The following is a 72,089-nucleotide window of genomic DNA, read 5'->3' as shown; positions in this document are numbered from 1 at the left end:
TTAATATCTTAATGGGACGCAGGTGGTCCATGTACAGTTGATAATTTTGATCAGCAGGTAGAAGAAATGGAAACATTTCAAACATTCATTTTGTCTGGGCGCTTATTCTAATGAATAGCAGACCATAATCAGGCAAGTCTCCCAAGGCACTATTTCGAAGAAGAGCAGAGAAGTTCTTCCCAGTGTCCTGACCAATATGTTTCCTACATTACAACAGTGACTATACTTCAAAAGTACTTCATTGGCTGTAAAGCGCTTTGGGACATCCTGAGGTTGTGAAAGGTATTATATAATTCAAGGCTTTCATTTTTTTATAAACAATTAATTCAGGCTCTTGCACAAGAGTATAGCTTGCCCGGGCAGCTGAAAGTTGTTTTTGACCAAATAAAGGATGCCCAACATGTACAGAGTACCTGTGAGGTACACACCAAGTAGAGGCCCATCCATTGGCTGGCGATCAAGAACCAGAAAGCTGGGCGTGCTTCAGGTCATCCTGGGGAGGGGGCAGTTCTGAAAATGTAAAGCCTTGCCTGCATAATCTTTAGTCTACCCCCAGGATCTCCACAGGCCCTCTGGTCCAGGATCTCCACAGGCCCTCTGGTCCAGGATCTCCACAGGCCCTCTGGTCCAGGATCTCCACAGGCCCTCTGGTCCAGGATCTCCACAGGCCCTCTGGTCCAGGATCTCCACAGGCCCTCTGGTCCAGGATCTCCACAGGCCCTCTGGTCCAGGATCTCCACAGGCCCTATGGTCCAGGATCTCCACAGGCCCTCTGGTCCAGGATCTCCACAGGCCCTCTGGTCCAGGATCTCCACAGGCCCTATGGTCCAGGATCTCCACAGGTCCTCTGGTCCAGGATCTCCACAGGCCCTCTGGTCCAGGATCTCCACAGGCCCTATGGTCCAGGATCTCCACAGGTCCTCTGGTCCAGGATCTCCACAGGCCCTATGGTCCAGGATCTCCACAGGCCCTCTGGTCCAGGATCTCCACAGGCCCTCTGGTCCAGGATCTCCACAGGCCCTCTGGTCCAGGATCTCCACAGGTCCTCTGGTCCAGGATCTCCACAGGTCCTCTGGTCCAGTATCTCCACAGGCCCTCTGGTCCAGGATCTCCACAGGCCCTCTGGTCCAGGATCTCCACAGGCCCTCTGGTCCAGGATCTCCACAGGCCCTCTGGTGCAGGATCTCCACAGGTCCTCTGGTCCAGGATCTCCACAGGCCCTCTGGTCCAGGATCTCCACAGGCCCTCTGGTCCACAATGGTTTCAGAGCAGGCCTTTGAGCCAGCTATCTTCTGGTGTTCCATGGCAGGGCACCCAATTACCAGACGAAGCAGGAACTCAGGTGGGAGGCCAGGAATACCCACTCCCACTGGGCCTGCTACAAGTGGACCCCTAAAGGAGGAGCCCCAGGAGGACTCAGTAACATAAGAGGCCTTGTCCCCTTTGTCCCCCTCACTGTGTTTGGGCCACACCATTCCCCCAAAGATCAAAAATCCACACCCCTCCCTCTTTCTAGTATACTGAACTGACCTGTGCACATAACCCTGTGTGAATCATATCTACATAAACAAACAGAGGGATGGATAATTGGAGCAAGTGTGCACTTGGGGAAATTTGCAATGTGTGCCGGTGAATGGGGTGAAAACAACATTGCACACATTATAAATGTTCTTTATTCCAGTGTTTCTAAACACATTTTTTGCTCACAATTTATAGCTACAATTATAAGTACCCTTGCAGACACGTTCTGCGGAGTTTATTGAGACTTGGTGATAGTGAAGAGCCTGTAATCTGTGTGAGTGTAAATCATGAAATGAAGCAAACCTCTTGGGTTTCATAATTAAAACAGCATGCTGCCTAATCTACTCAGGATCTGTTCAAACAGTGACAACATTATTCTATATGAACAGCTGTGCATTAAAACCTGATGAGAATCTACATTCAGTAGCATGCGATACAGACAGAATCCAGTGATTGACCCTTTACCTTTGATGGGCGACCTTTAACATTAAGGTCAAATCGCTGGTGACGGAGGTCCTAACGCTGGAATTAAAATAACAGCGATTGGAAAATCTAAGATGGGTTTACCGTTCACACTGGCAGGACAGGTATCACACAACAAGGGGGACACGGGTTCAAACTAGTTAAAGGCAAATTTAGGGCTGTAATCAGGAAAGTCTTCCTCACACAATGAATGATCAACACTTTGAAGACCAATGAAGGTAATGGAATCATTGAAGAAACAATTGGACGCTGCATTGGGGAGAAGGGGGTTAATGTTGGATCTTTCTGGCTGGATGAACTAAAATGGATTGATTGGCCTTCCTCTTCAGTAATTATCTTGTAATCAATATTCTGTGTATTATTTTAGATTTCTTCTCATTATCCTTTTTATCATCCCCCACCCTTTTTAACCTCTCATTTCTAGCACAGAGGGGTCAATATTCACAGCCTTCACCTGGCGTTAATGGGACGGTAACAGCCTCAAAATGGGCTGGTGGCCTCACCGCCCCCCTCAACACAGCGATGCAGCTGCCACCATTTTGAAAGTGGCCTAACCCCGTGTGTCCAAATCACCCTCCTGATTGGCCCCTTTTAATATGGACATCGGGCTCCTGTGATGTAAACAGGACCCCGATTGCCACTTTAGATCGAACAGGCCGGTGCCTGCACTTCCACAGGCAGTGGAACTGAAGGCACCCCCACAAAGGTAATGGTCGAATCATTTGTGTGGACCTTGGAGGAGCAGGAGTTCCGACAAAATTAATCTGGGCCATTGCTGCTCAGGGACCCCGAATCTCCGTGATCGCGACCCCCACCCCCACGCCCCCGCAACTCACTATGCTGGCGGCTGCACCGACTCGAACTTGAGGCCTCAATCCCGCGAGCTCCATCGGGACACCTGTTTGATGCCCTGCAGCTCCCCTGCCAGATTTAAATGAGGCCGGGGCCTTAAAATTGTGGAGGCCGATTAGCAGCCGGAACGGGCAGCCGACCAGCACAGTCGGCTGCTCAATCACCCAATAGTCAATAGAGTGGGTGCCAGTAATAGCACCGTATTGAAAAGCAATCATGACTCTTGGGCACGGGATATACAAACCACAAGCAGTACTTGCATTTCTCTGGGGGGGGAAGTTCATGACCAAACAGTGCGACACGCTCTCCGCTGAGACATAGGCCTTTGCGGTTGCAGCAGGAAGACTCTGATGGTTGTTCAGGAGAACATGAAACGTGCAGTGTAAAGGACTCGAAAGAGGCTGCATTGCTCTTACCCACTGCTCCAAAGAAATGGATTGGAGACAATGAAGCAGTGCAGGAAAGTGACTGGGGTAAGGATCACGAGATTGTGTCAGGAAGGGACAGAGTGTTCAAACAAAAGAGTGCACTAACAAATAGGGTCCGGGTAAGAAAAAATGGTAATAAGGCAAATAGGGCCATAGTACAAAAAAATGTTCAGATGTCTAAAAATGTTAAATAGACTAAATCTAAAGGCACTGTATCTGAATGCACGAAGCATTCGTAATAAGGTCGACAAATTAACAGTGCAAATAGATGTAAATGGATATGATATAATTGCAATTACAGAGACATGGCTGCAGGGTGACCAAGGCTGGGAGCTGAATATCCAAGGGTTTTCGATATTCAGGAAGGACGGGCAAAAATGAAAAGGAGGTGGGGTGGTGTTGTTAGTAAAGGATGAAATCAGAGCAATAGTGAGAAAGGATATTGGCTCAGAAAATCAAGATGTAGAATCAGTCTGGGTGGAGTTAAGAAGCACCAAGGGGCAGAAAACACTGGTAGGAGTTGTCTGTAGGCCTCCAAACAGTAGTGGTAATATTGGGGATGGGATCAAACAGGAAATTAGAGATGCATGTAACAAGGGTACTACAGTAATCATGGGTGACTTTAATCTACATATAGACTGGCCAAACCAAATTAGCAATAATACTGTGGAGGATGAATTCCTGGAGTGCGTACGAGATGGTTTTTTAGACCAGTACGTTGAGGAGCCAACCAGGGCACAGGTTATCCTAGATTGGGTATTGTGCAATGAGAAGGGGTTAATTAATAATCTTGTTGTGCGGGGTCCTTTAGGGAAGAGTGACCATAACATGATAGAATTCTTCATTAAGATGGTAAGTGAAGTAGTCCAATCCAAAACTCGGTTCCTAAATCTAAACAAAGGAAACTACGAAGGTACGAGGAGTGAGTTGGCTATGATAGATTGGGAAGCTTCATTAAAAGGCATGACGGTGGATAGGCAATGGCTAACATTTAAGGAAACAATACATGAATTGCAACAATTACACATTCCTTTCTGGCGCAAAAGGAAAAGCAGCCCAACCATGGCTAACAAAAGAAATTAAGGATAGTATTAGATCCAAAGAGGAGTCATATAAAGTTGCCAGAAAAAGTAGCAAGCCTGAGGATTGGGAGCAGTTCAGTATTCAACAAAAAAAGGACCAAGAGATTAATTAAGAGAGGAAAAATAAAGTATGAGAGTAAACTTGCAAGGAACATAAAAGTGGACCATAAAAACTTCTACAGTATGTAAAAAGAAAAAGATTAGTGAAGACAAATGTAGGTCTCCTACAGTCAGAAACAGGAGAATTTATAATGGGGAACAAGGAAATGGCAGAGCAATTAAACAAATACTTTGGTTCTGTCTTCATGGAAGAGGACACAAATAACTTCCCAGAAATGCTAGGGAACCAAGGGACCAGTGAGAAGGAGCAATTAAAGGAAATTAGTATTAGTAAAAAAAATAGTGCTGGAGAAATTAATGGGACTGAAAGCCGATAAATCCCCCGGGCCTGAAAATCTGCATCCCAGAGTACTAAAAGCGGTAGCCATGGAAATAGTGGATGCATTAGTTGTAATCTTCCAAAATTCTATAGATTATGGAACAGTTCCTGCAGATTGGAGAGTAGCAAATGTAACCCCACTATTCAAAAAAGGAGGGAGATAGAAAACAGGGAACTACAGACCGGTTAGCCTAACATCAGTAGTAGGGAAAATGCTGGAGTCTATTATAAAGGATGTGATAACAGGACACTTAGAAAATATCAATGGGATTAGACAAAGTCAACATGGATTTATGAAAGGGAAATCGTGTTTGACAAACCTACTGGAGTTTTTTTGAGGACGTAACTGGTAGAATAGATAAGGGAGAACCAATGGATGTGGTTTATTTGGATTTTCAGAAGGCCTTTGATAACGTCCGACATAAGAGGTTAGTGTGCAAAATTAAAGCACATGGGATTGGTGGTAATATACTGGCATGGATTGAAAATTGGTTAACAGACAGGAAACAGGGAGTAGGAATAAATGGGTCTTTTTCGGGGTGGCAGACTGTGACTAGTGGGGTACCGCAGGGATCAGTGCTTGGGCCCCAGCTATTCACAATATATATCAATGATTTGGATGAGGGAACCAAATGTAATATTTCCAAGTTTGCTGACGACACAAAACTAGGTGGGATTGTGAGTTGTGAGGAGGATGCAAAGAGGCTTCAAGGCGATTTAGACAAGTTGAGTGAGTGGGCAAATACATGGCAGATGCAGTATAATGTGGATAAATGTGAAGTTATCCACTTCAGAAGGAAAAACAGAAAGGCAGAGTATTATTTAAATGTTGATAGATTGGGAAATGTTGACGTACAAAGGGACCTGGGTGTCCTTGTACACCAGTCACTGAAAGCAAACATGCAGGTGCAGCAAGCAGTTAGGAAGGCAAATGGTATGTTGTCCTTCATTGCAAGAGGATTTGAGTACAGGAGCAAGGATGTCTTACTGCAGTTATACAGGGCCTTGGTGAGACCACACCTGGAGTATTGTGTGCAGTTTTGGTCTCCTTACCTAAGAAAGGATATACTTGCCATAGAGGGAGTGCAGCGAAGGTTCACCAGACTGATTCCTGGGATGGCAGGACTGTCGTATGAGGAGAGATTGGGTCGACTCGGCCTGTGTTCACCCGAAATTAGAAGAATGAGAGGGGATCTCATTGAAACATATAAAATTCTGACAGGGCTAGACAGACTGGATGCAGGGAGGATGTTTCCCCTGAACGAGGGGTCTCAGGATATGGGGTAGGACATTTAGGACTGTGATGAGGAGAAATTTCTTCACTCAGAGGGTGGTGAACCTGTGGAATTCTCTACCACAGAAGGCTGAGGAGGCCAAGTCACTGAATATATTTAAGAAGGAGCTAGATAGATTTTTAGACACAAAAGGCATCAAGGGATATGGGGGGAGAGTGGGAATATGGTATTGAGATAGAGGATCAGCCATGATCATTTTGAATGGCGGAGCAGGCTCGAAGGGCTGAATGGCCTACTCCTGCTCCTATTTTCTAAGTTTCGATGTTTCTATTGGACCTGTGTGTCACAGGAATTTTATACACTCCTTATTGAAAGTTAAAAGGTGAAGTGTAGAAACTGCTGGTGGCAGTGTTATTGTATGAATGTGTAACATGCTTGTGTCAAATTCCTCTCTGCAATTTTCAACAGGCATCAATCTGTTCAAAATAAATGCCATAACATTGCAGTCAATTTTATCTATCGTTCCGAAATGAAAATGGCATTTATTGAAGAAAGCAATAGCAAGATATAAAGAATTAGAGAGGGGGAACGTTACAGGGTGAGAGGATTAGAGAGGGAGAAAGTTACAGGGTGAGAGAATTAGAGAGGGAGAAAGTTAGAGGGTGAGAGGATTAGAGAGGGAGAAAGTTACAGGGTGAGAGAATTAGAGAGGGAGAAAGTTACAGGGTGAGAGAATTAGAGAGGGAGAAAGTTAGAGGGTGAGAGAATTAGAGAGGGAGAAAGTTAGAGGGTGAGAGAATTAGAGAGGGAGAGAGTTAGAGGGTGAGAGAATTAGAGAGGGAGAAAGTTAGAGGGTGAGAGAATTAGAGAGGGAGAAAGTTAGAGGGTGAGAGAATTAGAGAGGGAGAAAGTTACAGGGTGAGAGGATTAGAGAGGGAGAAAGTTAGAGGGTGAAAGAATTAGAGAGGGAGAAAGTTACAGGGTGAGAGAATTAGAGAGGGAGAAAGTTAGAGGGTGAGAGAATTAGAGAGGGAGAAAGTTAGAGGGTGAGAGAATTAGAGAGGGAGAAAGTTACAGGGTGAGAGAATTAGAGAGAGAGAAAGTTAGAGGGTGAGAGAATTAGAGAGGGAGAAAGTTAGAGGGTGAGAGAATTAGAGAGGGAGAAAGTTACAGGGTGAGAGGATTAGAGAGGGAGAAAGTTAGAGGGTGAGAGAATTAGAGAGGGAGAAAGTTACAGGGTGAGAGGATTAGAGAGGGAGAGAGTTAGAGGGTGAGAGAATTAGAGAGGGAGAAAGTTACAGGGTGAGAGGATTAGAGAGGGAGAGAGTTAGAGGGTGAGAGAATTAGAGAGGGAGAAAGTTACAGGGTGAGAGGATTAGAGAGGGAGAAAGTTAGAGGGTGAGAGAATTAGAGAGGGAGAAAGTTAGAGGGTGAGAGGATTAGAGAGGGAGAAAGTTAGATGGTGAGAGAATTAGAGAGGGAGAAAGTTAGAGGGTGAGAGAATTAGGGAGGGAGAAAGTTACAGGGTGAGAAGATTAGAGAGGGAGACAGTTAGAGGGTGAGATAATTGGAGAGGAGGACAGTTTCAGAGAGAGAGAATTAGAGAGGGCCACAGTTACATGTTGAAATAAATCGAGAGGGAGACAGTTCAATGTGGGAGGGGGGGGAATTAGAGAAGGAGAGTCACAGGTTGAAATAATTCGAGAGGGAGACACTTACAGGGTGAGAGAATTAGAGATGCTGCCAGTTTAGGCTTGAAATAATTAGAGAGAGTAACAATTTCAGGATGAGGGAATTAGAGAGAGACATTTACAGGGTGAGGGAATTAAAGAGGTAGACAGTAACAGCGTGAAAGAATTAGTGAGAGAAACAGTTACAGCGTGAAAGAATTAGTGAGAGAAACAGTTACAGCGTGAAAGAATTAGTGAGAGAAACAGTTACAGGGTGAAAGAATTAGAGAGGGAGACAGTTTTAGGATGAGAAAATTAGAGAAGACAATTACAGGTTGAAATAATTAGCTAGGGAGACAGTTACAGGCTATGGAGGTTATAGAGAGAGACAGTTATAGGGTGAGAGAATTAGAGAGGGAGACAGTTACTGGATGAGACAATTAGAGAAGGAGACAGTTACAGGCTGAAATAATTAGAGAGCGAGAAAGTTTCAGGGTGAAAGAATTAGAGATGGAGACTGTTGCAGGGTGACAGAGATAGAGAGAGAGACAGTCACAGAGTGAGAGAATTAGAGAGGGAGACAGTCACAGAGTGAGAGAATTAGAGAGGGAGAGACAGTCACAGGGTGATAGGATTAGAGAGGGAGACAGTCACAGGGAGATAGGATTAGAGAGGGAGACAGTCACAGAGTGATTGGATTAGAGAGGGAGACAGTCACAGAGTGAGAGAATTAGAGAGGGAGACAGTCACAGAGAGATAGGATTAGAGAGGGAGACAGTCACAGAGTGAGAGAATTAGAGAGAGAGAGACAGTCACAGCGAGATAGGATTAGAGAGGGAGACAGTCACAGGGAGATCGGATTAGAGAGGGAGACAGTCACAGAGTGAGAGAATTAGAGAGGGAGACAGTCACAGAGTGATAGGATTAGAGAGGGAGACAGTCACAGGGTGATAGGATTAGAGAGGGAGACAGTCACAGAGTGAGAGAATTAGAGAGGGAGACAGTCACAGAGTGATAGGATTAGAGAGGGAGACAGTCACAGAGTGAGAGAATTAGAGAGAGAGACAGTCACAGGGTGAGAGAATTAGAGAGGGAGACAGTCACAGGGAGATAGGATTAGAGAGAGAGAGAGTCACAGGGAGATAGGATTAGAGAGAGAGACAGTCACAGGGTGAGAGGATTAGAGAGAGAGAGACAGTCACAGGGTGAGAGAATTAGAGAGGGAGACAGTCACAGAGTGATAGGATTAGAGAGGGAGACAGTCACAGAGTGAGAGAATTAGAGAGGGAGACAGTCACAGGGTGAGAGAATTAGAGAGGGAGACAGTCACAGGGAGATAGGATTAGAGAGGGAGACAGTCACAGAGTGATTGGATTAGAGAGAGAGACAGTCACAGAGTGAGAGAATTAGAGAGGGAGACAGTCACAGGGTGAGAGAATTAGAGAGGGAGACAGTCACAGGGAGATAGGATTAGAGAGAGAGACAGTCACAGAGTGATAGGATTAGAGAGGGAGAGAGTCACAGGGAGATAGGATTAGAGAGAGAGACAGTCACAGAGTGAGAGAATTAGAGAGAGAGACAGTCACAGAGTGAGAGAATTAGAGAGGGAGACAGTCACAGAGTGATAGGATTAGAGAGAGAGACAGTCACAGGGTGAGAGAATTAGAGAGGGAGACAGTCACAGGGAGATAGGATTAGAGAGGGAGACAGTCACAGAGTGATAGGATTAGAGAGGGAGACAGTCACAGAGTGATAGGATTAGAGAGGGAGACAGTCACAGAGTGATAGGATTAGAGAGAGAGACAGTCACAGAGTGATAGGATTAGAGAGGGAGACAGTCACAGAGTGAGAGAATTAGAGAGGGAGACAGTCACAGAGTGATAGGATTAGAGAGAGAGACAGTCACAGAGTGAGAGAACATAAGAACATATGAAATAGGAGCAGGAGTAGGCCATAGGGCCCCTGAAGCCTGCTCTGCCATTCAATAAGAGCATGGCTGATCTTCAACCTCACCTCCACTCACCCGCCCAATCCCCAAATCCAAAAATCTGTCTATTTCAGCCTTGAATATATTCAACGACTGAGCATCCACAGTCCTCACAGTTCTCCACAGAGAACTCCAAAGATTCACAACCCTCTGAGTGAAGAAATTCCTCCTCATCTCAGTCTGAAGTGGCCGACCCCTTATTCTGCGACTCTGCTCCTAGTCCTAGACTCTCCAGCCAGGGGGTACAACCTCGCAGCATCTACCCTGTCAAGCCCCCTCAGAATCTTGTATGTTTCAATGAGATCTCCTCTCATTCTTCTAAACTCCAGAGATTGTAGGCCCATTCTACTCAATCTCTCCTCGTAGGACAACCCTCTCATCCCAGGAATCAATCTAGTGAACCTTCGTTGCACCGCCTCTAAGGCAAGTATATCCTTCCTTAGATAAGGAGACCAAAACTGTACACAGTACTGTAGGTGAGGTCTCACCAAAGCCCTGTACAATTGTACTAAGACTTCCTTGCACTTGTACTCCAACCCACTTGCATTAATGGCTAACATATCATTTGCCTTCCTAATTGCTTGCTGTACCTGCATGCTAACATTTTGTGTTTCTTGTACGAAGACACCCAAATCTTTCTGAACACCAACATTTACTAGTTTCTCACCATTTAAAAAATATTCTGTTTTTCTATTCTTCCTACCAAAGTGAATAACCTCACATTTCCCCATATTATACTCCATCTGCCACCTTCTTGCCCACTCACGTAACCTGTCGATATCCCTTTGCAAACTCTTTGCATCCTCCTCACAGCTTACATTCCCACCTAGCTTTGTATTGTCAGCAAACTTGAACACATTACACTTGGTCCCTTCATCTAAGTCATTGATGTAGATTGTAAATAGCTGAGGCCCAAACACTGATCCTTGCAGCACCCCACTAGTTACAGCCTGCCAGCCTGAAAATGACCCGTTTATCCCTTCTCTCTGTTTTCTGTCCGCCAACCAATCCTCTTTCGATGCTAACATATTACCCCCAACCCCATGAGCCCTTATCTTGCATAACAAGCATTTTAGTGGCACCTTATCGAATGCCTTTTGAAAATCCAAATGTACTACATCCACTGATTCCCCTTTATCTAACCTAATAGTTACATCCTCAAAAAACTCTATTAAATTTGTCAAACACGATTTTCCTTTCATAAAACCATGTCGACTCTGCCTAATCATATTATGATTTTGTAAGTGCCCTGTTACCCCTTCCTTAATAATGGATTCCAGCATTTTCCTGACGCCTGATGTCAGGCTAACTGGTCTGTAGTTCCCTGTTTTCTCTCTCCCTCCTTTCTTGAATAGCGGTGTTAGATTTGCTACCTTCCAATCCGCTGGGACCGTTCTAGAATCTAGAGAATTTTGGAAGGTCACAACCAATCCATCCACTCTCTCTGCAGCCACCTCTTTTAGAACCCTCGGATGTAGGCCATCAGGTCCAAGGGATTTATCGGCTTTTAATCCCATTAGTTTCTCCAGTACTTTTCCTCTACTGATATTAATTAGTTTAAGTTCATCACTCTTGTTAGCCCCTTGGTTCCCCACTATTTCTGGTATGCTTTTTATATCTTCTACTGTGAAGACAGATACAAAATATTTGTTTAACATCTCTGCCAGAATTAGAGAGGTGCACAGTTACAGGGTAAGACAATTAGAGAAGGAGACAGTTACATGTTGAAATAATTTGAGAGGGAAACAATTACAGGGTGATAGAATTAGAGGGAGACAGTTACAGGATGAGAGAATTAAAGAGGGAGACAGTTATGGGGTGTGAGAATTAGAGAGAGAGACAGTTACATGATGAGAGAATTAAAGAGGGAGACAGTTATCGGGTGTGAGAATTAGAGAGAGAGACAGTTACATGATGAGAGAATTAAAGAGGGAGACAGTTATCGGGTGTGAGAATTAGAGAAGGAGACAGGTACAGGTTGAAATAATTAGAGAGGGAAATGGTTACAGGGTGAGAGAATTAGAGAAGGAGACTGTAACAGATTGAAATAATAAGTGACGGAGACAGTTACAGGGTGAGAGAATTAGAGATGGAGCCAATTACAGCTTGAAATAATTAGAGAAGGCGACAATTTCATAGTGAGAGAATTATAGAGAAACAGTTACAGGGTGAGGGAATTAAAGAGGGAGACAGTTATAGGGTGAAAGAATTAGTGAGAGAGACAGTTTTAGGGTGAGACAATTATAGAGGAAGACTGTTACCGTGTGAGAGAATTAGAGATGGGGACAGGTACAATGTGAGGGAATTAGTGAGTTAGGCAGTTACAGGGTGAGAGAATTAGAGCGGGAGATAGTTACAGATTGAGAGAATTTAAGATAGGGACATTTACAGGATGAAAGAATTAGAGAGGGAGATAGTTACAGGGTGGAAGAATCAGTAAGGGAGACAGTTACAGGGTGGAAGAATCAGTAAGGGAGACAGTTACAGGGTGAGAGAATTAGAAAGGGAGACAGTTACAGGGTGGCACATTTATAGAGGGGAACAGGTACAATGAGAAAAATGTAAGGAATCTTACAACACCAGATTATAGTCCAACAGTTTTATTTGAAAATCACAAGCTTTCAGAGGCTTTCTCCTTCGTCATAGGGAGTGAGATATTTACAGGGTGAGATGTGTTTTTTAAAGAATCGTTGTGCTATAAGTGTATTAAAATTATTTTACGAACATATGAACGATGACGGACAGGAAAATGCCCTTTGGTCCATCCAGCCTGTCCCACACAATTGTGATACCTTGTGCTTCACAATATATACACTCTCCACCCTACCCTAAACCATGTGATCTCCTGGGAGAGGCAAAAAAACAGATAAAAACCCAGTCCAATTTGGGAAAAAAAACCTGCCAAATTCCTCTCCGACCCCCCTCGCCGATTGAAACTAGTCCAGGAGATCGCGCTGGCCCTGATAATTTTATGCTGTACATACCTTTTGTGTGAAGTGATCTCGTCCCCAGCTAGAAAAAGGTCCAGCTCTCGCTTGAAGGAATTCAGTGAATTGTCGTCGAGCACACGAGCCAGCAGCCTGTTCCAGAGGCCCACCGTTCTCTGGGTAAAGAATCACCTCCTGACATCTATTCTGGATCTGGCCTGACACAACTTAAAATTGTGACCCCTGGTCCTCCCAACCCTATTTAATTGGAACAAACTGTCAACTGGAACTTCATCATCTTATAAACCTCGATCTGATCACCCCTAATACTACGCTCCTCTAAAGCGTAGAGTCCCAGCTCTTTTAACCTATCTTGATAACTAAGCTTTAAACTGGGAATTAATCTTGTGACCCTCCGCTGCACCCTTTCTAAAGCCTCAATATCACCCACCATGTGAGCATACCAAAACTGGACATAATATTCTAACTGAGGCCTGACTAAGGTCAAAATAGCATGCTTTCTCTTCTAGTCAATTGTCCTCTAACTGCATCCCACACCCTATTCACTCCAGCTATCACTTCACGGCATTGTTCATGAACTTTTAGAAATCTATGCACTAGATTACTTTCTCCACCTGCTTTAATGCTTTTCCCTGGCCACATGCATAACACTGCACTTTTCCAAGTTAAACATCATTTGCCAGTCACAAGCTCAGTCTCCAACACATCAAGATCCACCTGAAGCTTTGTCTACAGTCCTGACACTCGCACAGATCTTAGTATCATCTGCAAATTTGCAGATCATGCCCCCAACACTTACGTCTAGATCATTAATGAACATAGTAAAGAGCAACAATCCCAACACCGATCCCTGCGGAACACCACTGGTGAGCGGTCTCCAAACAGATCCAAATCCATCTAGAATCACTTTCTGCCTACAGCCTTCCAAACAGTTCTCAATCCAGCTCAATATAATTACCACTAATACCAGAGGCTTCGATCTTATAGAAAAGCCTCTTGTGTGGCACCTAGTCAAAAGCTTTTTGTAAGTCTAAATAGACAATGTCTACTGGACTTCCCTAATCCACCATCTTGGTGACTTACATCGAGTTACATCCAAACTACAGCCCAACTGGTCTGTGCCAATGTTTATGCTCCACAGAGCGTCCTCCCTCCCTACTTCACCTAACCCGATCAGGATACCCTTCTATTTCTTTCTCCCTCATGTGCTTATCTAGCTTCCCTTTAAATGTATCTATGGTATTTACCTCAACTACTCCTTGTGGTAGCGCATTCCACATTCTTACCACTCTTTGGATAAAGAAATTTCTCCTGAATTCCCTATTGGATTTATTAGTGACTATTTTATATTTATGACTTCCAGTTTTGGATTCCCCCACAAGTGGAAACATTTTCTCTACGTCTACCCTATCAAACCCCACCATTATCTTAAAGACCTCTATCAGGTCACCTCTCAGCCTTCTCCTTTCTAGAGAAAAGAGCCGCAGTCTGTTCAGCCTTTCCTGATAAGGATATCCTCTCAGTTTTGGTATCATCCTTGTGAATTTTTTTACACCCTCTCCAATGCCTCTACATCCTTTCTATAATATGGAGACCAGAATTGTGTACAATACTCCAAGTGTGGTCTAACCAAGGTCCTATACAAGTTTAACATAACTTCTCTGCTTTTTAATTCTATTCCTTTAGAAATGCACCCTAGTGCTAGATTTGCCTTTTGTATGGCCTTATTAACCTGCATTGCTACTTTTACTGATTTGTGTATCTGTACCCCTAAGTCCCTTTGCTCCTCTATCATGTTTAGACTCATATTATCCAAGCAGTATGTGGCCTCCTTATTCTTAATACCAAAATGCACCACCTCACACTTATCTACAGTGAGATCCATTTGCCACTTTCATGCCCATTCTACCAGTTTATTAATGTTCTCTTGCATTTTGATGCATTTTTCTTTTGTATTAACTACACCTCCCAATTTGGTGTCGTCTGCAAATCTTGAAATTGTACTTCCAATTCCCGAATCCAAATCGTTGATGTAAATTGTGAACAATACTGATCCCAGCACCGATCTCTGTGGAACACCACTTCCCACCTTTTACCAGTCTGGGTGGCTACCCTTAACCCCTACTCTCTGTTTTCTGTTTTGTAGCCAGCTTGCTATCCATTCTACTACCTGACCCCTGACTCCACATGCTCTGACCTTAGTCATGAGTCTACAACGCGTTACCTTATTGAAGACCTTTTGAAAATCCAAATACATTACATATATTACATTACCCTTGTCTACTCTTTCTGTTACTTCTTCAAATAATTCAATAAGGTTGGTCAAGCATGACTTTCCCTTCTGAAATCCGTGCTGACTATTCTTTATTATATTTCATTTTCTAGATGTCTTTCAATTACATCTTTCAGTAAAGATTCCATTATCTTTCCTACCACCAATGTCAAGCTAACTGGTCTATAGTTCCCTGGACTTGTTCTATCTCCCTTTTTAAATATAGGAATCACATTAGTTGTCCACCACTCCTCTGGTACTTCTCGCTTTTCTCATGAATGTTTATACATATGTAATAGTGCTTCTGCTATCTTCTCCCTAACTTCTTTTAATATTTACAAATGCAATCTATCTAGATCAGAGTCTTATCTTCCCTTAGTTTGATTAGTTTTTTCAATTATCTCCCACCTTTCTATCTTAAATGTTTTAATATCTTTGTCGTCCTCTTCTTCTAATGTCCTGCCCACCTTATTTGTCTCCCTGGTAAATATGGAGGTAAAGTAACGGTTCAATATTTCTGCCATTTCACTGTCATTACCTGTGAATTTATCGTGTGCATCCCTTAATGGCCCTATCCTTATTCTGGTTTTTCTTTTGTTATTTATGTGTCTGTAGAATATTTTACTATTTCTTTTTATATTTCTTGATAATTTAATCTCGTAGTTCCTCTTTGCTTTCCCAATTGTTTTTTTGACTTCTTTCCTAACCTCTTCATATTCCCTTTTATCACCCTCTCCTTTATTGTCTATGTATTTAGAGTGTGCCTTTTTTTAGTTTCAATTTTACCCTTATCTCTTTATTCATTCATGGTGTTTCATTATTGGCTAGTTTGTTCTTGCTTTTTAGAGGAATACATTTCTCTTGAACTCTATTGATCACCGTTTTAAATATTTCCCACTGCTGTTCTATTTCTTTGTCATATTTTTTTCCAGTTTATCTTCCCTATTCCACTCTCGTCCCCTCAAAATTAACTTTTTTCCAATCTATTACTTTGGTCTTTGTCTTACTTACGTCTTTCTCAATTATTATTTTAAACCTTATTATGTTATGATCACTATTGCCTAGATGTTCCCCTACGCTTACTTCTCTTATCTGCTCTGGTTCATTCCCCATTACTAGATCCAGCAATGATTCCTCTTTTGTTGGGCTTCTCACACACTGGGTAAGAAAGGAGTCCTGTACACAATCTAAAAACTCCATTCCCTTTTCCCCTTTCCCTATCTTTTCTTGCCAGTTTATTTGAGGGTAGTTGAAATCTCCAATGATTATTATTCAATGATTTTTATTCATTTCATAGATTTGTCTATATATTTCATCCTCCATTTCCCTTCCACTATTAGGTGGTCTGTAGAATATACCTATTAACGTGATCGATTCCTTCTTATCCTTTGTCACAATCCATATGGATTCTGTTTCTATCTTAATGTTACTTATGTCCCTTTTTTCTATTGCCATTATGTTGTCTCTAATTAGTATAGCTACCCCACCCCCTTCCTTCCCTATCCTTTCTAAATAAATAAATCAAAAAATATAATCAAATTTGTAAGACATGATCTTTTTTTGAAGCTATGTTGGATGTCCCTAATATGTCCCTCTCTAACTAACTAATCATATATTCCATCCCTAATGTTTCCCTGAAACATCTTTCCTACGTACTAAAAGAGGTAGTCATGGAAAAAGTGGATGCATTAGTTGTCATCTTCCAAAATTCTATAGATTATGGAACAGTTCCTGCAGATTGGAGGGTGGCAAATGTAACCCCACTATTTTAAAAAGGAGGGAGAGAGAAAACAGGGAACTACAAACTGGTTAGCCTAATATCAGGGAAAATGCTAGAGTCTATTTTAAAGGATGTGATAACAGGACACTTAGAAAATATCAACGGGATTAGACAAAGTCAAGATGGATTTATGAAAGGGAAATCATGTTTGACAAACCTACTGGAGTTTTTTGAGGATGTAACTGGTAGAATAGATAAGGGAGAACCAGTGGATGTGGTTTATTTGGATTTTCAGCAGGCCTTTGATAAAGTCCCACGTAAGAGGTTAATGTGCAAAATTAAAGCACATGGGATTGGTGGTAATATACTGGCATGGATTGAAAATTGGTTAACAGACAGGAAACGGAGAGTAAGAATAAATAGGTCTTTTTTGAGGTGGCAGGCAGTGACTAGTGGGGTACCGCAGGGATCAGTGCTTGGGCACCAGCTATTCACAATATATATCAATGATTTGGATGAGGGAACCAAATGTAATATTTCCAAGTTTGCTGATGACACAAAACTAGGTGGGATCATGAGTTGTGAGGAGGATGCAAAGAGGCTTCAAGGCGATTTAGACAAGTTGAGTGAGTGAGTGGGCAAATACATGGCAGATGCAGTATAATGTGGATAAATGTGAAGTTATCCACTTCGGAAGGAAAAACAGAAAGGCTGAGTATTATTTAAATGGTGATAGATTGGGGAATGTTGATGTACAATGGGACCTGGGTGTCCTTGTACATCAGTCACTGAAAGCAAACATGCAGGTGCAGCAAGCATTTAGGAAGGCAAATGGTATGTTGGCCTTCATTGCAAGAGGCTTTGAGTACAGGAGCAAGGATGTCTTACTGCAGTTATACAGGGCCTTGGTGAGACCACACCTGGAGTATTGTGTGCAGTTTTGGTCTCCTTACTTAAGAAAGGATATACTTGCCATAGAGGGAGTCATGATGTGGAGATGCCGGTGATGGACTGGGGTTGACAATTGTAAACAATTTTACAACACCAAGTTATAGTCCAGCAATTTTATTTTAAATTCACAAGCTTTCGGAGATTTTCTCCTTCCTCAGGCAAATGTTTCAAGAGCTCCTTGAAGCCTACGCATTTATACATATTGAACAATACATGGTGTTTACAGACTGCCCCTGCAACTGCCCGTTGCCAAGGCAATCACCGTGTTCAGACAGAGAGGTGTCATCTGCAGAACCCCCGAATACACATTCAACAAAAAAACAAACAGGGAAAAAAAACAGAGAAAAAAAAAACACAGAGTACAGCGAAAGTTCACCAGACTGATCCCTGGGATGGTAGGACTGTCATATGAGAAGAGATTGGGTCGACTTGGACTGTATACACTCAAGTTTAGAAGAATAAGAGGGGATCTCATTGAAACATATAAAATTCTGACAGGGCTAGACAGACTGGATGCAAGGAGGATGTTTCCCCTGGCTGGGGGGTCCAGAACGAGGGGTCACAGTCTCAGGATACGGGGTAGGACATTTAGGACTGAGATGAGGAGAAATGTCTTCACTCAGAGGGTGGTGAACCTGTGGAATTCTCTACCACAGAAGGCGGTGGAGGCCAAGTCACTGAATATATTTAAGAAGGAACTAGATAGATTTCTTGACACAAAAGGCATCAAGGGGTATGGGGAGAGAGCAGGAATATGGTATTGAGATAGAGGATCAGCCATGATCATATTGAATGGCGGAGCAGGCTCGAAGGGCCGAATGGCCTACTCCTGCTCCTATTATCTATGTCTATGTCTATGTCTATTACTGATATCAAACTAATGGGCCTATAGTTACTCTGGTCCATCTTGTGTCCTTTTTTAAAGATGGGGACTACATTAGCCTCCTTTCAGCCTACAGGAACCATCCCGGAGTGCAGTGAGCTATTAAAAATACATGAAAGGGGCTTGCACAGCATGAGTCCCATCTCCCTGAGGACCCTCGGGTGGATCTATCGTCCGACACGGCTGTTCTATCTATTTTCAGGTTCTGAATTCTATCTAAAACAATACGTTCATGTATGTTAATTTTAGTAATTTTATGATTGACACCATTAAATTCTTATGGTCGAGCATCGTCTTCAAAAGTGAAGACCGATGCAAAGTATTCATTTAATGTTTGCACCATACTCAGTTATTCCTTCGTAACCTGTCCTTGAGTGTCCTTCAATGGCCCAATACAGTCCCTGAAATTTTTCTAACTCTTCACATAACTGAAAAAGTTTTTCCCATTACTTCCACAATTGTCTAAAATCCTCTTCCATAATCCTTTTAGCTGATCTAATCGCAGCCTAAGTTTTCTTTCGCTATTCCTTGTACTTAACTCTGTTTAGTTGAGTATTAGATGCCTTTAGTTTTATCGACAACAACTTGCATTTATATAGCGCCTTTAACGTAATAAAACATCCCGAGTTGCTTTGCAGGAGTGATTATCAAACAAAATTTGACACCGAGCCACATAAGAAAATGTTAGGACAGGTTTGCTCAAAGAGGTAGGTTTTAAGGAGTGTCTTAAAGGAGGAGAGAGGCGGAGAGATTTAGGAAGGGAATTCCAGAGCCTAGGCAGCTGAAGGCACGGCCACCAATGGTGGAGCGATTAAAATCAGGGATGTGCAAGGGACAATAATTGAATGAGTGTGAGGAGCTCATGGTCTACTTTGTCACAAAGATTGAGACCATCAGTTCAGCTGCCTCTGCCACTTCCCTCCTTTCCCCTAGCCCACCAAGCCAAATTTCCCCTATGGTTCCCCCCTGCCCTATCCCTGAACTTGCATCTTTCTGTGGTTTCTCTCCTATCTCTCCTCACGCCCTCTCCGAGCTCATCTTGACCATAAGACCCAGCTCCTGCTCCCTTCACCCAATTCCCACCAAACTGATGACCACCCAACTTCCCTTCCTGGCCCCCATGTTAGCTGTATTGTCCCTCACCTCAGGTACTGTCCCCCTTCCCCTTCAAATCTGCGTCATCACCCCCCCTCCTCAAAAAACCCACCCAGGACCCTTCTGTCTTAGAGGTTTGTAGAGCTGGAGGAGGTTACAGAGATAGGGAGGGGCGAGGCCATGGAGGGATTTGAAAACAAGGATGAGAATTTTAAAATCGAGGCGTTGATGGACCGGGAGCCAATGTAGGTCAGCGAGCGCAGGGGTGATGGGTGAACGGGACTTGGCGCGAGTTAGGATACGGGCAGAAGAGTTTTGGATGAGCTCAAATTTATCGAGGGTGGATGATGGGAGACTGGCAAGGAGAGCATTGGAATAGTCCAGTCTAGAGGTAACAAAAAGGCATAGATGAGGGTGTCAGCAGCAGATAAGCTGAGGCAGGGGCGGAGACGGGCGATGTTACGGAGGTGGAAGTAGGTGATCTTGGTGATGGAGCAGATATGTGGTTGGAAGCTCATCTCAGGGTCAAATAGGACATGAGGTTGCGAATGGTCTGGTCCAGCCTGAGACAGTGGCCAGGGAGAGGGATGGAGTCGGTGGCTGGGGAACAGAATTTGTGGTGGGGACCAAAGACAATGGCTTTAGTTTTCCTCATATTTAGTTGGAGGAAATTTTTGCTCATCCAGTACTGGATGTTGGACAAGCAGTGTGACAAATGAGAGACAGTGGAGGGGTCGAGGGAGGTGGTGATGAGTTAGAGCTGGGTGTTATCAGCGTACATGTGGAATCTGACATTGTGTTTTTGGATGATGTCATTGAGGGGCAGTATGTAGATGAGAACTAGGAGGGGCCAAGGATAAATCCTTGGGGGACTCCAGAGGTAACGGTGCGGGAGCGGGAAGCGAAGCCATTGCAGGTGATTCCCTGGCTACCACTGGAAAGATAAGAATGGAACCAGGCGAGGGCAATCCCACCCAGCTGGATGACGGAGGAGAGGCGTTGGAGGAGGATGATGTGGTCAACCGAGTCAAAGGCTGCAGACAGGTTGAGAAGGACGAGGAGAGATAGTTTACCATGATCACAGTCACATAGGATGTCATTTGTGACTTTGATAAGGGCCGTTTCAGTACTTTGGCAGGGGTGGAAACCTGATTGGAGGGATTCAAACATGGAGTTGCCAGAAAGATGGACACAGATTTGGGAGGCGATAACACATTCAAGGACTTTGGAGAAGAAAGGCAGTTTGGTGATAGAGTAGTAGTTTGAAAAGACAGAGGGTCAAGGGTGGATTTTTTGAGGAGGGGGATGATGACGCAGATTTGAAGGGGAAGGGGGACAGTACCTGAGGTGAGGGACAATACAGCTAACATGGGGGTCAAGAAGGGAAGTTGGGTGGTTATCAGTTTGGTGGGAATAGGGTGAAGGGAGCAGGAGCTGGGTCTAATGGTCAAGATGAGCTCGGAGAGGGCGTGAGGGGAGATAGGAGAGAAACTACAGAAAGATACAAGTTCAGGGATAGGGCAGGGGGGAACCATAGGGGAAATTTGGCTTGGTGGGCTAGGGGAAAGGAGGGAAGTGGCGGAGACAGCTGAACTGATGGTCTCAATCTTTGTGACAAAGTAGTCCATGAGCTCCTCACACTTGCTGTTGATGATGAGGGTGGAGGAGGCAGGGAAGAAGGGTTTAAGAAGACGGTTTGTAGTGGAGAAGAAGCCTGGGTTATCTTTACATTCCAGGATGATTCTGGAATAGAGAGTAGTTTTGGCAGAGGAGAGCAGGACCCAATAGTGCTTTATGTGGTCCAGCCAGATCTGGCGATGAATGGCTAAACCAGTTGTTCGCCATAAACATTCAAGTCTGCGTCCCTTGGACTTATGGGAGTGCAGACGAGGACCGTACAAGGGGGAATGGCCAGGGTGAGAGAGAGTAATGGTTTTAATGGGGACAAGGTTGTCAAAGGTGGAGGTGAGGGTGTGATTAAGCAGATTGATAGCTGCAGAAATGTTGTGGTGACTGGCTCCCCATCCCACAATACAGTAAAGTTAAAATCCTTGTCATCATCTTCAAATCCCTCCATTTTCTTACTCCTTCCTACCTCTGCTGCCTCCTGCAGCCTTACACCCCATTCGGTACTGTTCAGTCCTCTAACTCTGGGCTCTTAAATGGAAGACTCGACCGTTAATGATGGAACAAATAGGATCCCCTTCCCTTCACCCGCTTTGGTGGCACAGCCTTCAGCTGCCTTGACTCTCTGGTACACCTAAAACTCCACCTCCCTTCTCCGTCCTCCTTTAAAAACCTTTTCAAAACTTGTCTTCTCGGCCTGGCCTTCAGTTCCAACTCTTAACCTTCCTCCCAAGGCTTGGCATCAGTTCCTCGTTATTTCTCGGTAAAGTGCCTTGGGACATTTTGTTTAGTAAAGGAGTTATATAACTGTTGAATACGCTATCATTCAAATAGTCTGACAATTCCAAGCTCAAAAGATATTAGTTCGAAAGATAACGAAACAGATGCATCAATTTCCCCTCTTCGCTACTTTATTGGAGTTGCTAACCTGTTTATTTTGAATGGATTTACATCTCATTTGAGATAGTGGAGAGAGGAATGGGCTGTGAGTTTGCTGAGTGCTCATCAAATAATATTGCACACAATCCTTTTCAGGCTATTGTGTGAAAGATAAAGGGTTATATCTACACTGAAAGCAGAGGGCAATAGCTCTTCAACATAACGCTTACAGTGCTTCCAAAATATCTCAAACTATTCCTGGCTGTTGTAACAACTGTTTCATAATACTGTTCAAAACCTTGGGGATTCATGGGGAAGAAATAATACTGAAGGTCAAAAGTAAACCAAATGTTTTCGGGTGTCACAGACCCCCCCCCCCCCCCCCCCCCCGTTCCCCTGCCCCCCCCCCCCCCGCCCCCAGGTACAGCTTTAGCAGAGAAAGGCCAAGACTCTGCTCCCCCCTCAATTCAGGACATGTGCCTTTGGATTGGTAAATTGCAAATGTCACTCCATTATTTAAGAAGGGAGGGGTGCAGAAACCAAGTAACTACAGACCCATCAGTTTAACATTAGTTGTGGGGAAGATACTGGAATCTATCATCAGGGATAGAGTGACCGAGCATTTGGACAAGTATGAGCTGATCAAAGAGACTCAGCATGGATTTGTGAAGGGTAAGACATGTCTGACTAATCCAGTTGAATTTTTTTAGGTCACTAGCATGGTGGATAGGGGAGTTTCTATGGATGTTACATCAAGTTACATCGAAACAACAGCACAGAAACTGGCCATTCGACCCAACTAGACTATACTGGCATTTATGGTCCACACATGCCCCCTCCATCCCTAGATCATCTAACCCTATCAGCATACCATTCTATTCCTTTCTCCCTCATGTGCTTATCAGGCTCCCTCTTAAATGCATCTATGGTATTTACCTCAACTATTCCTTGTGGTAGCGCATTCCACATTCTTACCACTCTTTGGGTAAAGAAGTTTCACCTGAATTCCCTATTTATTAGCAACTCTTTTATATTTATGACCTCTAGTTTTGGACCCTCCCAAAGTGGAAACATTTTCTCTCCGTCTACCCTTTCAATCCCTTCCATTATTTTAAGGTCCTCCATCAGGTCACATCTCAACCTCCTCTATTCTAGAGAAAAGAGCCTCAGCCTGTTTAGCCTTTCCTGATAAGTATATCCTCTCAGTTTTTGCACTCTCTCCAATGCCTCTATATCCTTTTTATAATATGAAGACCAGAACTGTGCACAATACTCCAAGTGCGGTCTAACCAAGGTTCTATACAAGTTGAACGTAAGTTTGCTTTTCAATTCTATCCCTCTAGAAATGAACCCAGTGCTTGATTTGACATTTTTTATGGCCTTATTAACCTACGTTGCAACTTTTAGTGATTTGTGTATTTGTACCCTTTGATCCCTTTGCTCCTATACCCCATTTAGTCTCTTATTATCCAAGTAGTATGTGGCCTCCCTATCCTTCGTACCAAAATGCACCACCTCACAGTTATCTATATTGAAATTAATTTGCCAATTACACACCCATTCTGCAAGTTCAGGGGAAAAACTCTCCAGTGGCTGGAGTCATATCTAGCACAAAGGAAGATGGTAGTGGTTGTTGGAGGCCAATCATCTCAGCCCCAGGATATTGCTGCAGAAGTTCCTCAGGGCAGTGTCCTAGGCCCAACCATCTTCAGCTGCTTCATCAATGACCTTCCCTCCATCATAAGGTCAGAAATGGGGATGTTCGCTGATGATTGCACAGTGTTCAGTTCCATGCGCAACCCCTCAGATAATGAAAGTAGTCTGTGCCTGCATGCAGCAAGACCTGGACAACATCCAGGCTTGGGCTCATAAGTGGCAAGTAACATTCGCGCCAGATAAGTGCCAGGCAATGACCATCTCCAACAAAAGAGAATCTAACCATCTCCCTTTGACATTCAACAGCAATTCCATCGCTGAATCCCCCCACCATCAACATCCTGGGGGTCACCATTGACCAAAAACTTAACTGGACCAGCCACATAAATTCTGTGACTACAAGAGCAGGTCAGAGGCTGGGTATTCTGTGATGAGTGACTCATCTCCTGACTCCCCAAAGCCTTTCCACCATCTACAAGGCACAAGTCAGGAGTGTGATAGAATACTCTCCACTTGCCTGAATGAGTGCAGCTCCAACAACACTCAAGAAGCTCGACACCATCCAGGACAAAGCAGCCCACTTGATTGGCACACCATCCACCACCCTAAACATTCACTCCCTTCACCACCAACGCACCATGACTGCAGTGCGTACTATCTACAGGATGCAATGTAGCAACTCACCAAGGCTTCTTCGACAGCACCTCCCAAACCCGTGACCTCTACCACCTAGAAGAACAAGGGCAGCAGGCACATGGGAACAACACCACCTGCACGTTCCCCTCCAAGTCACACACCATCCCGACTTGAAAATATATCGCCGTTCCTTCATCGTCACTGGGTCAAAATCCTGGAACTCCCTTCCTAACAGCACTGTGGGAGAACCTTCACCACACGGACTGCAGCGGTTCAAGAAGACGGCTCACCACCACCTACTCTAGGGCAATTAGGGATGGGCAATAAATGCTGGCCTTGCCAGTGATGCCCACATCCCATGAACGAATAAAAAAAATGTTTATTAATGTCCTCTTGCTTTTTGACACATTCTTCATTGGTATTAACTACATCCCCCAATTTGGTGTCGTCCGCAAATTTTGAAATTGTACTTCCAATTCCCGAATCCAAATCGTTAATGTAAATTGTGAACAACAGTGGTCCCAGCACCGATCCCTTGGAACTCCACTTCCCACCATTTGCCAGTATGAGTAGCTACCCTTAAACCCTACTCTCTATTTTCTGTTTTGTAGCCAGCTCGCTATCCATTCTGCTACCTGACCCCTGACTCCACATGCTCTGGCCTTAGTCATGAGTCTACAATGTGGTACCTTATCGAAGGCTTTTTGAAAATCAAAATTTATTACATCTACCACATCCAACATGTTTCATCATTGGCTAGTTTTTCTTGCTTTTTTGAGGAATATATTTCTCCTGAACTCAATTGATCACCGTTTTTAATATTTCCCACTACTGTTCTATCTCTTTGTCTGTCAAAAATGTTTCCAGTTTACCTTTCCTAGTTGCATTCTCATCCCCTCAAAATTAGCTTTTTTTCCAATCTATTACTTTGGTCTTTGTCTTTCTTATATGTTTCTCAATCATTAATTTTAAACCTTATTATGATATGATCGCTATTGCATGCTTACTTCTCTTATCTGCCCTGGTTCATTTCCCATTACTAGATCTAGCAGTGATTCCTCTCTTGTTGGGCTTCTCATCTACTTGGTGAGAAAGGGGTCCTGTACACAGTCTAAAAACTCCATTGCCTTTTCCCCTTTCTCTACCTCTTCCTGCCAGTAGTTGAAATCTCCCATGATTATTATTTGATATTTTTTACTCATTTCATAGATTTGTCTACATATTTCATCCTCCATTTCCCTTCCACTATTAGGTAGAATTTACCTATTAATGTGATGATCCCTTCTTATCCTTTGTCTCAATCCATATGGATTGTGTTTCTATCTTAATGTTACCCATGTCCCTTTTTTCTATTGTCATTATGTTGTCTCTAATTAGTACAGCTATCCCCCCTTCTTCCTTCCCTATCCTTTCTAAATTAATTATACCCTGCAATATTTAACTACCAGTCCTGTTCCTTATGTAGTCATGTTTCAGTTATCTCTAATACATCTGGCTCCTCGCTATGAATTATTGCCTCTAGTTCTCCCATTTTGTTTTGGATGTTGTGGACATTGCTGTACAGGCAATATAATTTGTTTTTAGTAAGTGTTCCCTTCAGTTTAATTTTAACAGTCATTTTGTACTCATATTCTATAACTGTATTTGTTCCCTGACTGTTTGTGCTACCGTTATTCCTTACCTTGATCTGACCTTTACTCTTGTTTCCTATTTCTTTTTACTTCAGACTTATATTATCTTTACCATATCCCTCCCCCCGTCTTACTAGATTAAAGTCCTATAGACAGTCCTATTTATCCTTTCTGCTTGGGCGCTGGTCCCATCCTGGCTTAGGTGGAGTCCACCCCAACAGTACAGCTCCTTCCTGTCCCAGTACTGGTGCGGTATCCCATGAAATGGAACCCCTCCTTCCCACTCCAGTCTTTACCTTCCTGATCTGCCTGTCCCTATGGCAATTAGCACGAGGCTCGTGCAGCAATCCCAAGATTGCCACCGTGAGGTCCTGCTTTTTAATTTAGTTCTTAACTTCTGATATTGTCTTAGTAGGACCACAGTTTTTCACCATACATATAGAAATGATAGATAGGAACAGGAGTAGGCCATTCAGCCACTCGAGTCTGTTCCCCTATTCTATTAGATCATGGCTGATCTGCACCTTAGCTCCATCCACCTGCCTTGGTTCCGTAACCCTTAATACCCTCGCCTTACAAAAATCTATCAATCTCAGTTTTGAAATTTTCAATTGACCTAGCATTAACAGCTTTTTGGGGAGAGAGTTCCAGATTTCCACTACCCTTTGTGTGAAGAAGTGCTTCCTGACATCACCCCTGAATGGCCTAGCTCGAATTTTAAGGTTATGCCCCCTTGTTCTGGACTCCCCCAACAGAGGAAATAGTTTCTCTCTATCTACCCTATCAACACCTTTGGTCATCTTAAACACCTCAATTAGATCACCCCTATGTCCAAAGGAATGCAAGCCTAGTCTATGCAACCTGTCCTCATAACTTAACCTTTTTAGCCCTGATATTATTTTGGTGGGTCTGTGCTGCACCCCTCTGGGGCCAATATATCCTTCCTGAGGTGCGGTGCCCAGGACTGAGCGCAGTACTTCAGATGGGGTCTAACCAGAGCTCTGCACAGCTGTGACATAACTTCCACCACTTTGAATTCCAGCCATCTTGAGATAAAGACTAATATTCCATCAGCATTTTAAATAATTTTTTGTACCTGTCCACTAGTTTTTAGTGATTTCTGTGCTTGGACCCCCAAATCTCTCTGCTCTTCCACAGTTCCTAGCTTCTCACCGTTTGGAAAATACTCTGATTTATCTTTCTTAGGTCCATAGTGAATGACCTCTCACTTTCCCACATTGAACTCCATCTGCCACACTTTCTGCTGCCATCTACACTGTTTACTGTGCCACCTAACTTGGTGTCATCAGCAAACTTGGATATACGGCTCTCTATTCCTTCATCTAAATCATTGATAAACATAGTGAAAAGTTGAGGCCCCAGCACAGATCCCTGGGGGAAACCACTACATATCTGTAGACACGAGGGGAATTTTAACTCGCAGGTGGAAAGATGTTGGCACGTGCTGTACAGTGGAGCTGCAGTCAGTCCATTTAATGGATGGGTTCCTTTTAAATTTCACCGGCCAGCTCCATGCCCAAAACAGGTGTCCAGAAGCAGCTCGCCGGCTTACAGCCTGCGTGTATCGGGCGGCCCAAAGATCACCCAACCGGCACTTAGGTAAGTCACCCGGAGTGGCGGGGGGGGGGGGGGGGGGCGGAGGGCAGGTTCAGGAGGATTTCGCGGGGTAGGAGGCCGGGCAGCCCAGAGCGGCAGAGACCCAAACGTTACTTATGGAGGCTGAAGGAGCACTTCTGTTCCTCCTAGCTGCGTGACCGCCATGTTTTATTGAGTGGAGTGTCCGCTTCAGAAACATTGCTCAGTAGACCGTTAAAATTGCATCCGGGTCCTAATGACATCAAAGGGCCGTAATTTACATTTATTCATGAGGCTCCCATCTGAGTCAGGTGGATTCCTCATCCACTCTACAAGACAGCGGTGTTAAAGTTGCCGCAGAACAGTACAAAAACAGTAAGTGTAACAGTTGGATTTTAACTCTCATTTCACCCAATTTCTGCCGGGTGGAGAGAGTTAAAATTGCCTTGTAATTGCACTGCATATATATGTACATCATGACACCACATACAGGAGTTAAAATTCCCCTTTTTTATACATGCATGTGGTACCATGATATGCACATGTATTCAGTGTAATTATATGCACATTTCCGGCTCGATTTTGAAATGGTGGCGGTTGGCAGCGATGGGGGGGAGGGGGGGTGGTGAGGGTGCGCGCGGTGAAGAGGGGGGCATTTGGGGGACATCGGGGGTGGGGGTGAAGAGGGGGAGATCGGGAGGATATCGGGGGGTGGTGAAGAGGGGGAGATCGGACATCGGAGCAGGGTGTAAAGGTAGGTTCATTTTGTGTTTTCACTTTCTTCTATAGTTTTTTATTTTGTTTATTTTGTTTCTTGTTCCCTTCACACCTGATTTCACAAGGCATGAATCAGAAGCGGCGGGCAAGCTGCCCAGGTAAGTTGAAAACATTCTAATTACTTCCTCTGTCGCAGGTAAAGTGCCTTAATTACCTCAGTGAGGTATATTTGACTCTTTAACTGTCATCCCGCCGGCTTTAATTGCTGGCGGAACTTCCATTATCGGGTCGCCCGCGCGCACACAGGTGGGTCCCTGGGAAACTCGGAAGTGGGCGGGTTGGAGCCGGCTCCCGAACCCGAACGGGATTTCCGTGATTTTTGAAGCCCCCCTGCCCCCATGCACCCGCAATTGCCTTCTAAAATCACCCCATAGACACTGTCACAGTGTATACATGTGTGCAGTGTAATTATGTATATATGTAACTACATTGCATATCTACACATAATTATACTGCACACATGTGTACATCATGACACTGCATGGTATATGCAAGTATATGTCAGATATGGTAAGCATACATAGCCTTTTTAAAATTTTATGTGACAGTCATAATATTGGAAATATATTGGTTGGAACGAAGCTGATGTAACGGTGAAGCTGCAAATCAGTTTACATTATTCTGCCTTTGAATTGGTCACATAAAGAGATGGAGTACTTTGTGCCAAGCCAACTAAGACTGCACATCCATCACACTTACACTGGCAATTCGGATGCTGTATCTCATAATGGATCTGCTGTAGTCCCAACAGCCAGTGTAAAATAATAGGCAGTAGTCAGCAATAGCATGGGAGGGAAGAACTGTTCCTTGTCATCAGTACCTGTTTGTAGCACGAAAACTCCTAGAATCTGGTCCTCTCCTGAACCTTATTCACCCTTAAACAGTCAAGTTCAGATTCTTTTAAGTCAAATTCTCAGCTGCAGTCCTATTTTCCTGGGTTATTATATACACAGTTGTCTCCTTCTCTGTTCCCATCCAGAACGCTGTAGCTAATCAGGCAGCAGTTGGTGTTTGTATTGTGGAAGGAGCACCACTTCCATATGGAAGCATAACAGAACATGGTTAGTTTTCTGCTTGATGCAATGTTGGGGTGTTTCTTTACTTATGGGGGATTTAAACTTGCAAATGACCATAAAGCGATGTCATCGTAGAAAAGATGATCACATTTATACCAAATTCTTCTCCGTACTAATTTAACAGAAGGGTTAATTCACTTAAAATAAGCTGGTTGAATCCTCCATTAAAGTAGTGGAGAGAGGAATTTGAGAGGAACCTGTGAGGTGTTCATGCAGTAACGTCACTCATAATGACTCCCAGCTTTTAGCTTGGGCTGTGGCTGCATTCTCCATCCCCCCCCAAAAAAAGTTACACACTTGTGTTAAATCTTGAGGGAGGGATACATTTATCTGGCATTTGCCAGACTAGATTTTTTCTCTGTGATCCATCACACATGTGAACCAGATAGCTGGCATGCAGCACTTGTATTAAAGTAATATTCCAGTCAATGGGAACTAGGCCAGCTCTCCTCATTGCTGGTGTCCTCAGATTCCAAACTACTTCTGGAAAGGAAACCGAATAAGCAGCATTCCGACGATATTATATGTTATTATACCAAGTAATCCCTTTTAGCAACAGCAGTTACATGTTTTAATTGTCATCTGTTTATCCGGCAAGGTCATCTATTTTAATATATGTTGGGCCACACCCCATGTGAAACTTACACCGGTTACCAAACGAAGTTGATCTATTTCCTAAAATAGCCGTCTCATTCTCACACGCTGCAGCTTCCAGCTAGAAGCTTTATCCCACTCGCAAAGTTAGCTTGATCATGAAAGTCAGTATAATTGCCTTCGTAGCAGGGCTCATTGGAGCGATCGGCCTGCTTCTCTTTCTGGTGGCGTTTGGGACGGATTATTGGCTCCTAGCGACCGAGAACTGTGAAGCGTATAAACATGGATCTGAGAATGAAATATCCAAGCCCACAGCTACCGCACGGGTGAGTTTGGAGGCCTTCGCATTTCAAGTTGTATTTAAAGTTGCCATGTAGAATCACCAGGGGCTGCCCATCGCTACAGTTGTACAAGTTACACTGAAGGAGACGAAACTACAATTGTCGATCGGCACAATTCAACTTCGTTCTTCCCGTTCTTGTAAAATCACGGCTGCCCATTTTGAGCACCAATATGCTTGTTTCTTAAACCAATGGGCTACAGGCTTGATCTCCCACTTCACTAAACAGTTGCGATCAGGACTAAAGTTGTTGAATGTTGAGTATTGAGTCAGGAAATTGTACTGAGGTGTACTATCTGGGTCAAATACTTTCAGATTTCCCCAAAACAGGGGAACTGTTCTAATTCCTGTATTTTCTTTTTTTTTATTTCACAAAGACAATTGTGTCAAGTACAAACAAAGCAAGGTACGAGCATAGTTTTTGAAGAATCTTTAAAGCGATTTAAGATTGTATCAGCTGTAGAGCATTTTGTTAACAAAGTGTTTACAGGAGGTACACTGGCAGTAAGGTTGTGCAGATATGCTTCAGGCTGCTATGAGGGGTTCACCTTCCTTCTGTGGGGCCTGGTTAACCATTTTATATTTGAGTACTTATATCATGGACCCCAGTGTCTATCTGTCACATAGTTTCAGTGACAACAAGTCAATGCAGTTCTGATTGCAGCATAAAAACATTATAAATGAAGCTTATTTTTTAATAAGTCAAAGCTAATTTTCCAGATTCCCTACAGTTAGTTGGTATTCTAGAAGATAACGTAGAACTCTGAGCAAGAATTGCCAACCTGAACAGTAACCACACACTCTGTTCTTGTGAAAGAATTTGACCCGGTTGTCGAGCTGCTGAAAGCAGATGATGCATAGTCTGAAACATAGTCTATACAAACCCCATCTAATCCCTGGGTAAGTGGATGTATTTCCTAATCTGCACCAGATTTTTCATGGGGCTTCGCTTATTGGTTCAAAAACTGGAGATCATTATTGGACGCTAAGGTTGATAACTAGGGCCGTGAACCACTGAATGTAGCTGCAGTGGAGCAGAATGGATTTGGGATAAATATCAAAGGTGAGCTGTGCTATTCAATCTGGGACCCATTCCTGAAATATGTACAGTCCAGCGCTAATACCCAGATGATTAAGAGACACTCCTGGTATATGTTTCCCAGTCATCCCTTCCCCTTTGTTTAGGTTTCCAGCTCTTCAGACATACACAGACATAGTTATAGAAGCTGGATTTATATATCTGGCCAATAATAAAAGTGAGGGTTTGATCCATGCTCACTGACTTTGGAGTACCTTTGCCAAATAAAGCAACATTGCAATCTATAATATTCCCCCACCCCTCCCCACATGGAGAAGGAACTGGGGTCTGTCCCACCCCCTTCCCTCGACTGAGAAGAAAATTGGCCTCCACACCCGCCTCTCCTCCCCTCTCACTTCCCCATCCTCCTTCTCTTCCCCTCTCTGCCCCTCCCATCTATCCCCTCCCCCTGCCCTTGCCTGGTTCCCATTATCCCTCTCTCTTTTAACCCTGCTTGACCTGAACACTGCATCTGGTTGCGACTCCCCGTGTGGAAACACCACTAATTTTATAAAAATATCACTAACCTAAATCAAATGTTGCTGCAATAACTTGGAGAATTGAATATGTTGGGCATATAAAAATAAATATTTCAGTTTATTTAAATCTGCTCATCCAGTATAGTACAGTGTAGGAACTAGCATGAAGGAGAATTTAGTCATAACACAGAAGGAGGCCATTTGGCCAATCACACCTGTGCCCACTCCCTGAAAATGCTGTCCACCTAATTCCATTCCCTTGACTTTTCATCATACCCTATCATTTGTTTTCAAATACTTATCCAATTCCTTTTTAATAGCTATTACATATTCTCCTTCCACCGCTGTTTCTGGCATTCCATGCACAAAAGAACATTTTCTGAACTCCTCCCATCACTCTTTTGATGGTAGTCTTACATTTATGCCCCCTAGTCACCAACTCACCAACCAGTGGAAATAGTTTTTCCCAATTGGCCTGAACAAAACCCCTAATGTTTTTGAACACCTCTATCAGATCTCCTCTTAACCTTCTCTCTTCCAGTGATAAGAGCTGCAGCTTCTCCTCTCTCCTCATAACTAAAGCTTTATATCCCTGCTATCATCTTAATCAATCTCTTCTGTACCATTTTAAATTGCAAATTGAAATGTTCTATCTATATGCTAAAGTCTATCCCACTCTAAGTAGCAGTAACAATGTCAATTATACACAATAATATTGCCTTACAAGGTCATTTCTACTCCAGATAGGTGATAGCTCAAACTCTAAATGTTGGAAATCTCAAGCTCCATTCTTCATTTACACTTCAGATTGCTTTAGGGCACCAGAACACCAGTGCTATGTTTCTCACGGGAACATTTTCATTTGAAAACAGCACATGGAGATGGTGAGATGCCAGGTTCGTGTGAAAGAACCTCTGGAGATTTGAAAGCACAGCTTGGTAACATAAGCATTTTCAGGATTGAAAATGCATCACAGATGTAAATTTGTGCATCTTGCAACATGAAGGAACTGAGCGAACATATATTGCTGAAATGAACCGGACCCATAAATGTTCTGGGTTAAGAGTTAGAAGTTCATTCCTTTGCTCCCTTGCTCCCTACACCACACACCATTCCCTGCTCAAGGATGTAGGCTGCTCTCTCAACCACTCTTGAGATGACCACTAGAGATGTATGAGGGATGAACTATCCACCAGCTGTTACTTCCTACACCTGAGGAAGTATTTATCCTCTGCTCATTGACTCCCGTTAATTGTATGACCTTTTTCAGAACTTGAGGGGGTAGAAATTTGTCTCAGGCGGTATGACATCGGCCGCTTGTTTACTGACTCCAATATCGGGTGGGGTTTATAACAGGCAGTACACACGCTACTGTCCAAGGCAGATTTCTACCCCGAGCACTCAATCCAATATCCCACCAGTCCAGGCTACAGTGAATGGAGCACCAAACCTTCCACTCACACAATTCCCTTTCCAGACGTGATATTGAGGTTCCATCTTAAAGCACTATGTTTGTTGCTTGATATGTTGGTGTACATTGGAAAGGAAGCTTCAGTTGAGCAGTCCAGCCATTTTGCGGTAGCAAGGTAAATCCCATTCAGAAAGATTGGATTGCAATCATTGCCTCAACAACTCCAGTTCAGACCCCTGATTCTCCTGGGCTGACAGAATGGAGAACCTACTCATGGATGAAACTGCCATCTCGAGAGGATGAACCCTCAACTCAACAACTACAATCCCACCTTGCCAAAGACATCTGCCACCAGCTGATATGGAATGGCATTGACAGCAAGCTTGGAGATCACATCCAAGACCAGCATAGCTGCCAGAGAATGGCACGAAGGCAGGAAAGTACATTATAAAATAAACAGACACTAATTACGATAATTTCATTAAGAGGCCCGGGAGAGAGGATTCCAGTCCCCATCTCTCTTGGTGTTTACAGGATGAATTAATAGTATCTTGGGAGCTGGCATCATAGCTCGTGAGCATGTGCACTACACAACAAGGTGACATGAGGTTTAGCCAATCAGCCCAGGCTTTTATTCTGGTGTATTATAAAGATGTTTATGAGCACACAGGCTAAGACTGGTACTTCTTCATAATTCTAATCATTAAGTGATGATCCAGTTAAGTTAGTGCATTTAATGGAAATTGCAGATTTCACCCAAATGATAGGGCGAATTTTGCCAAGCTCCAGCGATGGTGTGGAGCCTCACTGCCCACAGTCGTGGCACGTAAAATTGCTGCGCTCTGCATTGTGTGATGTGCAATTTCGGGGTCACAGTGAGGTCATCCTCGATTACCATATCATTATTAAAATCAGGTCCCCGCTGAACCTCGTGACTTTGGGAAAGGTTCCAGCTCCAGAGCACTGCTCACATGGAACGCGGCCTGCTCAAGTAGGCTCTTAAATGGAGGTCACACTTTGAGTCCATGATAAAAGTGTTTGTTTCTTTTGGTATTTACAATTAAATTTTTCTTCATTTTAATATGTGGAGTGATTGGGTAGTCCGCCATTTTAGCATTTCAGGGTTTGGTTTTCCAATACTTTCCTTCATTATTCTTAGTCGCTGCTGCCATTTAAATAGCACCATACAAAACGAGGAGAAGAATGGGAATTTCCTTGGGGGAATCCCATGGTACTGCATGATTTAAATTAGGACAACGTGTTCCTGAGAGGAGAACAAATGCAGAGGGAATGACATCTGAGGTTGTTTAGTCCAGACCCATCACTGCTCTGGGACCTGTGATCATAGGCCCCTCCAAACATACCAGGGCATCACCGAGAAGACCTGTCAAGACAAAACTGGCTGTCACACAGTTATACTATCGGCTGTGGACTGGCCTGAAGATAACACCTGGAACGAGGACCGCTCTTCTTTCGGAAGGGAAGGTCACCACAGTATTTCATGTTACAGGATCCTTCCAGGCCACTACAGTTCACCTCATGTTATCAACCTAGTGACAAATGCTGTGTTTTCAAGGAGCAACAACCCCAGCTACTTCCCCCACTCTCCCCCCCCCCACCCAGCTACATCATTTTCCCTGTGGAAAGGAGGCATTTGCTGAATTGGATGCAGAACATTCACCTGGTGGCAGGGTACCCTTGAATCCAAAACATCACCTATGTGGGTGTAGGGGCTCCTTACACCAACCCCCTGGCCTACATGAAAAGCAAAGGTATGGACTCAATTAATATTCAGGTAGTACCGATCATATGAATATTATTATGCACGTCAGTGGCTGTTATACACGAAGCAGCCATGATGCCATCATTATGTAATGGTCTACGGTGCTTGCATTTTTGGAAGGGAATGATGTGCTGGGGGGGAAAGTTCTTAGGAAATCAGGGTTAGGCAGGGAGTCTGTTCAATAAGGCCATGTGAGTAGCTGGCGGAAGGAAAAACTGCATGCAGTTGTGTCCTCACAGGTGCTCACCGAGTATCCAGAGCGGAGTATCTACCCTAATATCTCCAAAAAAGCAACAGTGAACTTCCTCCAGATATTCCCGTAATGTACTGGATAAGACACCACATGGTGTTCCATGAACCATTTAATCACCTGCCACAAAATTTATCCTCATAATATTCAATCAGATCTCTTGCCACTCAATCATCCAACTTCTTTTGAAAGAAGCCCAGCAAATTAGCCCTGACTGACTCTGATGGGCAACTATTTCACACAACAGGCCCACTGCGAGAAAAACGTTCCTACGAATCTCCAGCCTTGCTTGAAGCTTTGACTTTCTTGATCCGTATCCTCTCGCCTCATGATCATAATTGAAGTTAAAAACCCTTCTTACAGCTATAACGTCCATTCCTTTCACCAATGTCACCTCTCAATCTTCTTTTCTCCAGTAAAAATAAATTCAGTTCATCTTTATAATTTCGGGTTTAAAGTCCAGGAATTAATGTCATTGTTCTTGGTCCTCTCCTAATCACCAATGTCCAAAGGCTGGTTTTGGGAGATGCCAAGCAGAGGCCAAGTGCTCCTCCTCAGTGAGTCATTCCAAACTGCCATTGTGTGCCCATGGTTGGCCAGTTTGAAGCAACACCAATCTAGTAGCAAGTTGCCTACCTGACCTTTCAACTACAGTTTGTGTAAGAGTTTGACTTCAAAAGAAAATACACCAAAACGTCATCAATTATATTTTACAATTTTTTTTACTATCTGAAATGCCTTAAAATAGCTTGAAATGTCAATGTTTCATCAACAAGATGGAACGTACAGTCCAATACAGCTGGGCGACTGGAAGCCAGGACCTCTCAGCAGTAAGTGATACTAACTCAGCTAGTTTAGTTGAATTTAGCACAAAAAACTCAACTTGTATGATTCTAATCTGTCAAGAACAAACCTTGATATGCATCTTAGTTACTGAACTGAATCTGCTGCCTATCCACTTCCTACTTACAATATGTTATGTTGATGTGCAGAGCGGGCAAGCAGTAGAAGGACACGATGAATCGGCCATCACCTTTCACCATGAGGGGTTCATTTGGCGATGCTGGTTCACTGAAGACATTTCCCATGATAGTATCTGGAATTTCTGGTTCAGTAAGTAGTGCCAATGTACTGTTGTCAACTTCATTCACTGATGTGCACCCCATCTATCTGAATACTGCATTGTACCCAAAAAAGTGCTTTCAACCGAAATCTAGAGACAGCTGCATCAATGTCCATGTTCAGTGATTTTCTCATAATAGTTAATCATGGCATTGAAAAGAAAGAACTTGCATTTATATCATGCGTTTCATGACCTCAGGACATCCTAAAGAGCTTCACTCCCAATTAAATACTTTTGAAGTGTCGTCACTGTTGTAATGTAGGGAAATGTGGCAGCCAATTTGTGCAGGAAGGTCCCTCAAACAGCAGTGAGATAAATGACCAGATAATCTGTTTTAGTGATGTTACCTGAGGGATGAATGTTGGCCAGGGCATCGGGAGAACTCCCCTGCTCTTCTTTGAATAGTGCCATAAAAGGATAAAAGGGGCTTCAGTTTAACGCCTTATCTGAAAGACGGCTCCTCCAAAGAGTGCAGCACCCTCTCAGTACGGCACTGAAGTGTCAGCCAGGATAACATGTCCATGCGGTAGGGCTTGAACAATCTTGTGACTCAGAGGTGAGAGTGCTGCCTCTGAGACCAAGGCTAATACCTGAAGGGCAAATTGAGTGGCCCGGTGCTCCCAGAAGGGAGCCACAATCAAAGGGAAAGTAACTGTCCACCAGTTAAAGTGGGTTATGCAGAAGAAACTTTATTCTTCATGGCACCGAAATTCCTGGAGCTGGAGAGGCCATAAGTTGCATTTACGTCCAGGGGAGCCATAAAATGGGCCCGATTTGGACCAAACCTGTAAATTCCATTTGGGGAGGCCGTAGGCAGACTTTTCATCTGCTGCCCCACGTCAAGATGGGAAGTTGGGGGGAGCTCCTGGAGTTCCACAGGAAATTCCTCCCTTTACAGGCCTGAAAGATGAGGCTCATGCCATGTGATTCCCTTTCAGGCCCTCTAAAGCTGCCAATCTTCACCAGAGTAAGGTAATCAATCCCAGAGGGATTAATTACCTTCTCTAATTGGAATGGCGCCAGTGGGAACCAAAGAGTTTTAAAAAATCGTTTTTCTTTCAGTATATTTGGGCCTCTGGAGGACTCCGTTCCACCTATAAAGGGCAGATCATTACAAGTGGAGGTGGCTGTTACAGATGCACCCTATTTGACTCTGAGCTGACCTTCCGACCCCATGTCCTCTCCATTACAAAGACCATTTACTTCCACCTCCGTAACATTGTCTGTCTCCGTGCCTGTCTCAGCCCATCTGCTACCAGAATCCTCACCCATGCCTTTATCACTTCCAGACTCAACTATTCCAATGCTCTTCCACCCTCCAAAACGCTGCTGTCCATATCCTAACCTGCACCAAGTCCCATTCGACCATCACTCCTATGCTCGCTGACCTACATTGGCTCCCGGTCCCACAATGCCTCCAATTTAAAATTCTCATTCTCGTGTTCAAATCCGTTCATGACCTCATCGCTCCCTATCTCTGTAACCTCCTCCGGCCCTACATCTCTCCGAGAACTCTGTGTTCCTCCAACTCTGGCTTCATGTGCATCTCGCACTCCCTTCACCCCACCATTGGTGGCTGTGCCTTCAGCTGTCTAGACTGAATTTCCTCCCTAAATCTCTCCGCCTCTGTCTTCCTTTAAGACCTTTCCTAAAATCTACCTCTTCAACCAACTTTTAGTCATCCCTCCTAATATCTCCGTCTTTGCCTCAATGTCAGTTTTTTTCTCATTATGCTTCTGTGAAGTGCCTTTGGATGTTTTCTACATTAAAAGCACTATGTAAATGCAAGTTGATGTTGGCTATGCAAAAGCCCCACGCAGTAAATCCGGGAGGGGGGTCTCTGGTCTTGGGTAACGGCAGACAGAGGTTCCATTCTGCCCATTTGATCAGAGTCCAGGGTTTTCCAGGTCAATATGTTCTTATGCTTTACAAATATATTAATCTAGGGTATGTTACAAATTTGAACCTTCAACTTCACTTTTTCCCCTCTGGAAAGCAGACCAGCTCATAATGTTGATTTATTTTTTCTTTTACACATCTTCTGCTCCTTTTTCTCTGAGCAGATTGAGCAGCAGGCTGAGATCAGTTAACACGGCTGCACATGGAATGAAGTAGGAGTTTCCAGGGAAATAGAATGCAGCTGCGAGTATTTTAAAGCTGCCATTCAGATTATGGGCTGTTTGTGAATGAGGTATTAATGAACTACCTTCGATCACATGGCTGGCTCCGAACTTTATCAACTGTTGGTCAGGATGTTTAGGGCCTGACCATCAGCTAGGCCCTAGACTTTGCCACTCTCAAGTTATGTATCACTGACTCGCATGGGATGTGTAGGCCATCCCATGGCCCTCAAGGCCATTTCTGTGTGCATGATATGCCAGCATCTCGGGACTTGAGCTCTCTTCCTTCTTTGTTGACTGCCTCCGAGTCCTGCTCGACCCCTTTGTTCTTCTTGTCCCCTCCTTCTTCTTGCAGCCCATGCCATCAATACTTACTCCTCCATCTCACTGCAGCATGGCCTCCCCCGCCCCGCTGCCAGCCCATCTGCCGCTAATCCTCCACCGACATCTTCTCCTGCTGTCATTGCAGGCTTCTGGATGGCACACAACTTCCCTCATGGCCTCTTACCCCTGCTGCTCCCCCCCAGTACAGCACCCATCTTCATGATCTTAAATCCGAGTCTGCAGGCATGAATCACCATTGACCTGGTTACCTCTTCGTGGCCACCGAATCCTCTTTCTCCTCCAGAATCATCCTTAAGAGAAAGGGCAACTCCAAACTCTGCTTTTCCACTGCAAACTGCCTCCTAGATGTCCTTCCCTCACCCCCTCTATTCCTACCTCTGATACCAAGTGTGAGGAGCTAATGGGTTGCTTCATCTCCAAAATTAAAGCATCTGCTCAGCTGCCTCTTTTGCTATTGTACCTCCTCCCCCATTGCTGAGCCCACCCAAGCATTACCCTACCATAGCCCCAACCGCCGAACATGCCCTTACCCCCTTCCCAGCCATCAGCAGGCTCATCTCTTCCATCTGACCCACAACTTATTCCCTCAACCTCCTTCTGACCCAACTCCTGTCCAGTCAGCTACCTCTCCTTGGACAAGAGCTCATGGACATCACCAATTGTTCCCTCTGCTCAGCTGTTGTTCCCCTGTTTGTTCAAAACTGCTGTCACCCCCTTACAAAGCTCACCTCGAGCACGCCATGCTCTCCAACTATCACACCACTTCTAACCTCTCCTACCCCTCTGATGTCCTTGAATACAACATTTGCTACTCACCTCCATATCCACCTCTCACCACTCCCATTGAAATGCCTTCTGTCCACAGTGCTGAAAGAGCCCTGGTCAAGGTCAACAAAAGCCTGTGTATCTGCAACTATGCTGTAATACCCCTCCTCATCCTCTTCAAAGCCATTGATTGAGGGAGCTCAGAGAGAAAAATCTCCCAGAGTTTGTTCCTAAACGAGCCGAGGTTTTTTTTGCCTCTTCCGGGAGATTGCATGACGGGGAGTTAATGATGCACGTGGGGTTTCACCATGCCTGGATGGGTCAGGCAGGATGGACCTCTTGGTCTTTTCCTGTCCTTTTGTTTATATGTTTATATATGGTTGACCGTTTTGTCATCCTCCACTTCTCATGTATGGTAAAATATCATGGCACTACCGTTTCATGCTCCCATTCCTACATGTCTTGATGTAGCCTGCACATTTCCTGCAATGGCCTCTTCTTCTATGCTCATACAGTGACCTCCAGTGTGCCCCAAGGTTCCATCCTTAGCCCCCAGCCCCTCCTATTCTTCATATATATGCTGCTTCATCTGTAGGTGTGGGGTTAGCTTCATGAATGCCAATAATACCCAGCTTTATCTTTCCCCCACCACCCACAATTCCAAGTCTGTTGCCGTGCTGTCTGACTGGCTATCCAACATCAAGTTGTTCGATGAATCAGAACATCCTCCAATTGAACGACAGCAAGGCCGAAGCCATCAGCTCAGTTCACGCCAGAAACTCTGCACCCAAGCTCCAATCCTATCCCACTGAGTAATCTTGGAGTCCCACATCCACCAATCACTAACACTGCCTATTTCTACCCATGTTATATCGTCTGCCTCTGTTCCTGACTTATCCTATCATCCCTTAAACTCTCATATAAACATATGAACAATGACAGACAGGTAAAGACCCATTGGTCCATCCAGCCTGTCCCACACAATTGTGATAGCTTGTGTATCACAATATATACATTCCCCACCCCACCCAAAACCATGTGATCTCCTGGGAGAGACGAAAAACCAGATAAAAACCCAGGCCGATCGAAACTAGTCCAGGAGATTGCACTGGCCCTGATAATGTTATGCAGTACCTATCGTTTGTAAGAAGTGATCTCTGCCCCAGCCAGAAACAGGTCCAGCTCTCGCTTGAAGGAATTCAACAAATCGACGTCTACCGCAAGAGCCAGCAGCCTGATCCAGAGGTTCACTCTTCTCTGGGTAATGAACCACCTCCTGATATCTATCCTAGATCGGGCCTGATACAACTTAAAATTGTGACCCCCTAGTCCTCCCGACCCTATTTAATTGGAACAAACTGTCAACTCGAACACAAACTATTCCCTTCATCACCTTATAAACCTCGATCAGATCAGCCCTCTAAAGTGTGGAGTCCCAGCTCTTTTAGCCTATCTGGATAACTAAGATGCTTTAAGCTGGGAATTAGACTAGTGGCCCTCCTCTGCACCCTTTTAAAGCCTCAATATCACCCATTATGTGAGGAGACCAAAACGGGACACAATATTCTAACTGAGGCCTGACTAAGGTGGACAAACATTGTCCACCCCTTCATTACCTCCAGGCTTCATTTCTCCAACACTCTCCTTGCTACGTTCTCAAACTCCACCACACACAAATTCCAACTCATCCAGATGGGATAAAAATGTCAAACTCCTGTTAATTTAACACCCCAGTCTTTGCCTAGCTGTACTGTTCTCCATTCTTCTATACATTGATGCCAAAATCCTTGACCTTGTTTAAAGTCCTACCATGTGCTCACTTCACCCTTCTTGCACAAAATCCTCCAGCGCTACGTGTCAGCTCTTACCCTCCCCTCTTCATAGTCTCTATACTAATGTGCACCACACTCTTGTGCTATCTGTTCCAGAGCCTTTGGCCATTTTGGCCCCAATCTCTGGAACTCTACCTCTATATCCCTCCACTTTGTTACATCTCACCCCACCTTTAAAATTCTCCTCTAAATCCTACCTCTTTGACCTCACCCTCAACCACCTACTCCAAAACTCTCCCAAATCCTGTCTGAATTCTTGTGAAACATGTTGCAATTTTTTGCTTGGTTAAAGGCTTGGTTATAAGTGAAAATTCTTGTTTTACTATTACAGCACAGGGCAGCTATATTGAGAAACCCAGGTTTTGGAAATTGCTGCTGATATTGAGTCATGCCAGTTTATTATTTTCAGTACATAAAATGCCCTGACATGTATTACAGAGGTGAAGTGACTAAGTGTGTGTAACTCTCATCACTGAAAAATGATCCTTTATTTGTCCAGGAAGGTAAACCTGTGTCTGAAACAAACCAGCAAAAACAATTTTTGAAGCTATAGTATTGACCCCTGCAGGCACACACACATTTCATGCTGTTTATCTTCATTCCATCACCCAATTAATTGTTTTTTTTAAAAAATCACTGTAAAATTAACTCTTCCAGGATTTCAAGAGCAGATTTTTCATTTATCTTTTTCCTTTCAAATTCTGACAGTCCTCCCAGTTTGCTTTCTCTGCTCTCACTCGCTGCCAACTTATTCTTTAAGCTATAAGAGTGGACTGACTAAGACTATAGAAGATCCACAATTAAAAGTGGTGCAGTGATTTTCATAAACAGTTGAAACCATTCTTCTTCCTTGTAAGGCAAGGTACCAGTGCTATTACACAACTCATCTGATGTCCAAGATCTGGCCAAATAAATCTTAGCAAAGGAAGCTAAGAACAAAGTGGATACATATTCAGTAATACCTGTCCTGTGGTCACAAACTTGCTACATTCTCTTTGAGAATTTTATTAATATCTTCTTATTTTGTATTGTACAGCAAACCAACCTCCGTCCAAGTATTGTGTCCATGGCTACCTCTTCCCTTTTCCAATCGCAATGGGACTTGTGTCTTCACATGACAATAGCGCTGGTATGTTTTGAAACATCATTAGCTTTAAGTAACAGTACATGGTTCTCCTTTACAATTATATATGATTTTCCTTACATTTTCTATATTGTCAAGGGTGTCGAGTTTGGGTCCTCCTTGGTAATTTGATTGGCCCATTAAGGGCGTGTCGCTTCCTACCACTCTGATTGGTCTGTGGTAATCACTTGACCCATGCCACTTTTATGCTTCCAGTGATTTGATTGGCTTAGGTGAACAATGGGCCCCAATACTCTTCCAGTGTTCTGATTGGTCAGTGGGAACCATGTGACCTATTCCTCAAATTATTTGCTTGCAGAACTCAGAAGGCCGCCCAGGTTTTCACATGCTTCTTCTATTCTTCATTTACCTTGTAGCCATTTAGTTTTTATTTGTTAATTCATCTTCCATTCCTTTTTGTATTAAAGACACAATGCTGTTGGCCCTATTTGGTCAAAGTTAGAGCTGTCGTCTGTTTCACCCTTTATGTTCTGCCCATTTTTGAATATTCTTTGTAAAGCTGCAAAGTTTAACTTTTCAGATTTATTTATTGTTTTGCTCTGTTTGTTTGACAATTGGCAATAATTTCCACCTGGCGTTGTTCTTCCAATCTCCCACTGTAACTTTGGCGCATTGATCGGTGGACACCTTATAGAGTGACTGTTTCTCCAGGGTTTCTGTCAATCTCCTGCCAGAGTTATGGCAGGCGACTGGGGAATGCTGTGGACATTCAACCCAAATATCTTTTTTCCCTGCCCTTCAAATCTTCAGAACTTTACCACTGATATATTTATTTAGTTCCCTGTTCTCCCGAGAACTTTTCCACTGATATTTATTTATTTAATTGCCATATCTCCAAGTCTTTCTGTTGGTATTTATTTCATTCCCCTATACTCCCCCGTCTGCTTTCTCCGTCATAAATCCAGATCCTAAACCTTATTCTTGGCCTAAGCCCTCTGGTCTCTCCTGACCTCCACCCCAGGCCCCCAGTTTATCTCTCACTCATATGTATTACAGCAGGTGGATGAGGGACTTTGATGCTTGTTTTTAAAATGTGTGGCAGTGGGAATTTCCTGGGAATGGTCCAGTGAAGGAGACATTGGGACCAGGACCAGGATTGGGATGGACTCTTCCCAGAGTGTCATAAATCCACCTTCTCAATTTTCCAAGAAAACAAAAAGCCAGGTGGTGTTGGAGGTGGGACTGGATTTGCTATCCAGGAGGATGATGGGATTGATCTCCCGATTTATAGTTTGACTAATGTGTTTCGGAAGTGGTTGGACTCTTCCAAGAGGAAATATCAGGAATAAACTGATGTCGAAGCAGACAGCTTTGGTTTCATACCTAGGGAAAAATTCTGTCCCCACCGATCAGACTTGAATAGCTCCCTAGATCTCTTTGAGAATTGAAAGGACAAACAGAAAATGAATGACGTGCAGAAAGAAAAGAGAGAGAGAAAAAGAAAATGAGAGATCCATCAGGCAGAAAGTGTGCGAGAGGCATACAGAGAGATGAGGCAGAAGGAAGGAGAGACCTACAGGAAGAGTAACACAGAGTCACAGAGAGAAACGATAATGAGAGAAAATGTGTGAGAACCAGAAAGAGAGAAACACAGGGAGACATAAAGAAGAACCGAAAGATAGAGATGGGGGAATGGAAAGAAATAGAGAATGAGAAACAAATTACAGGAAAAGAGAGACACAAATTCTTACTCTTACTTTTGTCCATGAGCGATACAATGGATGATCAGCTAGTACTGTGAAACTGAAGTGAGTACAACTAAGTAATCAGCTGGACTAATTACCTTTCACGTTCTTTCTATTACACAGTGTATCGTGGCTTCTGGACAGCATTCATAATACTAGGTGTGGCAACTGGTCTTGTGGGAGGATTCCTGTTGGTTTGCGCAGTGCCATTTGTGAGTGCCAAACTGTATAAAGTAGGAGGTGGATTCCTTTTGGCTTCTGGTAAGTTGCTATTCATAAACATAAGAAATACCAATAATTAAATAGCACTGGTATCTCAGGAAGTAATGAGCATTATTTATTTTTTGCCTCAAAAATGTTCCCCAAACACTTTGGATGGCTCATTAGGTATGGTATTGAGCATAAAGACCAGGAAGGCCCTAGGTTCAATCACTGGTCTGTTTTGAGTTAGCTTATCTCAACTGAGGTAGTGGTGGAGAGCTACAGTTGGTCTTAGTGCACCAAGGTTAGGTTTGGGAAAAAGAGGGTACGGTTTCCTGCTCCTAATTACTACTCATTAAGGTAAATTCAGCATTCCCATGCTCCAGGCAAGGAGTCACACTCTAAGATAATGTTGGAGACAGAGCTACAACATTATAATGCCTGTTATCTGCCTATACTCCCTTCAAACACAATTCCCCACTGGAAGCACAGGAGTGCTGAACTTACGCTAATACCTTCCACTGGACACACCAAGTAAGCACAGGATCAGCTTACGGTCTTCATGAGATGCCAGAGTCTGGGCATTACTTATCAAATTGTAACCCCGTCCCTTCTCAGCTCCTTTAGGAAAGAAGGGATAATGGGATAAAACTGAAGAGAATGTTAAAGGACTGAAGAGAAGGTCTCCTGGTCTTCTCAACACATGTTAGCCCCATTATTCCCTTTGACTAAAACGGCACAAACATGTCAATAGTGATATTTTTCAGCCCCCACTCTCCCAGTTTTCACTTGTTCCCCAGACAGCCCAGCTGAGACAGGCAAACTGGGTTTGAAGCTGGGATTCAAATCTAGGGCTGCCGTTCATCAATACTTTAATATAATACAGCAATTCTTTGTTAAGCTAATGTCCCTCGCAGGTCCCAGTGGAAATTTTCCACATTATTATGGCTCACTGTAAATGTCCTTCAATGTTTGCTTCCAAATTCTTGCAATTGATTTGAATTTAATTTCTATTTGACTTCAATGCTGTTATCTAATTTATTCACATCTTAAAACCATTTTTTACTCTTAGTCGGCTAACCAATGAATAAGACTGTTTGGTTCAAGGAAACATTTTCTCTGGGTCAGATTAATTATCGGTTCAGTCGAAACCTGCTTCATGGAATGAGCCGGGTTGGGCAATAGAGTCGCAGAGAGCCAGCTTTGCATATAACAAAAGCAACGATACTATTTATTGTCTAGGAGAGCTACAAAACTGGGAATTGGTAACAAATTTTACAAAATCAAATACTGTCATAAATTCATTGCTATGATAACATGGGCTGATCAGAGGTAAATGAAGTTCAGTATGGACAAATATAAATAATTGCATGACAGAAATGATAATAGGAGGTATATATACTTCATTGGTATGGTAGGATTTAGCAAGAGGAAAGCTGAGACGCAGGGGATTTGTTGGCTCATCGTTCAGGGTATTGAAATAGTGTGAGGCAGTAATAAACAAATAGGATGCTGGGTCAGCATGCCAATTAAGTTGAGTACAAATCTCAATGCTCCTGTCACATATAAGAATACATTGGTTGTTACTTGGTATAACACCTGTCATTATATAAAATAAAATGTGCTTTATAGGATATAAGACTGTGGTCACTGTATAGTATTACGTAATACATTACATGGTGCAACACTCTTTCATTATATAATATATTATGGATTATATGGTATTGTCCGGCTTACTGTGAGCATTGCCAGGGGACACTTTTTAGTGGACCTATAAAAGGCTTGATAAAAAGCTTAGAGTTGAAACCTGTCATTAAGAAAGCTTACTTGCAAACAAAACTTAAATCATTGATGGGCCGAAGGGCCTCTATCCGTGCTGTATAACTCTATGACTCTATGACTCTATACAAAGCAAACACACAATCACAAAATGTAAACAGCACATTCTATAAGTGCTCTCATACATTTCCTGTGTGGTATAAAGAGTTATCATTCGTGAGTATAAAACACATGAAAAGATAGTTAAGTTCCAGTTGCATGACAAGAGAAACAATATTATGAGTGAGGATTTAAGGACTTTAAGACTAATATTATTTGAGGCCAAATGAGTTTGTAAGACGTGGATGAGACTCCTAAGTTCTTTTAAAGTTTGTATATCGATAATTATCTCATACAAATTTCAAAATTGTTTCCTCAATTCACTTGGTCAGGACCCATAACGTAGTGTTCTAATGTCTACATTGTGTGTATCTTTCCTCTAACTGGATGCCTCTGACACACCCAGATTTAATTTACTGGCAGCATTCACCAGGAATTGGAAACCTCAGCTGGTTTAAAGATAACAGGCAGTCTTTAAATAGGACTGTGTAATGCTGCAGTGTAATATTGGGACTCTGGGAGTTGTACATGCAGTGGACAAAACAAAGCCATAGCAGGTCCTAAAAGAACATACTCCTACTTACAGGCTCCCTACATATACTGTCTCTGCTGTTTATGTAAATTGAGCTTATTCTCACTGGAAAAGAGATCAGTTGAGAGGTGATATGATTGCTGGTTTTATGATTCTAAAGGGACTAGATAATGTAAATCATGACAAGCTATTTCAACTTGTCCAAAATAGGAGAACCAGAGGACACAGCCTGCGCTTGAAGGGGGTAAATTCAAGACTGATCTGCAGAAACATTATTTCAGTGAGTGAGTGGTCAATCTATGGAACAGGCTCCCAAGGGAAATGGTGGAAGCAGTCAGTACTGATTCATTCAAATGGAAATTAGATAGATGTCTTTCAGAAAATAACATTTTGGGAGATAGTATATGAGTAATTTGAAACATGCTGGGGTAAGTATAGCATGCTTGGGAGGAACAGGTGACTTTGGACCTATGGTTTCCAAGGCTCTCCACCCCTGGGATTTTCCTTGCCTCATGTCTGGGTCTGTTGTAGACTAATTGATGGAGATTGATTGCTATGATTAGTTAACAGCTCCATTATCATTGCACCATGCGACTACCAGGATGGTGGAAGGTGAACTAGATGGACCTTGGTCTTTTTTGTCCAGCAATTCCTATGTTCTTATGTAGAGCTTGAAAAAGAATAGATATCAGTTGAGTAATTCTTACAGTAAAATTCAGAGATTTTTTTTTTTAAATGTTGTCCTTGGACTGTGGGTGACGCTGGCACAGTCGCATTTATTGCCCATCCCTAGTTGCTCCAAGAATGTGGTGATGGGCCTTTTCTTTGAGCTGCTGCAGTCCTTGTTATGGTAACACTCCCACAATGGTGTTAGGTAGGGAATTGCAGGAGATTGACCCAATAATGATGAATAAATGGCAATATATGTCCAAGTCAGGATGGTGTGTGACTTGGAGGGGAAATGAGAGATGATGGAGTTCCCTCAATAGTGCTACACTTGTCCTTTTGGGTGGTAGAGGTCACAGGGGAGGGAACTTTGTAATAACGTAATTTGTTGATGGGCTTCCTTCACTTTCCTAATTGAGGTTAGGTGCCAGCTATCACTGGTCTAAACCAGCAGTAATCACGAGATCCACTTTCTGATACGTCATTATTTACTGCTGAAGCATTTAGCGGAGCACCCCCAGATATGATCCATTTTTGAAGTAATCATTAAAAAAGACTGGGCCTTGTTTTTATTCTGAGCACATTCTGGTGCCAGTGCAAGGGCAAACACATCTGGAAATGTGCCTGGCTCGAGCTGGTGGTGTACGCTTGTCCTTAGCCATTGTAGTGAACAACACAATAAAAGACTTGTAGATTACACGAGGGCACCTGCCACTGATCTGCACCAACTGATCCATCACATTGTTGGGCATTATCAGAAAGAAATGGTTATCCTTAACAACCTAATTATGATGTCATGTTTCATAAAGTTAGGGCTTCTGAGTTTCGAGTTACAGCAGAAAGTCTGTTTTCTTATCTAATTTGCGTATGCGAATTGTCTAATTAGAGTTGTTGGACTGGAAAAATACGCTTGTGAACAGAGATCCAAAACCTCCAGCCTCCCCTTATCGAACCTGATATATATATATATTAAAGAACGATTAGCCACTCCTATCCTCACAGTAGTAGTTAAGTAGTTAAATCGCACATGTAGCATTTAGGTAGCAGCAAAGCATGATGGGATACTCAGCAGTTCCGTCTCCGTCTGGTTTTGCTCCAAAAATTTGAGTCCAACAGAGTATTGAATTAATAGACTCTCTTTCTGCAGGCTGAACATAACTATTCTGTTTCATAAAGACCCCGCTGTGTTTTCGAGTTATATGTGAAAGTGTGGAAAGTTCTGCACTGCCATTAATTTAACTGTTTCACAAAGTAAAATGAAAATAATGCAAGAAAGTTCAGGAATAAGATGACTATGAAGGAATTCGAGGAGTATCTGTTCATATGTCAATGATGTTCTGGATTGATGGGATTCTAAGAGTATCTGTTCATACATCAACAATAACCTGGGCACATGGGGCAGGGGGAGAGATGAATCAAACTTCACTATGATCAGAGCAGAGTTTCTTTGCATGTTAATTAAGGTTAGTTGCTGTCAGGTGAAGTGTTTTCAATTAAAAAAAAACAAATCTATTAAATTGTACAAGCTCCATTATGGCATGAAGCTTGATAAGTTCTGCAGAAATTAATGGCAAAAATTTGGTGTTTTGAAATTCTGCAAAGGAGCAGATTATGGTAAAAAGGTATGGTGATTCATACTTCATTATTGCTGGGTCAAAATCCTGGAACTCCCGACCAAACAGCATTGTGGGAGAACCTGCACCACATAGACTGCAGTGGTTCAAGAAGAAGGCCCACCACCACCTTCTCAAGGTCAATTAGGGATGGGCAATAAATGCTAGACTTGCTAGCGACACTCATATCCCAAGAATAAATAAATAAATAATATGTATCTCTTTATAAGTCACACACCAGTGTTGGGCAAGAGTCAAATAGGTGGATGGTATTATTGAAAAAGTAGAATGTGAGCAGAAGTGTGAGCTAGAACAACAGACTGCTGGAACAAGGAACTCTGTATAACATTTCAAATGAAAATAACACTTTGTTGATTCTGTTTATTTTGATCTTGTTTGAAGAGAACTCTCTAGTGAAGTTCCACGCCTTGTTTACAGCAAGGTACTGAATCATTACACTTTCACAGTAGTGCCTTGCTTCCTTTATCATTCCCCAGGTCAAGCAGACAAATCTTGCTTTAGTAAACAAAAGCAAAATTACCATGGATGCTGGAAATCTGAAATAAGAACAGAAAACATTGTACACACTCAACAGATCAGGTGGCATCTGAGGAGAGAGAAACGTAGGGTTAACTTATCAGGTCGATGACCTTTCATCACTTTGATTGAGTATCTTCTCCAAGGGTTGGGACTCCAGATACAACAGTACCACCCTGGAACTGAAGTATACCCAAATTCTTGATTGGGGCATAGGGTTTCAACCTACAGCATAGGTAGTCAATGTAGAAGTGTGTCGACAACTGACTGTAATCATGAAGGGAAAATATTTCTTTCATTTCCCTTTGTGAATACCCCTAATTATGGTTTTCTTGTAAAGCAATTTGACAGGAGTCCTGTACTCCGATTAGGGGAGTGCCTCTTGTTGGACAGAGTAAAATCGCACAATGCGATGCAGGGCTCTCTGATTACCAGCCCAATTTTGAGACGTGTTGGCAATTTTTGGATGTGAGTGGGCAACCCTATACTCCCATGACTCTGATCTGCTCTACTCATTAACAATGATTCATTTGCACTTTTGTACAGGCAAATAGCAACTTGGCGCAGCTAATGTTTTTGTGTAGGCGAATTTGCATTTAACAAATTGGTAACCAGGGAACCATGGGAAGCTAACCAATCACGCCACACCTGCCATCACAAGCAATTTAACACTTAAACGAAGCATTTAAGAAGATGATTAAATGGTGGTAACAATGGAAAGGTTGCTATTCCTGCACAAATAGTGAGAAAGGATATTGGCTCAGAAAATCCAGATGTAGAATCAGTCTGGGTGGAGTTAAGAAGCACCAAGGGGCAGAAAACACTGGTGGGAGTTGTCAATAGGCCTCCAAACAGTAATGGTAATGTAGGGGATGGGATCAAACAGGAAATTAGAGATGCATGTAACAAGGGTACTACAGTCATCATGGGTGACTTTAATCTGCATATAGACTGGCCAAACCAAATTATCAATAATAGTGTGGAGGATGAATTCCTGGAGTGTGTACGAGGTGGATTTTTAGACCAATACATTGAGGAGCCAACCAGGGAGCAGCCTATCCTAGACTGGGTATTGTGCAATGAAAAGGGGTTAATTAATAATCTTGCTGTGTGGGGTCCTTTAAGGAAGAGTGACCATAACATGATAGAATTCTTCATTAAGATGGAAAGTGAAGTAGTCCAATCCAAAACTAGGTTCCTAAATCTAAACAAAGGAAACTAGGAAGGTATGAGGAGTGAGTTGGCTATGATAGATTGGGAAGCTTCATTAAAAGGCATGACGGTGGATAGGCAATGGCTAACATTTAAGGAACGAATGCATGAATTGCAACAATTATACATTCCTTTCTGGCACAAGAACACAAAAGGAAAAGCGGCCCAACCATGGCTAACAGAAGAAATTAAGGATAGTATTAGATCCGAAGAGGAGTCATATAAAGTTGCCAGAAAAAGTAGCAAACCTGAGGATTGGGAGCAGTTTAGAATTCAGCAAAAAATGACCAAGAGATTGATTAAGAGGGGAAAAATAGATTATGAAAGTAAACTTGCAAGGAACATAAAAGTGGACTGTAAAAGCTTCTACAAGCATGTAAAAAGAAAAAGATTAGTGAAGACAAATGTAGGTTCCTTACAGTCAGAAACAGGAGAATTTATAATGGGGAACAAGGAAATGGCAGAGCAATTAAACAAATACTTTGATTCTGCCTTCACGGAAGAGGACACAAATAACTTCCTAGAAATTCTAGGGAACCAAGGGACGAGTGAGAAGGAGCAATTAAAGGAAATTAGTATTTGTAAAAAAAGTAGTGCTGGAGAAATTAATGGGCCTGAAAGCCGATAAATACCATGGGCCTGCAACCCAGAGTACTAAAAGAGGTAGCCATGGAAATAATGGATGTATTAGTTGTCATCTTCCAAAATTCTATAGATTATGGAACAGTTCCTGCAGATTGGAAGGTGGCAAATGTAACCCCACTATTTAAAAAAGGAGGGAGAGAGAAAACAGGGAACTACAGACCGGTTAGCCTAACATCAGTAGTAGGGTAAATGCTGGAGTCTATTATAAAGGATGTGGTAACAGGACACTTAGAAAATATCAACAGGATTAGACAAAGTCAAGATGGATTTATGAAAGGGAAATCATGTTTGACAAACCGACTGGAGTTTTTTGAGGATGTAACTGATAGAATAGATAAGGGAGAACCAATGGATGTGGTTTATTTGGATTTTCAGAAAGTCTTTGATAAAGTCCCACATAAGAGGTTAATGTGCAAAATTAAAGCACATGGGATTGGTGGTAATATACTGGCATGGATTGAAAATTGGTTAACAGACAGGAAACAGAGAATAGGGATAAATGGGTCTTTTTCGGGGTGGCAGACTGCGACTAGTGGGTTACCGCAGGGATCAGTGCTTGGGCCCCAACTATTCACAATATATATCAATGATTTGGATGAGTGAACCAAACGTAATATTTCCAAGTTTGCTGACGACACAAAACTAGGTGGGATCGTGAGTTGTGAGGAGGATGCAAAGAGGCTTCAAGGCGATTTAGACAACTTGAGTGAGTGGGCAAATTCATGGCAGATGCAATATAATGTGGATAAATGTGAAGTTATCCACTTCGGAAGGAAAAACAGAAAGGCAGAGTATTCTATAAATGGTGATAGATTGGGAAATGTTGATGTACAAAGGGACCTGGGTGTCCTTGTACATCAGTCACTGAAAGCAAACATGCAGGTGCAGCAAGCAGTTAGGAAGGCAAATGGTATGTTGGCCTTCATTGCAAGAGGCTTTGAGTACAGGAACAAGGATGTCTTACTGCAGTTATACAGAGCTTTGGTGAGACCACACCTGGAGTATTGTGTGCAGTTTTGGTCTCCTTACCTAAAAAAGGATATACTTGTCATAGAGGGAGTGCAGCGAAGGTTCACCAGACTGAATCCTGGGATGGCAGGACTTTCGTATGAGGAGAGATTGGGTCGACTCGGCCTGTATTCACCCAAGTTTAGAAGAATGAGAGGGGATCTCATTGAAACATATAAAATTCTGACAGGGCTAGACAGACTGGAAGCAGGGAGGATGTTTTCCCTGGCTGGCGGGTACAGAACGAGGGGTCACAGTCTCAGGATACAGGGTAGGACATTTAGGACTGAGATGAGGAGAAATTTCTTCACTCAGAGGGTGATGAACCTATGGAATTCTCTACCACAGAAGGATGTGGAGGCCAAGTCACTGAATATATTTAAGAAGGAGCGAGATGGATTTCTAGACACAAAAGGCATCAAGTGGTATGGGGAGAGACCGGGAATATGGTATTGAGATAGAGGATCAGCCATGATCATATTGAATGATCTACTCCTGCTCCTATTGTCTACGTTTCTATGTTTCTATGTTTCAAATATCATAGAGCACTGATCCCAGACCAAAATAGCGACAGGAGAGCAGAGCAACGTGAGTTAATAAAATTACCCTTCACACCAGAAGCATAGAATTCTGCTGCACTGATGGAAGCCATTTGGCCCATCGTGCCAGTGCCCGTTCTTTGAAAGAGCTATTCAATTAATTCCCATTGCCCTGCTCTCTCCGCTTAGCTTTATAAATGTTCCCTTTTCAAGTGTAAATTCAATCCTCTTTTGAAAGTCACTACCGAATCTACTTCCACCGCCCTTTCAGGCAGTGCATTCCTGATCACAACAACTCGCAGTGTAAAAAAAATTCTCTTCATCTCCCATCTGATTCTTTTGGCAATTATCTTAATTCTGTGTCCTTTGGTTACTGATCCACCTGCCAGTGGAAACAATTTCTCCTTATCTAATTTATCAAAACTCTTTAGAATTTTGAACACCCCTATGAATCTCCCCTTAACCTTCTCTGCTCTAAAGAGAACAACCCCATCTTCAGTAGTCTGCAGCATTAAACAATACAAGAAGCTTAACTGACTCTTTATAAGGTGATAATCCAAAGTGCTCTATAAGATTTTTTATGTATTACTAGGTTATGAATAAATCTCAGGGTACATTCTAAATATGTAATGCATAATTTGCATTTAATTCTATGATTATTCTAAGAAGATGAAAGATTATTACAGACTTGTAGAGGGATAATTCTACAACAGCAATGATTTCGATATGTTTGATTTGAATGAACCGAAACTTCAGATAGGTCTTTTACCTTCACTTGATATTGGATATGGAGACCGAACCAATATTCTTAACTACTACTGAGGTACAAAAGTCCTTTGCAGGCCACAGAGCAGTGCATTAATGTGAAGTGCTACCAGATCAGCCTATTCTTCTCCATACCTTTGAGTTAAGCTTCAGATCAAAGGAGAATTTAACTCCAGGTGCAACTTTGAGCCTGTCAATTCTGGACAGTAACAGATCCTGCCAGCAGTTTTGATCTAACGGTTGTACAGATTTGAAACTACTATCAGTGTCTTTGATTTCCTCAGTGTTCAATATACACGATCTGTAACCTCATGGCCCGACATATTCCTCACTCTACCATTACCAACAAACCAGGGGATCAACCCTGGTCCAATGAGGAGTGTAGAAGAGCATGTCAGAAGCATGAGGTGCCAACCTGGTGAAGCTACAACTCAGGACTACATGCATGTTAAACAGCGGAAGCAACATGCTATAGACAGAGCTAAGCGATTCCACAACCAACGGATCAGATCAAAGCTCTACAGTCCTGCCACATCCAGTTGTGAATGGTGGTGGACAATTAAACAACTAACGGGAGGAGGAGGCTCTGCAAACATCCCCATCCTCAATGATGGTGGAGTCCAGCACGTGAGTGCAAAAGACAAGGCTGAAGTGTTTGCAACCATCTTCAGCCAGAAGTGCCGAGTGGATGATCCATCTCGGCCTCCTCCTGATATCCCCACCATCACAGAAGCCAGTCTTCAGCCAATTCGATTCACTCCACGTGATATCAAGAAACAGCTGAGTGCACTGGATACAGCAAAGGCTACGGGCCCCGACAGTATCCTGCCTGTAGTGCTGAAGACTTGTGCTCCAGAACTAGCCGCGCCTCTAGCCAAACTGTTCCAGTACAGCTACAACACTGGCATCTACCCAACAATGTGGAAAATTGACCAGATATGTCCTGTCCACAAAAAGCAGGACAAATCCAATCTGGCCAATTACCGCCCCATCAGTCTACTCTCAATCATCAGCAAAGTGATGGAAGGTGTCATCGACAGTGCTATCAAGCGGCACTTACTCACCAATACCCTGCTCACCGATGCTCAGTTTGGGTTCCGCCAGGACCACTCGGATCCAGACCTCATTACAGCCTTGGTCCAAACATGGACAAAAGAGCTGAATTCGAGAGGTGAGGTGAGAGTGACTGCCCTTGACATCAAGGCAGCATTTGATCGAGTGTGGCACCAAGGAGCCCTCGTAAAATTGAAGTCAATGGGAATCAGGGGGAAAACTCTCCAGTGGCTGGAGTCATATCTAGCACAAAGGAAGATGGTAGTGGTTGTTGGAGGCCAATCATCTCAGCCCCTGGACATTGCTGCAGGAGTTCCTCAGGGCAGTGTCCTAGGCCCAACCATCTTCAGCAGCTTCATCAATGACCTTCCCTCCATCATAAGGTCAGAAATGGGGATGTTCGCTGATGATTGCACAGTGTTCAGTTGCATTCGCAACCCCTCAGATAATGAAGCAGTCCGTGCCCGCATGCATCAAGACCTGAATAACATCCAGGCTTGGGCTGATAAGTGGCAAGTAACATTCGCGCCAGACAAGTGCCTGGCAATGACCATCTCCACCTCCCCTTGACATTCAACGGCATTACCATCGCCGAATCCCCCACCATCAACATCCTGGGGGTCACCATTGACCAGAAACTTAACTGGACCAGCCACATAAATACTGTGGCTACTAGAGCAGGTCAGAGGCTGGGTATTCTGTGGCCAGTGACTCATCTCCTGACTCCCCAAAGCCTTTCCACCATCTACAAGGCACAAGTCAGGAGTGTGATGGAATACTCTCCACTTGCCTGGATGAGTGCAGCTCCAAGAACACTCAAGAAGCTCGACATCATCGAGGACAAAGCAGCCCGCTTGATTGGCACCCCATCCACCACCCTAAACATTCACTCCCTTCACCACCGGCGCACAGTGGTTGCAGTGTGTACCATCCACAGGATGCACTGCAGCAACTCTCCAAGGCTTCTTCGACAGCACCTCCCAAACCCGTGACCTCTACCACCTAAAAGGACAAGGGCAGCAGGCACATGGGAACAACACCACCTGCACGTTCCCCTCCAAATCACAAACCATCCCGACTTGGAAATATATCGCCGTTCCTTCATCGTCGCTGGGTCAAAATCCTGGAACTCCCTTCCTAACAGCACTGTGGGAGAACCTTCACCACACGGACTGCAGTTGTTCAAAAAGACGTCTCACCACCACCTTCTCAAGGGCAATTAGCGATGGGCATTAAATGCCGGCCTCGCCAGCGACGCCCACATCCCATGAACGAATAAAAAAAATACTGAAAAATGAATAGGAATATAACGGTGTAGAAAATCCCCTCGTAAAGTACTAAAGATTTTGTTTATATTACTTTTGCTCAGATGTAACAAAAGGTGTTTTGAGCCATTGCAATAATGAACAGACATGCTAGTGCTTTTTAAGAGCCTATTAAGACACAACATTGGATTTTCCTCACATACCTCATCAGTTGCGACAGCAATCTTAACTCCAGTTGAGACCGGCCACTACTTTGAACATTTAAATGCGTGTATTCATATGCAGTGTCACAGTGCTATCCAACAGAGCAGTTAATGAGTCCACAATATTTTCTGTTATAGGCACCTATGGAAGAAAGGACCATGAGGAAGGGTTGAACAAACCCTCTATGTTTGTTAGTGATTATACAGCAAATTTTCTAGTGGCATTGTTGGTGGTACGGGAGTGGAATGCGTGCTGGGTCGAAGGCGTGTCAGAAAATTAGCAACCGTGCTTGCAAAGTAGTTGGACAGTCTTTTCTTCCGGATGTGCTGCCCCCCTGGTTGATCAACAGCACACTCTGCAGCACTTTAAACAGCTGGACAGCGCATCAGGGAGAAAAGACTGAGCAGAATGACTTGCCAATTATATCACAAGTGCAATCGGCAAATATAGTCCGACAGATCGTGACCATTGAAAGCCATGAATGTATAGGGTTATAACTGGGGTTGTGTTATGGAAGGCCTGGTATACCTGGGTTGCACTACACAAATAATTAGCAATGCACAGACTTAAATGTTAAAAGTAGTTACTGATCTCATGGGCTGATGTTAAGATTGCTTTCATAACTGATTGGGTTTCTGAGGAAAATCCAATGATTTGACTTAATAGGCTCTTAACAAGCAGTCATGAGTGTTCATCTTGCAACTGCTAGAGACACTCTTTTATAACGGTGGCAGCCATTGCTCAGTTGGTAGCACTCTCACCTCTAAGTCAGAATGTGGGTTCAAGTCCCCCTCCAGAGACTTGATCACATAATTCAGGATGACACTCCACTGAAATACTGAAGGAGCACTGCATTGTCGGAGGTGCCGTCTTTCATAGGAGATCCTGTCTGCCCTTTCAAATGGATGTAAAAGATCCCACGGCACAATTCAAAGAAGGGCAGGGGAGTTCTCCCCAGTATCCTGGGCCAATATTTATCCCTCAACCAACATCACTAAAACAGACTATCTGGTCATTATCACAACACTATGGGATCTTGCTATGTGCAAATTGGCTGCCACGTTTCCTACATTACAACAGTGACTGCACTTCAAAAGTACCTCATTGGCTGTAAAACACTTTGGGATGTCCTGAGGTCATGAACTATCAAGCGACCAGGCCATCTTAGATTTAGTAATGAGTAATGAGTCAATAATCTAATGGTAAGGGAACACCTAGCTACCAGTGATCATAATAATAGAATTCGATATTAGGTTTGAGAGGGAGAAGGGTGAGTCACAAACCAAGGTTTTAAATTTTGGTAAGGCTGACTTTGAAGGGATGAGGCAGGAATTGACCACAATAGACTGGTCTGAACCATTAACAGATGAAACTACGGATGAACAGTGGGGGGTGTTCAACAAAGTATTTGGTAGAATACAAGACCTGTACATACCCCTAAAGGGCAAGAGCTCTACTTGTGTAATTAAATAACCTTGGTCAACAAGGGAAGTGAGAGATAGTATAAAACTAAAAGAAAGGGCTTGTACGAAGATAAAGAACAGTACAGGTCCCGCGGACTGGGAGAGATATAAAGAACAGCAATGGGATACAAAGAAAGTAGTAACAGCTGCAAAAGGGAATAGGAGAAAAAACTTGCAAGGGATATCAAGGACAACACTAAAGGTTTTTAGAAATATATTAAGAGAAAGAAGGTGGCTAAGAGAAGGACTCCTTAATGACAGACGCAGGTGATATTGCAATTGGAAATCAGGAAATGACAGACTTATTAAATAGTTACTTTGCATCTACAAGGCTACGGACCAAGAGCTGGAAAGTGGGATTAGGCTGGAAAGTTATTTTCCAGCTGGCACAGACACGATGGGCTGAATGGCCTCCTTCTGTGCCGTAAATTTCTATGATTCTATTGGTCTTCACAGTAGAGGATGAGGATAAAATACCAGATACAAGGAAAAATAAAAATAAATCAAGGGGAGGAACTAACTAGATTCAATATAAGTAAAAAAATGGTGATGGAGAAACTAATGAGATTAAAGACAGGCTAATCTCCAGCACCTGATGGTTTCCACCCCAGGGTATTAAAAGAAGTAGATGAGGAAATTGGTGATGCTCTAGTCATGATCTTCTAAAACTCTCTCGATTCAGGAATTGTCCCCTTGATTTGGAAAATTGCCAATGTCACTCCACTATTTAAGAAGGGTGGGAGAGATAAATTAAGAAATTATAGGCCTATTAGTCTAACGTCAGTTGTGGGGAAGTTACTAGAATCTGTTATTAGGGACAGAGTGACTGAGCACATGAATAAATATGAACTGATCAGAGAGAGCCAGCATGGATTTGTAAAGGGTACGTCATGTCTAACAAACCTAAATGAAGTTTTTGAGGAGGTAACTAATGCGGTAGATAAGGGAGTCTCTATGGATGTTATGTATATGGACTTCCAGAAGGCATTCAAACAAGGTTTCACGTAAGAGACAGTTAACGAAAATGAGAGTGCATGGAATTGGAGGCAACCCATTGGCTTGAATAGGGAATTTGTTAGGAGTTAGGAGACAGAGAGTAAGGATTATGAGTATGTACTCAAATTGGCAGAATGTGACTAGTGGTGTCTGCCAGGGATCTGTACTGGGGCCATAGCTTTTCACTATATTTATAAATGACTTGGATGAAGGACACTAAGTTAGGTGGCACAGTAAATTGTGTAGATGGGAATAGGAAGTTGCAAAGGGACATTGATGGATTAAGTGACTGGGCAAAACTGTGGCAGATGGAGTTCATTGTGGGAAAGTGTGAGGTCATCCACTTTGGACCTAAGAAAGATAGATCAGAGTATTTTCTAAATAGTGTGGATAAGCAGAGAGGTTTAGGGGTCCAAGTACAGAAATCACTAAAAACTAGTGGACAGGTACAAAAAAAAATTTAAAAGGCTAATGGAATGTTCGAGGGCTGGAATTCAAAGGGGTGGAAGTTATGTTACAGCTGTACAGACGTCTGGTTAGACCCCATCTGAAGTATTGCGTTCAGTTCTGGGCTCCGCACTCAGGAAGGATATATTGGCCTTGGAGGGGGTGCAGCACACACCCACCAGGTTGATACCGGGGCTTAGAGGGTTAAATTATAAGGAAAAATTATAAATTATAAACTAGGCTTGCATTCCCATGAACATATTAAAAAAAGGAGTGATCCAATTGAGGTGTTTAAGATGATTAAAGGATTTGATAGGGTAGATAGAGAGAAACTATTTCCTCTGATGGGGGAGTCCAGAACAATAGGACATAACCTTAAAATTAGTGCTAGGCTGTTCAAGTGATGTCAGAAAGCACTTCTTCACACAAAGGGTAGTGGAAATTTGGAACTCGCTGCCCCAAAAACCTGTTGAGGCTAGGCCAATTGAAAATTTCAAAACTAAGATTAATAGATTTTTGTATGGCAAGGGTCTTAAGGGTTACAGAACCAAGGCGGGCAGATGGAATTAAGATATGATCAGCCATGATTTAATTGAATGGCTGAACAGGCTCGAGGGGCTGAATGGCCTACTCCTGCTCCTATAAAAATGAATACTCTGATACTTTACTCTGGGTTTTTCTCCGCTCTTAGAGACCTACTCCCTTTCACTCTTTTGGATACGCCGAGGAAATCAAAGACACTGGTAGTAGTTTCAGAAGTGTCATTTATGTGAGAACTGCCTACAGCTCAGAGGCAGCTGATCTAAGTCTCATGTGATCCCTCAGTGTTCAGGCTGATCTGACCCAACTCAGAGGTCGGGGATAACTATCAAGTTACCAAACTGACGCATGCATCGTGCATTTTCCGAGGGCAGAGGGATTTATTTGGCAGCTGGCTGTAAACCAGCAGCAGGAACATACAAGCCTCTTGCTGTGAACTATGATCAGAGTAACTGTTGCATGCTGTAGTACCACTGCGTGTGAATTTACAGCATTTGTTAAACGTGGTAAGGAAATGCTACAAACGTAGCCCTCCTTCTGTGTAAAGAGGATCATTGGGTGTATTTCCAGAGATCTTCAGGACAGACATGACTGTTGGGGATATTGGCGGACGAACACATGACGTTGGTCTGTCTGCGACTTCAATGGCGGTGTTAATCTGCTTCCATTAAAATAGCAGACAAATAAATGTCACGTGGACTGTGTTACCTGCTCAAGCGCTAACATCGCCATCAGTCATTTCCAGCCTATATTGAGAAGACGGATGAGTGATGTCGACCTCTGAAAGAGGGATAGTCTCATTGGGCCTAATCATCTACTTCTGTTCCGAAGAATGTTTCTCAGATAAGTTTCCTATTTTTGGTTCTTGGAGTGTCATAACCCATTTTTTTTTATATAGGAACAGGAGCAGGCCATTCAGCCCCTGGAGCCTGTTCCACCATTCAATTAGATCATGGCTGATCTTTATCTTAACTCTATTTATCCACCTTTGGTTCCTGATCCCTTGATACCCTTGTCAAACAAACATCTATCAATCTCAGTTTTAAAATTTTCAATTGACCTAACCTCAACAGCTTTTTTGGGGGAGAGAGTTCCAGATTTCCACCACCCATGAGAGGCCTAGCTCTAATTTTATTGATGCTCACATTCTCCCATGTGACATTCCTCAAGTTTGCCACTGAGAGCAATCTTTCACCAGTGACGATGTGTATAAGGTCAGCCATTACACCGGATAGTGTTAGCTTCAGCAGCTGGTAAATGCATATTTCGCATTTTGAGAAACTATAAACGATGGAGTCAAAATATGAACTGCCGTATCTCAACGGAATCTCTTTCTTTGCAGGAATTTTATTTTCCATCCTAATATTTCTGTTTGTGATGTGGAAGGAATTTGTTGCTGATTTGGAAAGATACATACTGTTAGAAAGGAGCAGCGGCTGCAAGGATGTCCTGGTCCACGTGCAGTACGGATGGTCCTTTATGTTTGCGGCAGCTGGGATCCCTTTGGCTTTACTTGCTGGACTGTTATTCTACCTGATTGGCCGCACCATCGAAGCACATAACAAATAAGAGGTAGATGATGTCTAGAGCCACAGGCTCTTGTGCGGTGCTAGATTCAATACGTGTACTGGGAAGTCATAAATAATCGTCAATGCCCCAACATATTTGGGGTTGACAGCAACTACCATCTTGTTTTGAGATTCATCTATCTAGACATGTAAAGTGAGGCCCACCTCAATTTTCAGAGAATGTTTTATTTTGGTTTGATGATGTATCACGTTTGCAAACACAGGAATTAATTTTGACAACATCAGCTGCGCTGAAGAGGGCCTTTAAGCCTATAAATTATAATTGGTCATATTATCAAATAAACACTTAACACATTGGTGTGACATTCCTTGATCCACTGTTTTAAAGCAGGCATTAACCCCCTGAATGGACAGAGGAATGCTATTCAAACTAATTGATTGTTCGGCCACCAGTATTATCAAAAGGAATTTCTAAGCTTTCATCCTTTGAGGACATGTTTTTTGTATTAGATAGTGCAAAAACACACACAAAAAAATGAAATTATGGTTTCAATAATGCTTTTGTTCCATGACATTCTACAGAAATAAAACGCTATTTGGGATATCCCAGCTGCTACATCTGCACATATTGGGTACACTCATTTTTTTCTTATTGATATACGTTCACGACACCAAATACTATCTCAAATTTTTCTAGTGTTATTGTTCAGTGATTGGTTGATGTGGAATAAAAGCTTTACATTAAATGGCAGCTGACTTCGATGTGCTTTAGACCAGGTCTTTATACTCAGACTCTACAGTTAAAGCTAAATAGTGTCCCATATATTTAGATCTATGACGGTTAATGTAGTATATACTGAGGATAATTTAGTAATTGTATTTTAAAAGCAGATAATTATTTAATAATGACTATTATAGTCCAAAATACCAACTGATATGATGTAGTTAATATGTAATATGCTTAAATCCTACAAAACAATGTCTGCTCCTCAACCTTCAACTGTTTCCAGCATCGTCCCAATGTTGTAACAGTGTATTATCAAAGAGTATCTTTACTGTGTTAGTGTTTAATGCTTGTTCATGTTCAAGCAATGCAGCATTTGCTGAAAATCTTAAATTTTGTATCATTTTTGGGAGCGAAGCAAAATATTTATTGCAATAAACATTGTATGGAAAATGTTAGAATAAAAATCTGAGACAGTTATACAAAACAAACTTCACAAGGACTATATTCCAGATGTTGGATGGAAGAGGCAGATTTAAGTCACCATTGGAGGGAACAAAAACTGCACCACAACAAAACTAAAAACTCAGACGGAGGAGAATAAATCCAACTTTAAGACGTCCGATTGTACAAGATTTAAGGGTAAGCTGGAAATTACATCCTTGACCCTTCTAGAGACACGAATGAGCCTTTAAGTTACGGTAAGTGATACCATCACTCAAACACTTTCTCCTTCTCTCTTGTTTTAGTGCAGAGGTAAACCAGTTTATTTTAAATGGGTGAACACCTCTGTCAAAATAGGAAGGTGAGGAGAGTGCTGAGTTCACAATAACATCATGCACAGTCATTTCCAGTCTAGAGAGGGTCAGCCACCAATTCTTGTTCAAAGATTGCGCGAAGCCTGCCTAAAACACAGTGGAAACCAAAGTTTACAGTTGGAGGGCAACTGGATGTTTTGACAGGAGGCCATGGCCAGATGGTTAGCAATGTTGGGTCTACAGAATAACTGGCCACGGAAAGGCATGAAGGGTCATTAGAGGTCACTTAAGCACACACATTCACCAATGAAAGGATCAGAAGTGGAATCAGGAAAGCACCACAGATCCTAAAGGTTCTATCCATTGTAGAAGAGAAAACCTTCAGACTTGTCCATGGTGCGGGGCATGTTGAAGTGGGAATTACCTCCACTTACTGGTAAGTGTCACCACTTTTGGACGTGATTTAGTGATATTGTAAAAATGTATTTTTCCTATGCAATGAATACAATGTAACTTTACGTAACAGTATAAACTGTTGTCTTATGTTCATCATGGTGTCATTGTGTCTAAGTGTGAAGATTGTAAAAGTTAAGTGTTGTCTCCTAACTTCATTCCATTCCTCTCTCTGCAGGTACCCCTTTTGGCACGACCACAAGACAATCATTCCCTCTCCCTGCAGTAATGTTTGCACCTCAAGAAATTCAGCCTGCTTACAATCACCTCCTCATCAGAAACATTGGTTTGGTCTCCTGCAATGGCGATTAACTGGTACCAAGGAACCAGCACTACAGTTAAGGAAAATGAAATGAGCAGATGGACTGCAGTCTCCACATGTCAGAAACCGCAGGTGTCTCAGCAAAAGAATGTAGTTACAGATATTAATAGGTATTCAAAGTAAGAGTGTTGTGCATGGAGAGGACATTAACTGGAGCACTTATACAAGTCCATGGATCAAAGATTGGAGAACATTGATCCCTCCTTGATCTGACTGGTCTGTTAAACTCTAAAATGACTATAATTCAGTTTGATGTGAAGAAAAATTCAAATGTAGTAGTGCCTGCTGTACAATGCATGAATTGAGTTACATGGGAACTCTGAGAAAGGGATTGCAATGATGTGCCACCTGGATTCTGCCATCTTCTATTTTAATTATCTCTTCTGAGCAGGCAGCAAAGGCGGCTGCCTAAAGCCAGTGGGGTGCTTCTTAAATATGCAGATTGAGGCCCGATAACATCAGGCCCCGACCGTGATTTTAACTCTGGCCTGAGTGGGGAAGCCCCTGCTGCTTTCCCACCAGGTGAAGGCAAGTGAGAAGAGGATCAGAAGCAGAAGAGGCCAATTGAGGTAAGTTTTGTTTTACTTTGTGGGGCTAGGAAGACACCTTCTCACAAGTTTCAGTAATTCTTTATGTGAAGCGATTTTCAATCACTTAGATTTTGCAGCTCTTCAGACAATGTCAGACATAATCACTGGAACAGGCCACCAAAGTTCCTCAGCCCACCTCCCATCGAACATATATATTCCTCATCAATATGAAGTTGAATGAAGCTCCCCATGTATCATCGCATCACATAGTACAGGATGCCCTATAACTATTTAGCACATTTTTACTGGGTCCTACAATGAGACACCAGAAGATCGATCCAGAACCTCCATCGTTTTGTCAGCGTTCTCAGTGCACTTTCAACAATTGATGATGTGCCTTAACATGCCAGGTTGTTCTATCAGTCTTTGCATTTTGTGGGTTTCATGTCGATGTAACAATCCCAAGGTTTCAACCCATGCCCTTGGTCATGTAAGAGCCATCCTTGTAGGTGGCTGTCCTGCTCAAATGATGTAGATGCACAGGCACTATGTGAAATGGAAGAACTGTGTGCTAATTGAAGGGATTTGGCAGGAATCAGAATCAGAATATTCTGAGGTAGAGGAAACATTCTCCACTGATGCAGATCACCAGGTTTTCAGATGGTGTTGGAATCGTTCTGTGTACGGAACCAAGGATGCCCTGAATTTGTGGAAATGCTTTTGCATTGAGTTTCTACTGCTTTGACAATTGTTGATCCACTGTTTTGGAAAAAAATAAATGAAGCATGAAGAATGCACTGTGAAAGCTTCAGTCACCTTCTTTATACAATTCAACTCTGTGCTTTGATCAATTACATTGTAATCTCAGCCAGCAGCTTGGAAAAAGCTGGTGCCAAAAAAAAATTCAAGGCAGATTTAACTTTCACTGCCATAGAAAGAGTGATGAAATTCATATAAACAGAGTCCAGATGTGGAGTCAACTAAAATCACCGTGCTTTGAATCTCCTCACGGACTACCGTTCCTCCTAAACATGCAACTCCTCAGACCTACTCTCTCCAGTGCTGTTCCTCACCTCTTTCTCTTTCCTCAGACCTACTCTCTCCAGTGCTGTTCCTCACCTCTTTCTCTGTCCTCAGACCTACTCTCTCTCCAGTGCTGTTCCTCACCTCTTTCTCTGTCCTCAGACCTACTCTCTCCAGTGCTGTTCCTCACCTCTTTCTCTGTCCTCAGACCTACTCTCTCCAGTGCTGTTCCTCACCTCTTTCTCTGTCCTCAGACCTACTCTCTCCAGTGCTGTTCCTCACCTCTTTCTCTGTCCTCAGACCTACTCTCTCCAGTGCTGTTCCTCACCTCTTTCTCTTTCCTCAGACCTACTCTCTCCAGTGCTGTTCCTCACCTCTTTCTCTGTCCTCAGACCTACTCTCTCCAGTGCTGTTCCTCACCTCTTTCTCTTTCCTCAGACCTACTCTCTCCAGTGCTGTTCCTCACCTCTTTCTCTATCCTCAGACCTACTCTCTCCAGTGCTGTTCCTCACCTCTTTCTCTTTCCTCAGACCTACTCTCTCTCCAGTGCTGTTCCTCACCTCTTTCTCTGTCCTCAGACCTACTCTCTCCAGTGCTGTTCCTCACCTCTTTCTCTTTCCTCAGACCTACTCTCTCCAGTGCTGTTCCTCACCTCTTTCTCTTTCCTCAGACCTACTCTCTCTCCAGTGCTGTTCCTCACCTCTTTCTCTGTCCTCAGACCTACTCTCTCCAGTGCTGTTCCTCACCTCTTTCTCTTTCCTCAGACCTACTCTCTCCAGTGCTGTTCCTCACCTCTTTCTCTTTCCTCAGACCTACTCTCTCCAGTGCTGTTCCTCACCTCTTTCTCTTTCCTCAGACCTACTCTCTCCAGTGCTGTTCCTCACCTCTTTCTCTTTCCTCAGACCTACTCTCTCCAGTGCTGTTCCTCACCTCTTTCTCTTTCCTCAGACCTACTCTCTCTCCAGTGCTGTTCCTCACCTCTTTCTCTTTCCTCAGACCTACTCTCTCTCCAGTGCTGTTCCTCACCTCTTTCTCTTTCCTCAGACCTACTCTCTCCCGTGCTGTTCCTCACCTCTTTCTCTTTCCTCAGACCTACTCTCTCTCCAGTGCTGTTCCTCACCTCTTTCTCTTTCCTCAGACCTACTCTCTCCAGTGCTGTTCCTCACCTCTTTCTCTTTCCTCAGACCTACTCTCTCCAGTGCTGTTCCTCACCTCTTTCTCTTTCCTCAGACCTACTCTCTCTCCAGTGCTGTTCCTCACCTCTTTCTCTTTCCTCAGACCTACTCTCTCTCCAGTGCTGTTCCTCACCTCTTTCTCTTTCCTCAGACCTACTCTCTCCAGTGCTGTTCCTCACCTCTTTCTCTTTCCTCAGACCTACTCTCTCCAGTGCTGTTCCTCACCTCTTTCTCTGTCCTCAGACCTACTCTCTCTCCATTGCTGTTCCTCACCTCTTTCTCTGTCCTCAGACCTACTCTCTCTCCAGTGCTGTTCCTCACCTCTTTCTCTTTCCTCAGACCTACTCTCTCCCGTGCTGTTCCTCACCTCTTTCTCTTTCCTCAGACCTACTCTCTCTCCAGTGCTGTTCCTCACCTCTTTCTCTGTCCTCAGACCTACTCTCTCTCCAGTGCTGTTCCTCACCTCTTTCTCTGTCCTCAGACCTACTCTCTCTCCCGTGCTGTTCCTCACCTCTTTCTCTTTCCTCAGACCTACTCTCTCCAGTGCTGTTCCTCACCTCTTTCTCTGTCCTCAGACCTACTCTCTCCCGTGCTGTTCCTCACCTCTTTCTCTTTCCTCAGACCTACTCTCTCCAGTGCTGTTCCTCACCTCTTTCTCTTTCCTCAGACCTACTCTCTCCAGTGCTGTTCCTCACCTCTTTCTCTGTCCTCAGACCTACTCTCTCTCCAGTGCTGTTCCTCACCTCTTTCTCTGTCCTCAGACCTACTCTCTCCCGTGCTGTTCCTCACCTCTTTCTCTGTCCTCATACCTACTCTCTCCAGTGCTGTTCCTCAACTCTTTCTCTGTCCTCAGACCTACTCTCTCCAGTGCTGTTCCTCACCTCTTTCTCTGTCCTCATACCTACTCTCTCCAGTGCTGTTCCTCACCTCTTTCTCTATCCTCAGACCTACTCTCTCTCCAGTGCTGTTCCTCACCTCTTTCTCTGTCCTCAGACCTACCCTCTCCAGTGCTGTTCCTCACCTCTTTCTCTGTCCTCAGACCTACTCTCTCTCCAGTGCTGTTCCTCACCTCTTTCTCTGTCCTCAGACCTACTCTCTCCAGTGCTGTTCCTCACCTCTTTCTCTGTCCTCAGACCTACCCTCTCCAGTGCTGTTCCTCACCTCTTTCTCTGTCCTCAGACCTACTCTCTCCAGTGCTGTTCCTCACCTCTTTCTCTGTCCTCAGACCTACTCTCTCTCCAGTGCTGTTCCTCACCTCTTTCTCTGTCCTCAGACCTATACTCCCTCTTCACCAGGGTAGCTATTGGCTGGAGCAATTCCAATCAAGAACATATTAAAAAGTGCCAAGAAAGTAGGTGTGTGCAAATGATGGAAGCCTTTACTCACAGCACAAGTCTAATATAGACTACATCCACCTCATAATAATGGGCTAAATAGGTGGTTTGACTCACTGTGGAAAACAATTCCCTTCTGACGTAAAGTCAGAGATTTGAAAGGGATAATCAGCCAAAATATATAATTTTTGCCTCTCGGAATTCACACAGGGAATGTATTAATTCCTGAAAAATATCCTCTGTAGAATTTTACAACTGCACAATCCAAATAGTTAATAAAATTAATTAGTTCCAAATAGTTAATAAAATTAAGCTTGTATAATACAATTTGAAAATGTAAGTAAAAATTGCTTGCAACAATGATCCATGTTATACAGATTAAAATCAAGTAATACAATCTAATTTGGGCTGAAAATTTTGTGGCTAAAGGTTTATTTATTGGGCTGTTTACAGCATCCTTCACAAACCCTCATACTAGATCTTAAATATGGGTAGAACTGACATCACAAACCGTAACGCTAGAACATATAAGAACATAAGAAATAGGAGCAGGAGTAGGCCACATGGCCCCTCGAGCCTGCTCCACCATTCAATCAGATCATGGCTGATCTTCGACCTCAACTCCACTTTCCTGCCTGATCCCCGTATCCCTTGATTCCCCTGGAGTCCAGGAATCTGTCTATCTGAATATATTCAATGACTCAGCATCCACCGTACTCTGGGGTAGAGAATTCCAAAGATTCACAACCCTCGGAGTGAAGAATAAGAATAGATCTTAGATATGTACACATCTCTCACAAACCCTAACACTAGATCTTAATGGGCCAGACATTTTGATGTAAAAATAACAGTGAGGCTAACAGCATTCACCGTTAATGATATGCAAATCAAACAATAACTTCTGCCGACCGCACATGCGCAGTTAAACATGGAAATCTGGAAGTTGCTGTCCGAGATGTGATGCTCCTCCAAACGCTGTGTGAAAACGGCATCTCGTCGTCAGACCCACCATTCAAATATAATGAACAGTGTGAAGTTCCTGCACTGACCTCATGGATACAGACTAAACTCACCAGAAAAAGTTCAGGCTTGTCCATTCCAGTCTAAGCACCCTTTTAAAGGTGTGGTAAGTCTTAATTACTGCCAAACTAGCTCTCTGGCACTGAAAATTAACTTTTACAAGTATGGTATCTCATTCCTTCAGTTTTTAATTATTGTTAGACATTTTTTTAAAAATGTAAATAAAAAAATGTTCTTACTTTTTCTTTCTGTCCCTTTTTTCTCTCTCTCTTAATCCAATCTTTCTTTCCCTCTCTTTATTTCTCTTTCTGTACCTGATTTTACATTGAATTCACTATTCTAACTTACACCTCCTGGTTCAGATTGTGCTGCTCATTAACGATTCTTCAATCTGATTGGTTGAGGAGATACACAGTTACTTGCCCTGTTCACACAGGTCCCAGATGCCCTGTAGAGGGCGCCGAGCTGAATGGCTCTCTAATGTACAGTAATTTGCCGTGCAAAACCCCATAGGAAGTCTAGGGGTAAGTGCAAGTCTAATGAATGGTTCGCTGGTAACAGCAACATCCGGCCCATTATGTACACAACTGACGTCACAAACCCTAACACTAGATCTTAAATATGGACAGAACTAATATCACAAACCCTAACACTAGATCTTAAATATGGACAGAACTAATATCACAAACCCTAACACTAGAATCATAGAATCATACAGCACAGAAGGAGGCCATTCAGCCCATCGTGCCTGTGCCGGCTCCTTGAAAGAGCTAGATCTTAAATATGTACAGAACTAACATCACAAACCCTGACATTACATCTTAAATATGTACACAACTTACAGTCACATATCTGCAATTTTTATAAAATCAACACAATGATTTATATTGTTACAATAATATGTACTTTAACATCAGACTATTAGTAATAATTAGATACCTGATGTGCTGTCGTGAAATGTCATTGGTGGAATACAACTGGTCACGCTGAATAATCAGGTTATATAGTGAGATTGATACTGATCGGGGAGACTAATGATACTGATAGAGAGGGTGACTAATGAATGACAGGGGGAGACTAGTAAAACCCACAGAGGGTAACTAGTGATATCTTTAGGGGGTGACTAACTGATCAAGGGTTACTAACAATGGTCATAAAGGGTTATTAACGATGACCGTGGGGGAGGGAGGCCCGCGGGGCAGGGTTGGCCCAAGGTGTGGCCCTTGTGGGGCCCCGAAGAGCACTCTTGCTTCTCCCCAGCCCACAAGGATATCAAATAAAACTAAATTTACTCACCTTTCTGGGCCTCCTCTGCCCATGTTTGCCCAGGTTGGCCCGGTGAGGAAGCCACGGCCGGTTCCCCATGTGGGCCTCGGGTTAAAATTGGAGTCAGGGTCTGAGCTGCATATTGAAAGCAGGACCCCCTTCCCCCCACCCCCTGGTGTCCCGCTTGCCTGTTCAAAAGAGCAGGTCAAAATTCCAATCTGCAGAAGGTAGTGGGATGGCAGCGGGTAAGTTGCTATGTCCATTTTAACTGCCCTCCCACCTGGTTTCCGCAGGGCAGGTTGGGTTAAAATCGGCCCTATGGTAACTAATGATACTGCTAAAGAGTGACTCGCGATACTGATAGTAAGTGACTCATGATACAAAGGGGGAAGTGATTCACGATACCGATAAGGGGGTGACCTTACATTGGTGCAGCTTTGTACTGATCTCATATCGATAATTGGATCCCTCTCCATCACTGGTCAAGAGTTATTGAAACTCTTATCTTTGCCAACACAGTTTATGATCCATCGTTTATTTCAGGAGTTTCAGATAAGATCTATGTAGAAAGACTTAAAGTGAAATTATTTCCTGACTTGCTATGTAGCCAGCTTAGTAAATAATAGGAACGAGACAAGAGTTTGCAACAAAAATAGTAGAACTGCTGACCTTTCCAGCTGTTTTCACAATGAGGAATTCGGGCAAGATTAATGGGTCACTTACTACCCTGAAAGGGCAAGGTGGCACCAGTATAATTCAGGTACTTATACTTTGAAGGTTGTAGATTCAGGCCCCGCTCCAGAGAACTTAAGCATATAATCTAGGCTGACACTTCAGTGCAATACTGAAGGACTGCTACACGATCAGAGGGGCCGTCTTTTGGGTGAGATGTTAAATTGAGGCTCTGTCTGCTTGCTCAGGTGGATATAAAATATCTCATGGCACTATTATGAAGAAGAGCAGGGGAGTTCTCTAGGTGTCCTGGTCAATATTTATCCTTCAACTAAAACCACTGAAATAGATTATCTGGTCATTCATCTCATTGTTCGTTTGTGGGAACTTGCTGTGCACAAATTGGCTCCCATGTTTGCTCACATAACAACAGTGACTACACTTCAAAAGTACTTCATTGGCTGCAAAGCTCTTTAGGACATCTGAGGATATGAAAGGCACCATATAAATGCAAGTTCTTTCTTTAATTTAATAATTTCAAACAAGAATATTTATTATTCTATATCAGTATAGATATAAAGGTTTTAATTTGATCAGCACATATCTGTCAAGAGAATTGGCCTGGGATATGTTTGAATTTTGGAAATCTGAGATTTTAATGCATTATAAACACACTGTATTGCATTAATCTCTAGAGAGTGAGAGATGATGATAGACTTTGACAGATTATGTTCAATAGAAGCTCTCAGTTTCAAGAATGATGGGCAAAACATTAGGCCTACATCTACGAGTGGCAGAAGTGTTAACCCATTCGGTTAATGCTAAGTTTTAAATATTTGTTCTCAGAATGTGGGCAATGCTAGCAAGGCCGTATTTATTGCCCATCCCTAACTGCCCTGACGGCATTAAGAGTCAACCATATAATATGTGACTGGAGTCACATCAGATCCTCTTCCCTGAAGGATATTAGTCAGCCAGTTGGGTTTTAACAACAATCCAGCAGCTTCGTGGTCATTTGATCTGGTGCCAGCCCAGAAATCACCAGACTGTAAATGAATTCAAGTTGCAACGGTGGGATTTGAACTCTGGATTGCTAGTCCAATACTATAACCACAAGGCTATTATACACTGCTATTAACTTACTGTCTAATTGCAAAACCATTATCTCTAAATATTGCACATCATCTTGGACCTAGACAAAGGGCGAGGAAGAGGAGAAAATGCAGTTACATTTTGATCAGTTTAATCATCAAAGCATGGAGAATGTGTCAACCAGTTTCAGGACCTCAAGGACAAAACAATGGAGATTACAAACACACAGCAGACT

General features: G+C 43.1%; 1 protein-coding gene across 1 annotated transcript; it reads left to right on the top strand.

Annotated features, from left to right (window-relative positions):
- The first annotated feature begins 30,135 nt into the window (after positions 1-30,135).
- Positions 30,136-62,236, top strand: LOC137332683 (transmembrane protein 182-like). The gene is made up of 5 exons (XM_067996631.1): positions 30,136-30,363; positions 36,371-36,491; positions 42,600-42,692; positions 44,516-44,653; positions 61,299-62,236. Exons 1-5 carry the CDS (start codon positions 30,196-30,198, stop codon positions 61,523-61,525), a joined length of 747 nt encoding a protein of 248 aa, XP_067852732.1. The 5' UTR covers positions 30,136-30,195; the 3' UTR covers positions 61,526-62,236.
- The last annotated feature ends 9,853 nt before the right edge of the window (positions 62,237-72,089 follow it).

This window comes from Heptranchias perlo, chromosome 15, assembly GCF_035084215.1.
Source record: "Heptranchias perlo isolate sHepPer1 chromosome 15, sHepPer1.hap1, whole genome shotgun sequence".
NCBI classification, from domain to species: domain Eukaryota; kingdom Metazoa; phylum Chordata; class Chondrichthyes; order Hexanchiformes; family Hexanchidae; genus Heptranchias; species Heptranchias perlo.
This window is presented reverse-complemented; position numbering and strand designations above follow the sequence as displayed.

Bases quoted from the DNA above. Each gene is read 5' to 3' on its own strand.
- LOC137332683 (XM_067996631.1), top strand. From the start codon at position 30,196: ATGAAAGTCAGTATAATTGCCTTCGTAGCAGGGCTCATTGGAGCGATC. The intron at 36,492-42,599 runs GTAAGTAGTGCC...TGTATTGTACAG, and splicing joins TATCTGGAATTTCTGGTTCA to CAAACCAACCTCCGTCCAAG. The intron at 42,693-44,515 runs GTATGTTTTGAA...TCTATTACACAG, and splicing joins TTCACATGACAATAGCGCTG to TGTATCGTGGCTTCTGGACA.